This window comes from Populus nigra, chromosome 1 (genome assembly GCF_951802175.1).
Source record: "Populus nigra chromosome 1, ddPopNigr1.1, whole genome shotgun sequence".
NCBI lineage: Eukaryota > Viridiplantae > Streptophyta > Magnoliopsida > Malpighiales > Salicaceae > Populus > Populus nigra.
Window position 1 is genome coordinate 27,757,340 of NC_084852.1, and position 66,927 is coordinate 27,824,266.

Sequence of the window (66,927 nt, forward strand, 5' to 3'; positions counted from 1 at the left end):
CCTTGCTAGCTACTAATCTCGCATTGATCAAGGTCTCAGAACCTTTACTAAAAGGGTTTGTTCATCAAACTAAGTTGGTGGTTATAAATCTTGAAAAACTCCCTAATAAATGGTTGAATGGCTTTGATCTCAATGCTTATAAGCTTCTAGCCAAGGCTATTTATAATCGTGAAGATGTTAGTAAATTAGCAAAGGATAGTGGTATGACTTGAATCGAAGGTAAACAAGTTTCTACAAAGACTATGAAGACTTGGAGAAAGAAGAAAACTTCTAGAGAAACTTCAAGAATTGGTCTTAGATACGAATCTTCTACATTGTTTTATTTTAAAACTAAAAAAAAGGCCTCATAATATATAAATGCAGAAAAAGTGAAGGATAAATAACAAAGTCATCCTACACCTCTTAGAGTTTAAGTTTGGGATCGTCTTGGTGTGACTATGACTCGTGCTTCAGTCTTTGATAGGATTGGAACCCAAAAGAGTGAAATGATTCTAAAATAGATGTTAATCTTCACAAGACTTGGATAACCCAAATTAAAAGATGATAAGCATATACTCAATCATCAACCAAATTTAGTGAAGGGTTTAAAGGATCTTCATATCAAAATACCTTCACACATGAAGAGATAATGTGAATGGGTGGTAAGTTTAAAGGTGATATTGAAAGGGGGGAAAAACACACAATAGTGATCACGAACCCCTCTAATAAAGAGAAAAAAGATGAAATAATACATCTCACTTCAAATCATATCACTATTGAAGATGATGATAATGATGAGCTTATCGTTGAAGAAGATGTTGAGGAGGATTTGCCTATGTTTGAATCAGAAAATAAGCTTATAGTAGATGAATTTAAAGAGATTAACAGACACCATTGAAAACCAACGCCCACCCTTCATCATTATAAACTTATCACCTAAAGAAGAAATGGATTACATGTAACTTTTGATGGATTATTGACATATCTTTGTTTGGTCCTATAATGAAACGTTAGGTTTAGACTCGAGGGTTGTTGTCCATCAATTAGCCATAAAAAGTAAGGCTAGACCTCCCTTAATTTACCCCTGAGCTAATGGATTTCTTCTTAAGAGAATCTTTTAAAACACTCATTTCTTTCACCCTATGAATCACAATTGGTGTCTTTTTTATATAGGCATATGTTTAGGCATCATCATCTTTGTCTAAATCAACATCAACTACTTGTTTGTCTCTTATATGGGTAGGAGAAATTCTTTTATTCTTATTTAAGATAGAATCATCCTTCTCTTTTCCCTTCCGTGATATTGTAACAACATTGGTAAGACTTTTGAGAATGACTTCCATCTCTTGAGAACAAACTTTGGACCACTTTGAAGTTCATCAATTCATGTAGTGTTTAGTCACCAAAGAAAGTCCAACACTTGAAAGCAAGGGAAACTTGTGCTGAGAATGAGTGTTAAGTTTTGTAAAGTTATGCTAAAGTTGAAATGCATCTTCCAAAGTTGGAATCTCAGTTCTCCTTCCAAAGTCACGAGGAATTTGTTGGTAAAATCTAATTATCTACTGAATCTATCGGGAAAATAGAGCTCAATAATATAAGTATCATCATAATAAAGAGTCAAATAGTCGGATCAAATACACATAAAGTAGTCACTCTTGAAAACCGATAAGTTTGCCACAGGACATGATGCAGGAGATATAATTCTTTTGGGATTTCTTAAAATATCATTTTCTTAAATTCATTGAATATTTTGCCAATCCCTCGCCGGTATATTTAGTCATCCCAACTACCTTGATAGGGCTAGTAGTTGTTTGATGCGTGCCATTTTTTTCTGCAAGCTAACTGCTGAGAAAATTAATAGGAAAAAGGATGTCTCGTGCAATCTCACCTAATGCAAATTGGATCTCGCTTATACCCTTGAAAATACTTGTTAGAACTGGTATTGCAAGAGAGAATTGTCTTTCAGCTACTATCATAGATGCTACTTTAAAATTACTAGGATAAATAAAACCACCATTTTTGCTAAAAAGTACAAATTTGCATAGCCAACATGAAAGAAAAGTTGCTTAAAAAACTTTATCTTGAATATGAAAATGGATATTAAGCTCTGTAAAAGGATGCGTGAATTTGCTAGAGCAAACATGAGACTTGTCAATTAAACTTGATGGATAAGTAATCTTATTGGATTTACTGGACTTACTCATAGAGAAAGGCATCTTATATCTCAAGTCATCATGGGACTAGAAATCTACTCAATCTTGAAGAGTCATTGTATAAACATCATTAACAATCTCATATTATTTATGAAAGGAAATAAATAAGTTCATACAACTTTTTAGAAGAAAGGAATCTCCTTTCTTATCAGCTTCATTAAGTTCATTAGCAGAAGGGATGACTTCATCATAAAAAGTGCCAAAAATAGATAAGCTACTAGATAATTTCAATTCCCAGAATGACATAGACTCCTCATCATTCAGGGTACATAACATGTTAGTAAAAGGATTCCAATGGTTGTTAAAAAACAGATAGTATTCATCTGCCAATCATATATAAAAAAGGATGCAAAATGGTGTCTTGAATATATGTCCTATCGAGGATCAGCTCATAGTGTTTCAAAACATCTTATGTCCATTCCCAATACTTGAGAGTATACTTCAGTTCATTAGAGATTAGGAAGTAATCTTTGAAATTAGCGTCTCCAACCCGTTTACAATAATCTAGTAGTGGTAGATCAATTGAAAAGGCTATCAAATATAAAAAGAAGGACTGTAAAATTCACAAGAAGTCTTTAATGCGAACCACCACGACTATAAAGTTCATAAGAAGTCTCTAATGACCAAGAAATTAAATGCTTAATTAATGTTTTTGGAAAATCACTTCTTAGCGAATGGACCAATAACAAGTTCGTGTATACGAAGGCTTGTTCAACGAAACTTGTCCTTAATTACTAAAAACCTTTTAGAAAAAAAAAACAAAGAAGAAGAAGAAAAATTCTTTAAAATTACCATCTAAAAAAAAGTGTCTTGGCATTGAAAGGAGGTTTTGATCATTGTCACAACTTATAGTTTGTTAAAAGGAGCAACTGTTGAGAAATGGTATCACCAAACACCAAGGAAGGTTAAGATGAGCAAAAACAACCTCCGAATCAAGATGGTTGAACTATATTAAAGTTCCAAAAAAAGTGTTTAAAAAAAAAAGTTGAGCTTGTCTATGAAGGTCATAAAGTAAGACTTGCATAATAAAAAATCATAGCAATATATCAAAATATGAGCATTAAATTATGCGAGAGAAAAAATTCGAGTGACTTAAAGCCGTGGAAAGCAACCAGTGAAGAATGCAAGCATTGGTGTAAGTTTTGTTGCTGTTTCAGCAGAAGGTGTTGTCTGGTGTATGGAAAGATCTACCTGGTAAGATCCACCACAAATTCTCTGAGAACTAGGTCAGCGCCACCCTTATCCTTGGTCCTCTCGTCAGTGTCTACGCGTGTGTGCAAAATTACTGGGAAAAGTAGAAGTTGGCGCTCAAGAATCGAGGGGGTTCAGTAGTTGCCATAGAAGGAGTGGTCGAGCGGAGGCGGTCAAAAGAATCAGCAAAAGCATCAACATGACAACCGTAGGCTTAACTTGAAATGCTTGACATGCGTTAATGGTGCTTGTGTATATGTTTGTATTTATATCAAACTGTTTGAGGTACAACCATTTATCTTTAATTTTCCACTTTGTTCACTTCCATGAAAATTTGGATCAAAATCAAAGTTAGATTGTAACGTGTTCCATTCTACCTAGCTATTGTATTGACCTTAACTCTGTGATGAATTTTGTTTCCTAGGATGTATTTAAAATTTTGATACGTAGACTGTCGGTTTGATGGAAAGTGATGTAGTGACAGGTTGTGAAGAATCTATGACGACGAGAGAACTGGGGAATGCTTGATGATACATTGCAAATGTTTTTGTGACAAAGGCTATCAGATTCTTCTCCCTAGAAGAAACTATTACTGCAAACTTATGTAGATCATGACAGATTATAGGTCCAAAATCCTGATATCAAGTACTAATATACTTCTTTATTTGTACTGTTTGTTCATTCTTTAGGCTTTCCATCTTCTTTTATTTGCAAGATTCTTTGACCCTTCATATATCGTTATAAGTTTCTTTTCTTGAGAAGTTTAGCATAATGAAGAGTAGATATTGTTAATCAAAGAATTTTTCAAAGAATTCATAGATATAATTATTAATCAAAGAATTTATCTGCTTCAGGTGTTTATACATTTTTAAATTGAGTTCGTTTCTTTTTTTTTTTTCAAAGCTACACGTAATATGTTTTTGTTGTAGCTAGATTGAAAATGTGTGATGATTATGATATTCACACCTTTTCACTGTAATGCAAGTCTGTTATGTTTGGAAAAGGAAACTATGCTTGAAACGCTAAAATCTGCGAGTAGCCTTAAAACTTGACAGATATTCAGTAAAATTGTTTTACAGGAAAGCAGAAGAAATCCAAGGATATTACAAGAATTAGAGAACACAGTTACAGATTACATTCACGCTTCTGAGCTGCTTCATTTGCAGCCTTGGCCTTCGCATTCTCCCACTCCACTATCTTCAATGCAGTTTCCTCGATTAGATGAGCCTCCTGTATTCTTTTTTCCTCTCTCATTTTTCATTTTTCAAGTTTCGTTGCCTGTAATGAACATTAGGTCTTAGTAAATCTATGGCATTAGGTGGGGTAGAATCACTAATGCTTAAAACCTTTTGTTTTGCAGCAAGTGCTTCTTTGTAGGCTGCATGACACATATCTATTGTTTGCTTGAGTTCATTCTTTAGCCTCCTAACCTCATCTTCATGGTCTTCCTGAAATTGTAATAAACATTCATCTGAAAGAACACGTGATTTTAAAACTAAAACAAATCAAGTATATCTCTCTCGAAAAGATTTGCAAAATTGCTAGCTAAGTACATATCACTTTCCAACTCCTATCCTTGCACAATTCTAGATTAAAAATTTCAAGTGAAGGTATTTACCGTTTTAAAGTATTATTTATTTTATTTTTATTTTAATTGTATTATATTATATTTACTATTTGATTAGATCTTGCAATTTAGTTAAAATAATTTACTTGTAATTTTATGATTCGAGTTTACGACTTGAGTTTATATTATATATTTCGTATCATGTTAAAAAAGTGTTTTTGAGAACCTTGGTTTAAGGGGCTCTAAGAAGTATATGGTACAACAAAAGCAAAAAAAATAAAAGGATTCTTGTTCTGTGAAAATAAGGTCGGTTTGCTGTTTCTTTTCCTCTTCTGAAACAGGAACACAAGGAGTTAAATTTTCCTTCCTATTCAAAGCAACATAACTGCACAAATTTCTCTTCCTCTGCTGAAACGGGTTCATAAGGGAGTTAAATTTTCCTTCCCATTCAAAGCAACATAACTGCACAAATTTCTCTTCCTCTGCTGAAACGGGTTCATGAGAGAGTTAAATTTGCATTCCTATTCAAAGCAACATAACTGCACAAATTTCTCTTCCTCTGCTGAAACGGGTTCATAAGGGAGTTAAATTTTCCTTCCCATTCAAAGCAACATAACTGCACAAATTTCTCTTCCTCTGCTGAAACGGGTTCATAAGGGAGTTAAATTTTCCTTCCCATTCAAAGCAACATAACTGCACAAATTTCTCTTCCTCTGCTGAAACGGGTTCATGAGAGAGTTAAATTTGCATTCCTATTCAAAGCAACATAACTGCACAAATTTCTCTTCCTCTGCTGAAACGGGTTCATAAGGGAGTTAAATTTTCCTTCCCATTCAAAGCAACATAACTGCACAAATTTCTCTTCCTCTGCTGAAACGGGTTCATGAGAGAGTTAAATTTGCATTCCTATTCAAAGCATCATAACAGTGAAAGCCAAAGAGGACGATTCCTGTTCAGTGAAAGCATGCATGGTTTCGCTTCTTTCCTCTTCTAAAATAAAGGCAAACAATCTTTCCTAACCTGTGCGAACAATTTTTAATTTCTGGCAGGATTCTCAGTCGACAGCACAAGAATCATACGGGAAAGAACATTTGAATGAGAATGAAGAAAAACAAATCATCAAAGAATAGCAGTTCACGCATATCAAGAGAAGGAAGAAAAAAGAATTAATGACGAAGCCTTCAATACAAGATGTGACAGGAAGTTAGTAACCATTTCTAGTGGGAAAAAAAACATGCAGTCCGGTCCAAATTGTTGGAGGACCCATTTTATTAATGTAATTATTTTAAATTTATCATTGAACTTTAATTTAATTCAATTATTTACTTTGATAAGTTTCAATCAAAATTTATCCTTAAATTTTCAATTTTAATAATTATATTATATTTTCATGATAAAATATGTTTATTAATTTATTATGAAAATTTAATATGATGAAATTAAATTTTAGTAAAAAAAATATATTCAAATTATAAAACTATATCAACCATATTTTCTAGATATGTCCAATTAATTTTTAGTATAAATGAATTGTTTCGAGAAAACATGTAGAAACAAAAAAAAAAGTTTTACAAATCAAATTTTAGAATGTGTCATTCTTATTTTATTTTTACATGAAATGATAAAATAAAACTAAAATAAATAACATGAAAAATAAATGGGCCTTCATATATATATTTCTTGATTAATGAAAGGTTATTACATGCAATGAGATATTTAAAATATTTTATCATAAATATAGCATTAGAAAAGAACCTGGGAGACAAACCATTATAAATAAAGGGTCTCAACCTAAACAAAAAAAAAACAAAAAAAAAGAAAGAAAGATTCTTGAGGATACAAAATTTTCTTCAAGACAAGTTCTTTAAACAAGGAAGCTCACTCGAAAGCTCTCAAGCCTTCTTCATCTACACTTGAAATCTATAAAAGTTCTGTTGCGTCAAGCTTAAAAGTTCTATAAAAGTTCTTTAACAATATTTTGAAGACAAATCAAATGTACTTTTTAAAATATCAAATCTCACTTCACAGTACACGCTCAAATTCACGTTCTTGTAAGGCATAAATTTTGCCTTGATTTCACAAATAAATTAAATCGTCATATATCAAATTCAAGGGAAGAATAAGAGATTTGTACATTCTTTTATAAAAATATTTTAAATAGAAATTATACCCAATCATATATATTTATTAAAATCAAATATTTATATATGCATGTTAAATTCCAGGTGCTTGTTAAAATTATGTATCCATATATATGTAAATGAACTAATCCAACCGGTTTAAACCTTGACAGGTTGTGCACCATCCACCATAAATTTTATGGCATGTCAAGCACTTGTAAAAATATTAGAATAAAAAAAATAAAAACCATGCACCCAAAAAGATAGGAATGTCAATTTAATTTTAACATGAATACTGAACTAAAAATATATGAGTTTTTTTTGTTATTTTACTTAATAAATAATAAATATTATTCAATAGATATTGATTCAAATATATGAATTAACTCGGGATAATAAATAATAGATATTGATCTAATAGATAGTAAATATTATCAAATCTAATAAAAACTTAATCCAAAATATATATTTATATTATATAAATATACATGTTAAACATTTATATTCATTTAATTCAATATGCTATTTACATCTTAACATTAACATAATACACACACATGTGTGTGTTTGGGTGTAATATTTGTAATTTTATCATTTAATATATATATATATACACACTTCAAATTTATATATTATTATTTTATATTTTATTAAATAATAATTAATAGTTGTACAATGAATAATAATAAAAATACCTCAATTCTTATGAATAAAATATAAATATCTAATTTTTTTACTTCATAAATAATTTATAAGGTATAAATATAAATAAACCCCACCAATGTCTACTGGCTGCCATCTCTACAAAAGGAACCGCACACCAGATTTCCACAGCAAATCCGCTACCGCCATTGGATTAATGTTCGGTCCAATAATTATAATATTGTATGAAGTTTTTTTTTTTTTCACGGCCGTGAATTACGAGATACGAGTCATCAAAATATTTGGAGGAGGAAGAAAATAGAAGTGTTGGATTTTCGAAATTAAGAGGTCCCTATTGTTCATTGAGTCACTCATTTTAAACTATAACCACAATTGGGTCCTTAATAGTTTGGATTTATAACAAATTCAACCTCTCCCTAGGTCATTTATTATTAAAAACGATAATTTGCTAAATTTCTGATGTTGACCGTTAACTTAACGGAGATTAGTTAAAAAAAAAAATTGAAAAGAGAATTATGGATGGCAATTCATGTGTCAGAGATTTCTAGTATATTTTTATTGGAAACCAAAATTAATTTACTTACACTAACTATTACCTAATTTTGATATTTATACTGGATTTATCTAGTATTTGAATAATTTTTATTAGTATTATTAAACTTGGCATGACTTAGCTGGTAGATTAATCAAAGATCTAATCCTGGCAAGGTTTTAAAAAAGCTAAGTGGGAGTTGATCCAATAAATCAACCGATCTAGTATAAATTCATGTGTAATTTTTTTTAAATGATATTATTTTAATTTTTTTTATGAAAAAATATCATTTGATCAACCGAGTTAAATCACCTAACCTATGACTCAAACTAGTACTAAGTTGAGTTTAATATATTTGTTATTTGTTATTTAATATTTAATATAAAATAAAGAATTTTCATTGGATTTATATTTATTAGAGGTTGTTTGCAATAAATTCCCTGTTATAATTGAATTCAATTTATAAATAAGTTGAATTTATATATATTTAGAAAAGATAAAATTCAAATAATTTTATTTTTTATGTTACTTCCATACCCTTCATTTTATTTTCTCAAATGTCTCTAAAAAAATATATGGGTAGATGAGTATTTTTGAAAAAACTAGTTTTAATATTAAATTTTTTTATTTAAAATTATAGATCAAAGGGGTTAAATTCTAATTTATTTTTATATAATTCTTAAAAATTAAATTTTATTTGAAATTCAATTCTTAACCCTCAAAATAATTCCAAACATTAGGCTCCATTTTGAATGGAATTCAAGGTTTCAAAAATGTTATTAGGAGAAACTAATTTTGCATTAAAATTAAAAGGATTCAATTGCATTTTGTGGAACCATAGGGTCCAATATGACTCAATCACTGAATCACAGGGACCTCCACCAACGAAAAACCTAGAAAAGATTGATAGAGAAGCACGAAACAAGAAAACGACCATACAGCGGGGAAGAAAGAGAGAGAGTAAAAGCAGCTAAAAGCGAGCGCTATGGGAGAAGCAAGCTCCACCACCGCCTACGATGATATGCTTCTCAAGAGCTTCTTCGCCGAAGTCAGCGAAGTCGAGCGAGATAACGAAGTCACCAGGTCTCTCTCTCTGTAATTAATTAATTCTATTTATTTATATATACATGCATTTGAATCGTAATTGGCGTTTTAATTAGGGTTTATGATTTTGAACCAAAACTGTATCTATCTACTTGCCTGTGATTTGGATATTGCCTTTCTTTTCTTTTCTTTTCGATCGATTGATTATTTGATGTGTTAATTATAGAGATTAAATTGTGAATTTTGTGCTTGAATATTATTTTTTTACTTCAATTTATTTATTCACTCATATAATATTAATTTTTGAGAAATAAACATTTGATTTACTTGAATTCATTGAATTAATTTTTAAAGATCGATGATATTATTTGAGTGATTGAATGATCTTTGAACAGTTAATCATATCATCGTAATCTGTTGTAAAATAATGCTCCATTGGAATGTTTAGAAAGAGATGGTTTAGGAAATTTGGAGAATTTGAACAAAAAAGAGTTGAAATCTTCTACATTGAGAAACCCTTGAAACAACTCAGGGTTTTTGTAAAGTTTTCTTCTTCTTTGTTTTTTTTTTATTCAGTATTTTGATAAGTATCCATTGGTTGATTCATCTCCATCCTTCATCTCAATAAGTTATACTGATTTGCATTATCATAGAAGCAAATATGTCATTGGAGAGGAAGGGAAGGGAAGGAAATCCATTTGATAGCATTTGATGCTATTTAGATACTATTTCCTTGTGTAATGTTTAAAATGCAAACTTCTCATTCGATTTCTGTTCTAATTTATTTTTGTCTCCTTGGAAAAATTTTAAAACTCGTTAGGATTCTTTCATGCTTCAAGTTAAACCCATTTGAGTATCTAAATTTACCATTCGAAGCATCTCCAGAGGATATCAAAAAGCAGTATCGCAAGGTAATTATTCTCATCTAGGTGATGGGATTTACTGTTTTACTATTGTGTTCATTATTTAGCAACTTATTCACAATTTTACATGCTTTGCGTGTAATTTCATGCAGTTATCTTTGTTGGTTCATCCTGATAAGTGCAAGCATCCACAAGCAAAAGAAGCTTTTGGTGGTAAATTTTTCTATTCATTATATCTTGCATGGTTTGTGAGAACATGAATATTGTGACTGGCTTGTTATCTTTTATCATATTGATTTTCTATTCACAAAATGGAAATACGAACTTTTGCGTTGACTTGAAAAGATGTCAACTCCAACTTAAGGTCTTCTGCCATGTTTTGGACAAATCGAGTTTAGACCTGGAAATACTGTATCTGGCCAAATATTTTAAACCAAACTCGATCCAGATCCAGATCCAGCCCAGCGTGAACTTATCTCAATCCATCATATTAGTAGAACTGTACATATTGAGAAAACCTGGCTAACGCAATAGCAACTGCTATTTCCAGACATGAAGTGTAGATAAATTACAGGAAGTTGTAATTTTTATAATTCGCTGTGATATGATTTCTTCGGCATAATGAAACTGGCAGTGTGAAGGTGCATCATGATTTGAAGTAAAGAGGAGATAGTAAATGATGGCATATTGATGGTAATTTGATTTTCCCTTGGTGTTGTGGTTGAAAAATGGGCTGGAAAATGTTAGATTTTGTATCCAGATAAACTTATTGCTTTATGGAAGATTAGCTTTGGACCTTTGGTAAAGCTCTTAGAAGCTATATGCACAACTGACAAACACAACAACTGACAAACAATAAGTCTCCTTCTTCAAAAAGATCAACTATATTTCCTATTGAGATTAAATTAAGATAGTTGTGATCTACCCCCACAAAAATATTCTTCTGTCTTTTAGCCACAGTGATGCAAGAGAGTTACTGTGCCAGAAAGCAGACTTTCTGGATGAGGACTTAAAGGATTACAAGTGATATGCATTGTTCTAAAGCAGAAAATCAGAAAATTGAAGAATGACCTCAATGGCACTGTTACAGGTTTTAGACTTTGGTTATGCAATGCTCGACTTAACTCTGATCTTTAAGGAGACTATCATTCCAATGTGTTGTGTATATGATGGTTGTTTGTAATTTGTGATGAACTGTTTCCGGATGTCTTTTTGATTGGTAATCCATATATCAGTGAACAGATAAGGAATAACAATCATAGCCATATGTGTGCATTAAGTATTGATACATAACTTGGAAATTGTTTTCTTCTGGAAGCATACTTTAATGGCTCACTCACATGGCATCATTAACTTGTGAGCAGCATTGGCAAAAGCCCAGCAACTCTTACTTGAAGAACAAGAAAGAGATTATGTTCTTACTCAGGTTAATGCAGCAAAAGGTTAGTGCTAGAGATTTGATGGTTTACTTTCCCCGTAATGTTTTAATGGATTGCAGATGATTTTTTGTGGAAACAAAAAGGCAAATGTTAATGGTGATTTCATGTTTGTTTATGCATCTTGTTTATTTTCCTATTCCCCTTTCTTTGTTGCTAGAGCATATATCGTGTATGTATCATCCATCTTATGTGGCAGACACATTTGGTCCTTAATTAAGATGTATTTGCATTTTCCAAGTTGATATGAGAATTGCTACTTCTGTAGCCGCATTTGAAGGGGTATGTGCTGAAATATCCAAAAGCATGGCATTGTGTTTTCTATGTTTATTGTCCTCTGCATGCTGAATTAGTGCATTCCTGATGTTGAATTTCAGCATTTCTGTTCACTTTGTCTATTCTTTCTTTTCTTCTTCTTGTTTTTTTTTTTTTTCATTTTTGAAATTGATTTTTATGAAGAGCTTATAAATAATGTAATGTGAATTTGCAGAAGAACTTCGAGCAAAGAGGAAGAAGCAGTTGAAGAAAGATACAGCCTCCAAAATAAAGTCATTGGTTGACGAGGTCTGTGAGGTTTTAATTATATATTTGTCATTGATTGCTTCTTGTATTCGTGCCAATGGATCATTCTTGATGTAGAATTAACATGAAATATCTTTTAGGTTGGATCCTAGAGGTTTCGAGCAAATGGTTGAATTACATATTCAACACCCCATCTCCCCAATTTATCCCAAAAAAAAAAAACAGAGAAGATTTGGTAACTACAGTCACTGCAAAACTTTCTCAAGTCCCTCTAGTTGTCGAACACTTAAAATGAGAGGTTTCTGTCAAGGTTTACTTGGCAGTTGAAAATCTGAAGAGTTGTTGATCAAAGCCAGAAACTTGTGGGTAGCTCTTGTAATTTTGCTATGCCCTAGGCAATGTTGAGCATTTACCTTAAATAAAATGCTACCAAAAAAAATGTTACCATTGTTGCTAAAGTTTCTCAAGGTAAAACAATACTTGTAGAGAATAAACAATGATTGCCTTAGCTTCAAAAATGAGAATTGACAATGGTTTTGCAAATTACTTCTTTCAAAAATCAAAAGGTAAAAATTGACATGCAATCAATGTTTTTTTTAGTGTGGAATTTGTGTTGCTGGTATTCATTTGAGTGCTGATTCTCATCTTACCATATTGTCTTCCTTCTCACCACTTACTCCCCTTCCATCTCTTAAACCTTTTGTTTGTGTTACCTGTATTGTTTATTGCCATTTTGAAGTCAAATTGAGTTAAATTTTTATCTTCTCAAATCGACATTTACTGAATTCCTTGTGAATACACTGAAGAAAATTTCTATCTGATAGTTTCATTAATCTTGAGTTAGCATCCTTTACTTTCAAATATTTTTTAATAATTTTACCATGTTTGTTTGGAGTTCCTGGTATCTATTGAAGGAATTTTTTTTTTTTTTGGTTCAAAGAAAGTAGTTACTGCACTGGCATTTGTTGTCAACCACAACTTGCCCATCCATGGAACCAAGCCTCTATTTTCTCCTTTTATTTTGAGGGTCATATGATGAATTCTTTCCTCTTATGTGAACAGGGAAAATATGATCAACAATACGAACAGTCAGAGGAGTTCCAGCGGGAGCTCAAATTGAAGGTTCGAGAAATATTAACTGATCAAGAATGGCGGAGGAGGAAAATGCAGATGAGGGTATGTTGGAAGATCAGTTATTTTCTCCTTTGCTACCTGTGTTCTTGTTTAAAGTTGTGCATTTTCATGATCCTCTTTCTTGTCATTTAGATATCAGAAGAGGAAGGTAGATTGAAGAAGGATGAAGAAGAACAAAAGGAGATGTGGAAGAGAAAGCGTGAACATGAGGAGCAGTGGGAAGGAACAAGAGAAAAGAGGGTTTGTTCTACATTTTTTTTTCCAAATTTAATTTCCTTTGGTGAACTTTTGAAACTTATGAGTTTAAACTTTTATTTCCTTGATTATATGCTTGTTCAATTTTCCAATGCCTAAGGGCTACAATATCTGATAGATCCAAGTTCTTTGACTAACATTGTTCAACAAGTGCATGAATTGGAATCTCTTGTTGCATATAAAATTTGAATTCATATTTCTAAGGTGTTGTTTTGTATCATTGCGGTTTTCTATTATTTTTTCTAGAAAAAAAAGAAATAAAACAAGTTTTGTTGTATTATTGTCTTTATTTATTTATATATTTATTTTTCATGAACAATTTTGAAAATTAAAACAGGTTTTCTAGACAACAAAAAGTGATTTTCTGTTTGGATTTTTCATATATAAGATGTCATCCTCTCCATTCTTTTCTCTTGTCTTTTGAAAATCTCCCCTTGTCATTTTTACGACATACTAATCAGGAGAGTAAAATGTTTAGAGCTTTTCCAATCGAATAATTTTGATAGCAACTTTCTATAAAATTCACTTGTTAGCTGGTAGATCTACTCGTGAAAGAAAATTGAAAAGGTTGATTAACTTTTATACTGTAAAACTGGATGCGGACGGGCATAGGTGATAAGGTCCTCCAGTTGTTAGATCAAAGAAGTGAAAAGAATATGCGATTTGGCATGTTGTGGTTCCTGCGAAGAGCATCACTTTTACCCATTTAAATGATGCTTCTGGCCATCTTAAAATACCTCTCTATTCTGTTCATTTCACCATTAAAACTTAGTTTACGGGGCATACCATGGCCATTAGAGATGAGAAAGGGGCTACGCAGTTTGTTATTCATACTCATCTTCATGTCTTAGTCTACATCCATATTTAAACCACATCAGCAGCAAATTTACAAGGATTCATTTTGAAGTCTTAGAACTCAAATACAAAATATCAGAAATTTGCAGTTTCCCTGGTTGATAAGTGGATGTTTATGGTAACTACATGCAATCGTGCACACCACTGCTTTTGTTGTTGTCTTCCTTGTATATACTTTGAATCACATTTTTTATTCTTTTCCTTCTGCCTCCCCTCAAAAGTAGAATGGTATCTATTGAGAAGTGTTTGCTCTGCCAATTAGAGATTTTTAGCTTTACATCATTATGTGGCATCACATTGATTATTATTGCCATTGTTGGTCATCCTCAGGTTTCAAGCTGGAGAGATTTTATGAAGACAGGAAAGAAGGTGAGAATGTATACTGATTTTGCTGAGCCTAGATGAGAAATAGTTTCGGCTATTTTTTTTAAGCAAGCAATAAAACCAGGGGTGAAACTTTGTTTCCTTTTAATTTGTTTGCAGGGCAAAAAGGGAGAGATTCGACCACCTAAACTCAAGACCGAGGATCCCAACAAGTCCTATGTTCAAAGGCCAGTAAAGCGAGGTTAATTGGTATGATATCATCTACTCTTGATAGCTATGACATTAACAACAGAGTTTCCTGGGAGTTGAAGGAAGCTCTGGAAGTAGGTCTAAAATTGTATCAGTCCAAGTCGTGCCTGTATAAAGGACATGATTAAAGTGGATAATAGGGTTTCGCGGAGCATTGTCTTGCACCTTCAGTTGAAACCAAATCCTCAGTAAGGCCTTTCAGATCTCGATTTTCAGAGGATAAAATTACAGATACAATATATCACTTTACTGATTTTAGAAGACTAAATGGTTAGCTATTAATGTATTTTAGTTTCCCTTGAGCATATGAAAACATGTGCCAGGCGTATGCTTATCATCTATGTCTGCTGTGAATATTAGAATTACTACGGTATTTGTGTGAAATTATAATTATTGCGGCATTTGCTTGACTGAATGATGAAACAACGCTGGTAATGTGGATGTGGAACACCCATGCTTGAAAATCTTCAATAATGGTTGCCCTGAAAGATAATTATCAGAACCGTCTTTTACATGGTTATGCCTTGGGTGTGCTTTTCTTTTGAATGTCAGAATTAAGTAGGATTAGATTGGCATGCCAGGCTTATTTGAAGAGGGTTACTTCATGATGAAGTTGAAAGCATAGTTTTTAGACTTAATCTGGGGGCAAGTCTGGGGGGTCACCCGGGTCAACCTTTTTTATATATAAAAAGTAAAAATAACATTATTTTGTGAGAGAAATTAAAAAAAAAGAAGTCAAATGAGTTTTCACTTGGTCACGAGGCAACTTGAATTCTTAATCATGTTAATTTTATTTTTATTTTTTTTGAAATCTAGTCCAATCTAAACCTTAGGCCATGGTTTAATTTGTCGGCTTGTGTTTTGTTAGGGGAATTTGGAAGAGTAGTTGTTATTATTTTTAAAAGTTAAATATATTTTTTATTTTTAAAAAATTATTTTTAACAACAGTACTTCAAAATAATTTGAAAATATCAAAAAAATATTAATTTGAAAAAAAAAATAAAAAAAATTTTCAAAAATATTTTTGAAATAAAAATAAAATAAACTTGTGATATCAATATAGAATTATTATTCCTTGAAACAAGTATAAGAACCAAGTATTTGAAGATTGTGCAAGCTATACGACCACGAGGTAAACTATGACAGTCATGACTTCGATTTATGTAGTGTAGTAGTAGTAGTATATGACACGCTAGACTCGACAATCTGCTAATACATTCAAACAAAAACACTCGCCTCTAACCAACCCCTTGCAAGGGTCATAACTTGATTAATAAGGAGTCCATTTTGTCTCTGGTTGGCTTTGATGTCAGCTTAGCTTTAGGTAGTGCTGCTGCTGCTGCTGCTGACATGGAGTTCTCCAATGGTTGTCCTTCAGATGGCAAATTCATTGTGTCATTGTTCTTTTTTCCTTCACTTTATTTATTTATTTATTTGTGGCCTTTTCTAACCCCTGCTGATGAATGAAATTCGTGCTTTTCTACTCGCTGATGGCCATTCCGGTTGTTAGAAAATCATTCCAGGCCTTCACGGGTAAAAGCATGACAGTACAAAATTGGTACAAAGAGACAGCAGGAGATCAATCAGCTGCGAGGCCACACCAACAAATGCCTCTCTGCAACTCTTTTAACAAAAATTATTCAATAACAGAAACCAACTCCTCTCAGAAAATCCAGGTTTTATCTCTAGTTCTAATTCTCAAGAAAAAAAAATAAATTAAATAAATCACCAAAGGCCAATCTGGGAAAAAAAAATCTCAGACTCTCGGAGACCAAAAAAGCTTCTTGTCCTCGCACAAATTATATTGTACAAAGAGCAGAAATGAGAATTACATAACACCTCTATAATACAAAGATTTTAGACAATATATATCTCACCATCAATGTAAGGACCTCGTGCCCTCATAAACAGAATGAAAAGCGAAAAAATAAAAATAAATATTAAGCCTAAAACAAGGAATAAAAAAAAATATAAGAAAAACTAATGTGAAAATACCCAGCACTACCAACCCGTCAAAATAAACCTGGAAGACTTTCTACCTGTTTGTGGCTCAATTTACAATGGGCAAGTGGTTCAGATCTGCAACCTTTTAGCACAACAAAGTGAACCTAACCGCCGCGCCTGCAACCTGGTTCTCAAACTTGTGTGGTAACCATCTCAAGGCCTAGCAACTCTGCCTTAAAATCAAAAATCAGAAAGCCTTCAAATTTCTCAGGAAAGGCAGTCGCAAGTGTGGGAATTCCTGGATGTGGCATCATGCTCTATACAGATGACAGAAACCCAGGGTGAATGCACAAGCTCGGAATGAGTATGTGTAAAAATCAGAAGCATCTATTACATCCAAGCAAGAGCGCCACGATCATTTGTTACTTGAGGACGGCCTCTAGTTGGTGTAGGAGGTCTGTTAGCATTCAACTCCTGTCTCATAAGAAATGCAATGGAAACGGGATTAAAGATCAGAAGTCAGCATAAAGAAAATACATCAAAAACATGAAAATTTTGAAATGTAACAGCACCTGCATCCATGTATCTTCGATATGACGTTCGGGTGAAGCTTCTGGTGATGAAATTGCTGGTGGTAAAGGATGAATGAGTTTGGGAACCACCACAAGGTCTCTTCCCAAAACTAAGATTGCCCCTGCATTATTTGCAGTACCTGTAGAAACAGGCAGGAATAGAATCGCTAAAACTTACTAATCATGACTCTCATGAAAAATAAATAGCTAGTTAAGTCGATGAGAAAATACCACAATAATTGGTGGCAGAGAAAAGTGTAATTAAATGTCCTTGAGCAAAACGCTCGAAGCCATCCATCACACATTCATGGGCACGTACAATCAACTGAAGATCATTGTTATTGCAGAACTCCATAACACGATCAGGCTGCAAAGGAAAAAAGAATATTTAATGACCATGTTAACAAACACCGCCATCATGGACATGAACACCAGTGCTGAATCAAATAAACCAGCCAAATGGCTACAAATCCTTGAATTGCAATTTTAAGAAGAATGAAATCCAAAAGCTCCTGTTGCATCATATAGTCCGAAAGGAATTTGAGAACATGGAATCAGTGTAAGCATAATCAAGTAGATAAAAATAAGAACCTGCTTCTGTGCTATCATTATTTTAGAAAAAGCTCTAGTAATTCAAACAGACCATCAAGGAAAACAAGTTGCAAGGCAACAGACATATAAACCAAGGAAGCTACACTACTGGAATGAATTAAACACAAGCAATACAACTGATCTTACCCCAAATGTTACCAACCCTGGACCCCTAGCATTTGGTCGCAATCCTTCCACGCTGTCATTTTCTGTTGGATCAGACCTATAGAAGAAGAGGGAAAAAATGCAATTACAGACAAATAAGCAAATAGATAAGCAAATGAGAGCAATAGAGCAGAAGCACTGACCATAACAAATCCATAAGCACAATTGAACCTGCTTCCATGGTAATTGGACGTTGAAGATTCTCAATCTGTTCCACATGATTTATTGACCGACCAATACCACCATGCATACAAATGATTTTCTTCTCAATTAGTGCTGCCAAAGGAAGCCAATTGAACAATCGATTTATCCGATGCCAAACCCAAATTCCATCTCTCTCACCCTGTTCATCAAGCCATTTTTAGCTTGTAGCTAACAAGTCGTTAAGATAGGATACAGATGTAAAACGTATATAATACAATACCATTCGCTCAATGCACTCAATCCGGAATCCAAAAAGGGCATTGATATCTGCAGCTTCATGGTTCCCACGAATTAAATGTACATTGTTGGGATACTCAACCTACAACAGTCAAACATATTTGCAGAAAGCTCCCATCAAGATCCAAGGCAAAGTTTAACGAGGAAATCAAAAGGATTATTTGTGGAGAAGAAACAAATATCTATCCACCCTCAAAGAGAGGAAGAGAAGCAGGCACGCCAATATACCTTCAGAGCAAGCAGAAGAGTTATGGTCTCCAAGCTGTGCTGGCCACGATCAACATAATCTCCTAGGAACAGATAGTCGATATAGCTGACAGTAATAGAATAAAATCAGCCTCCTCAAAAACTTAAGAACAAAATGTGAATCTCCACATGTGAATGTTCATGTTCATGTCTCCATATACATTCACGCACAAAAAGTTTACTGATACATGATAACTGAGCCCTTCCAACTCCCACCCCCATTCACTACTCTAATCCAAACCTCAATTCCCTCTTCCTGCCACCACATCTTGCAGCAAACAGCCAAAAAGATCACCACTACATGGCTTTAGACTAGCTCAACCTACAAGTCCTTAAGCCCTTTCTCCTATAATTTAAAAACAAATACCCAATTTTTTTATTCTCAACAGCAACCAACAAGTTCTTTGTAGAGGGAATAATCAAAAGACAACCTCTCAAGGTTGGCAAATGGAAAAGAAAAGTCCATAAGGCATCCGAGATCATTACAATATAAATACGGGTAGCTGTGATCCAAAAATATTTTCAGCAGCCAATTTGAATCCAAACCAAAATTGATCCTTGACATCATGCATTTAAACTTTGCACAGATTAACCCATTACTTCATACAAGGATTTAGAGATTGCAAAGCAATCCTTTCATGAGGGTTTGTGTATGGAGTTCATACATCATTTGGTGCATGGGAAATTTGTTGCTTGTCCTTTTCAGTTAGGCAGGTAATAGGTGAGGATTTTTCATTTTAACAGAGGATTGCTAACAAAAAATGGTTTCCAAAGTACATTTTGAACTATTTGGCATCATAAGTTAGGGATTAGATGCGAAAGGGATCTAAAAATAAAAAATTCAGTAGTTGATAGTATTCATGAAGTGAAATTGTGGGAGACTAGCTTTCTGAAAAATTGAAAGGTTTCTCTGTTGGATATAGAAACATAAATAAATAAATCCATCATGATCAATATTTCCAGACTTTTATCTCATTACATAGATAAATAAGCTTTGGTGACATGAATCAGTGTGCACAATGTAGAAGAACCTATAAATATTCACAAAAATGCTTACGCGATGTCACCAGCAGTTGAAGGTGAACCATATTCATCAAAAAGGCGCATCAGATCCCCAAACTGCCCGTGCAAATCACCAAATATCTTGATAGGAGCCTTAAGCTGTAAAACACTTGGTTCACTTGAAAATATCCTTTCAGCACTGTCACAAAGATCTGCTATTTCATTGCAATCTAAGAAAAACTGCCGGCGAACTGGAGGTTTCCAACCACGAGGCTTTAAGAGATGTGCCACAACCTGATAAAATAGAAAAAGACCACGTTAAGCTACAAAACAGAGAATTTGGGCAAGAAAATTAAGTCTTGGCAAGTGATTCACCTAAAATGCCAAAAATCTAACAAAACTTCACCTCTTGCAACTAAAGAATCCAAGAATAGGTCCAACCCATGAACATTGAAAGCATACAACATCTAAAAAAATTTCACCTCTTGCAACTAAAGAACCCAAGTAAAAGGGTTGAGTTGAAAAGAGGGGAATTAAACATCAAACAAGTCTAAGGAGCACTGATTTGATTCCAAGCCATTTCCTTGATCCAATAAAAACAAAATGACTTTGATGGATACTAGAAATTATGTTGGAAATGACACTGCAAAACAGAAGGGTCATATACTTGGAAACAACAACCAAAAACAAATGCTTGACCACAAGGTAGTTCAGGGGGGGGCAAAGAACAACACACAATATTCAGAGATTTAGGAGAATTAAGCAACATAGTATGTTCTTTTATCCTGAATATAAGATGGACATATCCAAGACCTTGGTGCTAATGTTCTAACATGGCACAACTATCCCTCAATGACACAAAAATAAAACAGAAAAAAAAGATATCTAGTGAAAAGGCAGAAAAGAATATTTATATGGACCTTGACACTGTAGGTTTCACGTCTATTTAAAATTTATGCCAAATAGTATATCAGTAGACAGGAAGTAGTTTACAATGTAGAGTATTCAGCTACATATGCGAATATGTTAGTATCCAGCAACACAGATATATTATTATACTCATCTCAATTTGGAACACGTCAATGAAGCCCAAGATTAGTTAAATTGAATCTTCACTTCAATCCACAATGCATATGCCTATCTCAGCTATCAATCCACATGCGCATAATCAGACTTGCATTAAAGACAACCTTGGCAGTATACAGACTAAAATGCCAAAGCAAGAGCATTAACAATAGCAATATTTCCAGACTATTTCAGGTCAGCAGTACAGCATGCCCACATAGTCTACATTGTATAAAAATGTCTCTACATGAAGCATTTTCATAACCACAATGCACATGTACTTCAAATTAAGCACTGAAATACCTTTTTTGGCACGCTATTGATGGACATTTGTCGATCCAGTAGTTTCCTAGCTGCAGTTGCACTCTCAGGGGTCCCATAACTTACCCGCCTGCCTTCATTTTCAAACTGATCAATTGAAAGCTGTCTGACCATGCCACCTAAAGCCCCACCAGTCTCAGCAGCTACAACAACCTGAAAGGGCAGTAGTGAAACATCAGGTATAACATCTGGTGTAAATGTGCACATTTCATACCAAAATTGACTTCAGATCGTATTTAAAAAGTCCATAAATATTTTATACTGACAGCTCTGTGATGTAACCGAACTCCAGCAGGAGCGATGTTGTTTGATCCAGCAGAATCAGGCTTAATCAAAGTAGATATTTGCTTCCCGCTAGGAGTAGCCTCTGCCCCACGATCTCTATCAGGTAGTTCAACTTCTCCATTAACTTGCCGTGCCTTGGCAGCAGCCAGAGTGGCACTGATAGCCTGAGCTTCTGCAGCTGCTGCTTCAACCAAATACTCAACACCTTTGTTTGTCCTCCTGCTCAACAACGCACATCCAGCAACTCTTTGAATGATGATTATTATCTACTTAAATGAAAGCAAAAGACCAAATGCAGTGGCTGACTTACCTTGGTCCAGAAAGCATGGCATTCTCTGTGCTTATATCAGTGTACATGTCACCATTTACTGGAGGAGCAACTGGATTGCCCAGCACAACAGAACCATCAGGTGCTGCTTCAGGCATGGTTTGCCTAGTTCTTTCATCCACAAATCCATATCTTCCAAGTGCCCGACCTGCTTGTACACTGGATGCAGCGGCTGCAGCTGCAGCATGGGAAGCTGCACTTGTTGTTTCAGCAGCAGCCAGATCTTCAGCAACAAGTAGGTCATCAAGCAACACCCCTGTGCATAAATGCGTGTATCAAAATACAGTACTTATAGTGTTAGGATAAGAGGAGCTCATTGGAAAATCTTCAAAAAACTGTCTGCAAGATTTGAGTTTTTATAATATTCTTCCAAGGAATACATCTCTATATCATCAACAATCCTCTTGATTGATCATTTACATTCAGAAAGAAAGCAAAATGACACCAGACCAGACTCCATTGCAGCCTGTTAATGCGTGTTCATATGTGAACCATCAGGTTAAGGGTTCAGGTCTGGCGGTTGCAAGGTAGAAAGGAAATGAACTAGTTCAGGACAAGATAAACAAGGACTGAGTCAAGGACCATAATTTATGCTCACATTCTAACAAGTTAAGGATTATTATAAACCATCACTCCATGAAGGCATCTTGACCTGCTCTATGATGTGCATGTTTAAGCTTATTGGTTTCTCCATTTAATGCACTGAAACGCGCATTACTCCAATTAAAGCCATGTAGGATATATTACAAAATCTGCTTGAGCTTTAACAATGTGTCCATATCTTGTCGAATATACTCCACAGAATTCCATTTCAAAACCAATTGAGAAACGTCGAGTATAATCCTCTAACAGGTGTCCCTCAGTTATCTTTCCAAAACATCCAGATAATTTTTGCTCATCGCAACAGAATTCAACTATACAGCTATTTTGTAGTGTTGGCTCATGATGGCCAAAAGGCCAAAAGAAAACTTATAAACAAAATGCAGCAATTATAATATAATAGGATCATCGCATACCGCCACGTAAGCCGCCATAAATAAAAATCAAGTCACCAACTGCAGCAGCTGCATGCCGGCAACGCCTTGTTAACTCAACTGCAGCATCTCCACCAGCAGCATCGGCACTGTACCTGCCAGTCCTTGGACTGGTGACCACAGATTTTGTATCACACCAAACTCCTGCTGCAGTATCCAACACTATACATGGGAAAGCATGAGGTTATTGTTGGAATTCTGGGCAGAACCATCTATGAAGACAATATATGAATTAAAACAGTAATAAGTACAATCTTATTAGTGGCACTTAGATCACTGGAACTGGATTTTAAATTGTCCCCCACCCAACACTAAATTTGAGCTAAATAAAACTGAATGCTCAAATTGATGACATTGAAAATAGGATAAACGCAATTAAATGCAACTTGCAACGCGAAAGGGGCAAAAGAAAAACCATGAAACCTTGTGGCATCAAATATAAGTTATTTGGCACAAATATTTCATAATTTTCAATTTCAGCTGTAAGAGCCCAGCATCCTTTAGGAATTTCACACATAGCACTCAGCTCAATAGCATCTCTCTCATAGTTATATGTACACCATATAGCAGGTAAAATCAGGTATCAAACCATAAAATCAGGCAACCTCAACCACCTAGGCTGACTAGATGGCTACGTTTTTGCATGCCTTCTTATCCTAAAACCCATTATTAAGAAATGGGGCTGAAACCATCTGATAAAATACCAGAGGTAAGAGTCCTAAAGATTGCAAACTCAGGATTTACCAGCAACACTTGATGAATCTTCTACCATACGACCACCACCAAGTGCCCCTCCAGATACATGGAGCCTTGCATTTACAAAGACCTAAATTACAAAATTGAAGAGTGATTAATCTTTAAGGACAGAAGAAGTCAATCAAGAAACAATATATTCAAGCAAAAGAACCTACTGCTGCATGTTGATATCTTGGAGATGGCGAGACACCAGGAGCAATTGCCCATTCCCAACGGCCATCCCTGTGTTTAGCAAGTCCATAGGCACTTGCAAGTGGCTGAAAAGGTCAAGCGGCAAGGACACAGGCAACACATTAAAAGAGGTTAACAAAATCTCACATCACAAACAAAAAAAGTGTCGCCATTATCAGAAACAAAGTAATTTCCATATGTTCTTCCCAAAATGAAAATTTCCAAATGAAATGAAGATTTTGGAAGAAATGAAGAAGGCCATGATTTCAAAACTATGAACTCCTTCATTGAAAAATATCATTGTTCCTGTAACATTGTTATTATCTAAGTAAAAGGCATGCAGAGAACATAAAGTTAACACACTTCAGTCCATTCCAGGAAAAGTTGACTCAGAAGATAAGAAAAATTCCAGGCAATTAAAGAACAAATTTGAGAAACCACATTAATCAAAAGTTTCAAAACTTTAGAAACAAAAATCACGCTGAATTGACTACTGACTATAAGAGAATGCATATGACAACTTTCCAAATACCAAAGAATTAGAGAATGCATATGACAAGTTTCCAAATCCAAACAACCTCAACTGCACAACGCACCTTATTATGGAGGGAAAGAACAGCAAAACAAAAAAAGTTTCTCACTCTTCCCTTAAAATGCTTACAAAACCTAGACACTTGTTCTCTGAAATTCATCTTGTTCTCTCTGATAGGTAGCAATACTAATTTGTTTATTTAGATTAATAAAATAGATATCCACTATTGATCACTAGTGTAAATGTACAAATTTCTTCCAAAAGCTGATACAGTTATTGTCATTATTCGTGCAGAGGATTTTGTTTCCATTTTTAATTTCATGAATTAGAAAGATTAGCAACACCATGCAACTTGTTTGCCAGCAAAGTTCTAACAATTTGCATTCTGAGGTTGCATGACAAGGACAATAATTGGAGAACATCTCTTGAAGCAATCAATATGTAATAAACAAAGGAGCCAATTAAGAACTAAAAAATATTGTGACATGTATCTATTACCATGTCAAGTTTTCAGCTTACCACACTGTTTGCATCCCTCCCACCACAAAGCAGAAGCAGACCATCTGAACGAGCACTTGCAGTTGCATACCTAGCCAAGTATAAAGGACAAGTGAGCTAGGCCTTCAGATATGATGAATGAACTACAAAATAAAAGGGAACTGAAAAAAGCCAACTAAAAAAAATAGATGAAGCCATTAGTGATATCAATTGATATTTCAAACATGTAAAAAACAAAGCTCCAATTTCTAAACTGCGATCCATGTTACTAGTACTTGCAAATATTGTCATTGGCACATGGATATTCATTTCCATCTTTTTCTACCATGCTCTGTCTCCATCTCTCCTTCCACCATTTGTTATCTTTCATTTTCCAAGAGAAAAGATTCAAGCTCAAATTAACATACTGAAAAGGAAACTGACAGAAAAGAAATCGCATTTTTTAAATCGAGGAGTCAATTTGCAAAGAGTGCATGAAATGGATATTGTCCATTATGAAATGATAGTTGCCGAATTCAACATTTCATCAATAGCTACCAACAGTAGAAATGTTAGGAGTTACAATTAGATAAGCCCCAACATCCAAACAAACATGAAGTTAACGCTCAAGTTTTTCCATATATATAACATGGAAAGATTGTACAAGAACGTTGTCAATAGGTGCATGAAAGCCAGGATCTTTCAGAAAATGGATTCCTATTCGAAGAGTGCATAACCGCATGGATAAGCTCGCACATATTAAGTAGTAACAGTGTGTCTAAATCATTTATTACGTTTGCATGAAAGAGAGAGTTTTACATGCATGGTGGTGGGCCTTCCCCTTCTGGTTCTAGTTTACGCCATTCATAAGGCTTGGCAGCTGTGTCGAGGGCCCATACGTCAGACAAAGGCCTTTTTCCTGAAAAGCATAAACCAAAAAATTTTAAAAATACATTGAAGATCTTCTTGATATGTGCGCACATATGCATGCTTGCAGTGATAACCAACATGCTAAGTTTAACTCCATGTACAAAACATGAGGTTTAAGATTCGACTGTGAAGCCACTTACCATCATTCCCTCCAATTGCCATGAGATACCTTTGACCCACCAAAGCCATCACATGCCCATATCGTGGGCCTGGTCCCGGGCCTTGAACAACCACTCTACATGAAATTAACATTCATATAGATCAAAATCACATACTAAATACAAGAGAATGAGCAAGCATTTGTAAGGACTCCAACCTATGCCACCGCGGCCGCTGCTGTGTTAGGTCAAGGACATGAAGATCCTCAGCAGACAAACCAGCTGGACCAATTCCACCCTGTGTTGAATGAAAAAATTCAAGTTATAACTGAACAGTTAAAATATGACAAAGTAAAAAATAACCATGATCTGGTAAAGATATGAACTTCAAAGATAATTTGTCATATGTTCACCTGAATTACTACCATAGTTCCCACGGCAGTTGCCACATGGGCAGCCCTTGGTGTGGGTGGTTCTCCAAATGGAGTAATCCTGAAAAAATAACTCTGTAGTAAATGATCCCCGTAACAGATAGGACGAAGAAAGCAGTGTTTTAGAGTAGAATGGCTCATGAAATGAAGATTTCCACATGCTAGGCTTACCTAGTCCATTTATTTGTTAACACATCATAACAGTGAACATCAGCGGTGGCGCCTGCTAGTCCTGCGTTAATAACAAATCACGAAGGTAATGAAAGTTCATGACACATTATCACTATGAGACTCGGTAGAGAAAAGATCCATTATCATGTGTTCATTCATTTCTTCTGGATGCAATTTCAGTTCAATGCCAACGATGGTTATCAGACTGACACAAAGAATGAAATGGCAACCATATGCTACTCGGAATCAAGAAAATTAGTACTGAGTATAGGGATACCCTACGAGTTAGGATATCAAAACAAATACAACAGGAAAACTAAATATCCATTCAACTAGACTTGTGCATTTTCAAATAGCAAACTATAGGAAATACTTGTTAATTACTTTGAGTTAGGCATCAACTTAAAAGCTTCACACACCATTAAAGCATTGCCATTCAAGACAACGACAAGATGAGCATCTTGAGCACAGCACAGACTAAGGAAATAATTACACAAGCCTGTTGAATTCTAACAACAGTAGAACTCAAATGCCGCTAGTATAGCAAAACTAAAAGAAACAGTAAAATCAGTTCCACTCATAATTTTGCAGCTTCAATTTCTCAGTGAAAGAACAGCCGGGCTACTGGGAAGGTCAGAACCATAAAGAAATTTGCTTACTATTACCAGAAAGAATATGGACCACATATCACCTAAAACAACTTCATAACCAATAGCAGAAAAAATTAGTTCAATCTCACCAAAATGGAAAACAAACTACGCAAAATACCACATCTAAATTGCACTGAATTTAAACAACCCTGGAGTTCACATAACCACCTAATCCTAATGCCAGTTCCTTCCCATTTAACCAGAATTCAGTAAGCTATGACCAAGTTCTTAATAGACCTAGTAACCAAACAAGCAAAAGATTATTAACTGAGCACGAAACAATCAAACAACCAAAGAAATTAAAACCACCGATATAACAAATAAAACCAAAAACATACTGATTCCAGCACTCCCAGCCGAAGAAGGGGTCCCAGTAGAGGCAGAATTTCCCTCAAGTGCCGTGGCACCACCAAACAAGATCAACCTTGGTCCAATATACCCAGGCGTCCCTTCTTCTCCGACAGCAGCCACATTAGTCAAGGTATGCCCACACCTAGGCCCAGGCCCATCCTCTTTCTTATCCATATTCGCATTCACCACCGAATAAGTGGGCGCATGTCTCGGCCCCACCACCGGACTCTGCTGTTGCGCCTGCGCTACTTGCTGCGGGGCCGTTGTAGTGGTACTAGAACTCGTCACCGCCGCCGTTGACGTATCCTGAGATCCCGCCGGCTGCTGCGACTGCTCCCCTATCTGTTCCCCGTCCATTTCTGCTGGCGCAGAACTAGCGCTCTGCACCGCCGGATCGTGATCGGTCGCCGCCATCGACGCGTCCAAGTCCATTTCTCAATCTACCAAGCCCTAATTTCAAGATCGGAGCTAAAATTCAAACGAATTCAAATCTCTAATTAACATTCTTGAAAGATTCACTTCGATTATATTTAGACTTTATCAATTCAAAACCCTAGCTCAAGATCGCTGATTTTCAATTTTCAGTGAAAAAATTTAAAATAGAAAGGAGAGAGAGAGTTATTGAATTTTCTTTTCTTTTTCTTCGATTAGGTTTTCTCGCTTTTCTTTCTCTCTCTAACGTCGAGCCGGTCGAGAAAACAAAATGAACAGGAAGAAATTATAAATTAAAAATAAAAATAAAAACGGAACGGAAACAGTTCACTCTTTCTCTCTCTAAAAATTGTATATACGTGTGTTGGCATCTATCTTCGTTTCTCTCTCGATCAGAAGCAAATGCTTGTTGTTGCTTTGAGTAAATTGTTTATTTAGTCCCTATTGTCTGAGCAATATTATAAGTTAATCCTTTATTTTTAAAATCTATAATTTGTCTCTTGGTTTTAGTTCTTGTTTATTAATTATTAAAAAGGTGAAGAAATTACTTAATGCCCGTTTGAAAATGCAAGCGCGGCTGTTATTGCATCCTTGTTTCTGAATTAAAAATATGGATTTTAATATTTTTTATTTAAAAATATAAATACAACTATATATGCACGGTCCTTTAAAAAATAACAATTATAAATGAATTTTATATTTTAGAGTATAATCCACTTGAGGAAGTAATAATTTGTTAAAAATGTGTTAATATATGTTTGGTAATTTAATTAAAAGTGTATTTACATAGTGTTTTTCTTTAAAAAGATAGTAAATCGATTCTTCTTTAGATTTTTCTAATAATTCTAATGTCTTTACATTAAAACAATCAAAAACATTTATAAAAAAAAATATTACTTTTTAACAGTAAAAAAATTAAAATGTTTTTCAATGTATTGCTTGACATATTGTAAAAGGTTTTTATTATTATTATTTGTTGTTTATAAAAAAAAAATTCAAAAGGGTATATTTTAAATTTACAAGAAAAAAAGCAAAGAAAAACAAGCATTTTATGGCAGGACAACGGTCAACATGAGTAAAAGGGTTGAATTATAGGTTTTCAAATATGAAGGACTAAATTGTATTGAGTTTAAACAACAAGGACTGGAGAATAGTTTACTCCTTTTATTTTAGTTTATTTAATGATTAGTTAAAAATAATGATTAGTTTATTTCTGCTTCGGGATTTATTTTATCTGGAAAATGACAGGAGAGGTGATTGACTCTGGTATCTGTTACCGTTATCAACCTGTTAAGGTGTGTACGGAAAGGAGGAGGAGCGCCGTCGAATAGGGGGTGGACAGCGGAGAAAGGGACGGAGTTACCGAAGTAACAGGGAGAGGATTTAACTATTAACGGCAATAACCGGTTCCTATTTGCAAGGAGTTTTGCTTTGGTTGCCATCTAATTGTGGGAGTAACAAAAGAATCACACTCGAGAGCAAAGCACGTGATCACGCGCACGTTAGATTATGCATGCCATTTGTACATGTTAGCTATGGAATGTTTAAGTTGCGACATGCACGTGCTAGTTTCTATAATTGCGCTACTATCTAAATATGATAATTGTCACGGACAACTTCGAGACTCTATTGTTTTAAAACCCAAAACCTCGTACGTCAACATGAGATCAGTTAGTGTGAGGCATGAACTTATTCAGTTAGGTTTTAGGAAAAAAAAAATTAACTTAGTTAATCTGCTTAAAAACTCATGTTGACCGGTGATCTAATGAACCTGAATATTATCTCGATAATTTTTTTAATGTTTTTCAAAATAATAATTTTTTTATCTTTTAAAAAAATTTAGGTTAGCATGGATCGAATCAATTAGAGATTAATAGAAAAAAAAACTTTGAATCATTAAGTTACTTAAATTATTTTTATTAAAACAATTGCAATTTTAATCTTTTTTTTTTCTTGATGTTGAAAATGTCAAGTTTATATCAAATTTAATCAAGTTGGCCTTGTCATTTAAAAAAAATAATTGGGTCAATAAGGTTTCGTCAAATTATTATTTTGTGTGGTTAATTAAAAATTTAATTTTAATTAAGTTTTAAATCTCAAGTTTTTTAAATTGATGCATCAAATTAAATTAAACCAAGTTTAAGAACTATGCTACATAATGTGTTGAAGTTTTTATGATATTAGTGCCAGTGCATGGAGGCCTAGGCTATATATCATTTATCTGTAAGGAAAATTGTCTTGGAGATAGATTTATGAAAACTTATACTCAAATTAATAATATCTGTTTAAAAATTCACGTGGGCTACACTTAAATAGTTAATCGTGGAGTTTTTTCTATTTGTAGAAGAATTGAGTAAAACAAACATTAGCTTAAAAAATATACTTTAACTATTAATTATTATTATTATTATTATTATTATTAAAAGAAAAAAACGAAATCCTCACAAAAATACTACTATGTAATAGTTTTTTTCCATTGGTTTTTTTGTTTTTCTAAATTCATGTTTCTTTTTCAAATTTTATTATCTACCATTTAATTTATTAGAAATTAAATTTCATGATTTGCTGCATTTTACTTTTTATATAATTATTTTAGTCTTAGAACATATGTCGTGAATTGACATGTTAACTTAATTGACTAAAAATTTTTTTAATTAGTATATTTTTTAATTTTATCTATCAATATTAAGTTAATTAAGAATTAGATTTCATGATTGGTTTCAATTTGCTTTCTATAATGTTATCTCAGTTTTATGATCTAGGTTACAAGTTTTGCGAGTTAACCTAGATAAACTCGGGTCGTTTTATTGTGTTTTTTTTTTAAATTGATTTTTTTTCAATTTCATCCTCCAATAATTGATTTATTATAAATTGTGCTTCATAATTTATTTTGTTTTTTATGATATTTTTTTCAGTTTGATGACCTGGTTTGTGAGTCTAGCAAGTTAACTCATTATTTTTTTTGGTTTTTTTACGAAGTTATATCGGTTTAATGACCCTTGTTATGGGGTTGACAAGTTGAGTTGGGTTAACTCAAGTTATTTTTTTTATTTTTTTTTAATTTATTTTTTTGACTTCATCATTCAACGTTTGATTAATTAAGAATTAAGTTCCATAGTTTATTTTAATTTACTTTCTATGGAGTTATCTTAGTCTAACGACTAGGTCACAAGTTTGACAGGTTAACTCGAGTTGATTTAGATCATTTGTTATGGTTTCTTCTTTTTAATTATTTTTTTTCCAAATAAATCCTTCAATATTGAGTTGATTGTAAATTAAGTTTCATAATTTATTTTAATTTGCTTTATATAAGATTATTAGGGTCTCATGTCCCATAGCATGGATTTGATAAATGAACTCGGGTCAATCTAATATGTTGTCACTTCAATGTTTTTTTAAAAATATATTGTATTAAATTTCTGTCAGTTAAACTATATTTTTATCAGTAATATAAGTTGTCTTTGAACTCGCTAAATAAATCAAATTATATTGAATTAACTCTTGTATAATTTATTTATTTTTTCTATTCGAAAAGCATTAAAAACACATGAATATTTCATTTTATATTAAGAAAATATCTAACTCGCTACACAGTGCCCGCTAAGGATTTAGTGTATAATCTATATTTCGTAAGTTGTCAATAATCAAACAACTAATAACGAAATCTACAAATTAATGTTTAGCAACATACCAAATAGCATATAGGAATAATACACGTATATATCATTAATTATTATATTCAAAAAATAATAATTGTTGATGGATATGAAATCTACATAATATTGTCTAGCGGAATACCAAGTATGTAACACTAAATACACAGTGAAAATTGGTATAAAAGAAGTGACAGAACAGCTCTATTTTATAATGTAATATATTTATTCAATAATTCAAAGCTTTTTAATTTCATTTAAATCATTCGAGAGCTTTACTTTAAATACACTCGAGAAAATTATGAGTTGATAAAATTCATAACTAAAATCACGTGTAAATTAGAAAAAACATGTCAAGAATCAAGCTTGAAATGAAATGAAATCAGGCTAAAAAATCCCATGTTCATCCTGATTATCTCTCACGGCTTTTTTTTAAATAAACTTGAGTTGAGTATTTTTCAATAGATTTTATATATATTTATATTAAAGGTGAGCTAAATGCTTGATATGGTAATTATCAAGCGAAAACCACGCACAAACGTACGAGAATGAAATTCACAAATCATGTAAAACAAACATAGATAAATTGACTAAAACTTATAGTTAAAAGACAAAAATAATTCACCTCAAACCAATAATTCATAGTTGTCGGAACCTATCGGCAACCAGTTCGGAAAATAGCGTTATAAGGTTATCAAGGCAATTTATATTCATTATGTCCATCTCGATAAAATATTTTTTATTAAAATAATATTATTTTTTTATTTTTTTTCAGATGTTGTTTCAAAAAAGTTTAAATTGAACAAGTTATTAAAAACTCATGTCAATATCCAAACTAATTTAACTTAAAATCTATTTTTAAATCAACTCACTGAATTGAATTTAACAATTTTTTATAAATAACAACAAAAACAATGATAAAAAAAAGCAAAAATTCATATAAAAAAACCAATAAATAATAATAACAATTTTAAAGGGATGTTATCAATGAAAAGGTAAAATAACAAAAACTAAACTACATGGGCAAAGTACTGTAGAAATGAACAGTACTTTCCCGCTTTTGCCCTTCAAAAAAGGTTTATTAACCTAATAAATGAGAGGTAATTCAGTTTTTTTATAGGAACACATTAGTCATCAATAAATTGATTAGGAACATACCTAACTTTTGACTTTTCTTATTAATCAATGACTTGATAAGTCTTATAAGCAAAAAAAAAAAAAAATTACATCTAAGGGCGCCTTAGATATTTTGATTTTCTAAGTATATTTAAATTACTCATATAGGTATATAGGTAGAGACAAGAATAAAGCTTTCTTAGTAGAGGTTTTCTCACCTTTTTATTTTTGTTTTGTTTATTATAATAAAGTTGACTTTGAAATAATTTTGTCTTTCACATATATAAAATATTAATAAAAATAGAAAGTGGTTAATCAAATGATGAGAATATCCTATCATTTATACTTCATATCTAATCTAGTTTTTATTCTTTTGATTTTTTTGGTTTTTTTCCTTCAATTTTATCCATAATCATTAGATTTTATTTGATTTTTATATCAAATATGGTTCTTATTTTTTTGACATTTTTTATATCCTTTAACTATTTTTTTTTTATTTTCATCCCTCATCATTTGATTTTAATTTTTTTCATGTCCAATTTGGCCCCCTTTTTTTAATGATGTTTATTTTGTTCTGGATCTTTTTTTATTGTTTTTTTTAGATTTCATTCCTCGATATATTTTTTTATTTAGACACAAGTTTCGAGGATTAACATGGGTTGATTTTTGTTTTTATTAGGTCTTTTTGTAAAAAAAAATTCAATTTTATCCTTCAATATTTTTTTTATGTGGAGTTGATCTTCAAGCTTTTTGTTGTTTTGCTTTTCTTTTTATAGGATTATTCAAATCTTATGCCTATGGTCGCAAGGTTAGCGGGTTAACCCATGCTAACTCATATTTTTTGTTGCTTTTAGTTTCATGCCTCAACCTTTTTTTTATTGATAATTTAGCTTCATTGTTTTTTTGGGCATGCCTTCTACGAGAGTGTTTGGCTATACGTTAGCTTCTGCGTTTTTTGTCAAACTCAGTAACATAATGTTTGGTTATTTTCAGCGGCTGTGTTTTAGCCATGGGACCCATGAAAATTTGATGTTTTACCTGCGGTTTTGCAGAAGCAATATTTCCATGCTTCTTTTGCGTTTTTCAAAAGTGAAGAGCTGCACTCTTCACTGTTCACATAAGTGAACAGTGGGGTTGGCTCTCCACTGTTCACTTATGTGAACAATGGCGTGTTTCCGGTTGGACCAGGTCCGGTTCAAAGCAATGCATTGAACCTGGTCCGACCCAGAAAAAAAAATTTATTTTTTTTAATTGTGTTTTATTTGAAAAATTAGAAGAAGATCGCTTGATGATGTAGCATTTGCAGAATTTGATCGCAATTCCAATTTTGTTCTTGCCGGGTCCGATCCAGTTAAAAAAATTCAATTTTTATTTTTATTTTTAATTGTGTTTTATTCAAAAAATTAGAAGAAGATCATTTGATAACGTAGCATTTGCAGAATTTGATCGCAATCTCAATTTTATTTATTAATGTTGTTGCGCGCTTAAGAAACCATGAAAAATATAGTCCTTGTTGGATAGATTTCGTACGTGATGAAATTGCATATAGTTTAATGGAACAATAAAAAATATTTGATATCAATATTATTTATTTCATGATGTAATAATATTAGTTAAATTTACAATATATATATACTCAGTTTGAAAAGCATTCTTTTAACCAAATACATTAAATTACTTTTTATTCAACCTCAATTTCAACCACAGTTTTAACCAAACATATATTTTTCCAAACCAACCTCAATTAAAAGTACTTTTTATAAAACAACTTTTTTCAAACCACAATCACAACAACTACCACAATACCAAACACACTCTATGTGGTCAGCCTCGGTCTCATGACCACAATTATGATTTTTTAAGATTAACATTAATTAACTTCAGTCTATTTTTACATTTTTTATTAAAAAAATCAATTTTATTATTCAACATTTATTTTTGAAGAGTTGATATTTGTGTTTTTTTCTCCCTTTCTTTTCTATGGAGTTATTTCGATCTTGTCTCCATGGTCACGAGGTTAGTAGGTTAACCCTGATTGATTCAATTTTTTTATTGGTTTTATTTTTAGAATATATTTTTTAAAGTTCCATGTCTCAATATTTTTTTATTGAGAATTTTTCTTTGTTATTTTTCTTTGTTTGCCTTCTGTTTGTTAAGTATTGATCTCATGATCTTGGTCACAGTTTTTGAAAGTTAATATGAGTTGACTTTTGTCTTTTTAGATCCTTTTTAATTATTATTTTTTAATTTTATCTTTCAACAATTAATTTTTTGGGAGTTGGTCTCTATGCTTTTTTTCTCTCTCTTTTTGTTTGAGGTTATCTTAATCATGTACCTGTGGTCATAAGGTTAGCAGATTAACACGAATTGACCATTTTTTTATTATTATTAAACATTGAATTGTTTTATAGTTGAGTTTCATGGTTTCATTCAGTTTGCTTTTGTTAGTGATTTGTTTTTATTGCGCAAATAATTGCTTGATTTTATATATATATATATATATATATATATATATATATATATATATATAAGTTATTAAAAACAACTTAGTACAAGACTCATGTTGCACAATCAAATATCATAATAATTTTTTAATTTTATCATTCAACATTTAATTTTTTATAGAATTGGTCTTTGTGTTTTTTGTTCTCATTTCAACATTTAATTTTTTATTGAAAAACCCTGTGGTGGAGCGCAAGTGCAAATCTAGACCTTGTTTATGTGTCGGAAAGTAATTTTCTTTTGAAAAATGATTTCTATGAAAAGTGAATTTCTGAAAAATGAACTATTTTTTTTTATGTTTGGCAGTGTCATGGAAAACGAGTTAAATTTTTTTTTCTAATGTTTGACCGTGTCATGGTAAATGAGTTAAAAAAATAACTTATTAATATTTAATTTTTTTTCAAGTTTATTATAATAACAGGGATCAAATTTGACAGATAAAAAAGTTGAAAGATAATGAAATTGAAGAAAAAAAATCTAATTTTATAAATTATTTTGAACAAAACAAATAATAATAAAAAAATAAAGACCAAATATGACAGATAAAAAAGTTGAAATGGGATAAAATTGAAAAATTTTAATTTTATAAGTTATTTTAAATAGAATAAATAGCAATAAAAAGAATAAGAACCAAATCTGATAAATAAAAAATTTCAATTAAGAAAAAGAATAAGAAAAAAACAATTAACAATCAAAAGAGCAAGAATAAAAATTGATATAAAAATCAAATTATAAAGAATAAAATAAAAAAAATATATACTAATAAAAAAATCGATGATCAAATTTTATATAATTAATAAATAAAAAGATATATATTTTTTTATAACTTCTGAAAAGAATTTCCACTCACGATAAAAAAAAGTTATTTTTAATATTTATATATCAAAATAATATAAAAAATTTATTTAAAATATAAAATTTATTTATTTAAAATATAAAATCAAACAGAATCTAAACTTGTAGCAGATAGGAGGTATCACCCGGCCTGTCAAATACGGACGGGGTGAGAGCTGGCTTTGGCTAAGATATTATAATAATCATGGTGGAATTTATAATACATGTCTTAATAAAGTTATGATTATTTTTGGCCGTACTGTCATGAATCTTTAGTAATTTACAACCATGTGTATTTTTTTTTTTTTTTTTTTTTTTTTATTGTCCTTTGTTGGAGTCGGACTGATACAATAAGAGCAAATTATTTTTTTAATTCGACATTGAAACCGATGGAAATATCTGTAAAGGGGTAAACTGGGTTGGAGAGATTTTAATTTGACCTGTTCATATTGACTCGGTCAAATTTTGTGCATTCAAAACTTTCAAAAGGGTTAAATTTAATGTAAAATAAGATGGGTAAGTTTAGGACAATACAGTGCACTGTTTTCAATAAATTATTGGTTTTTTTTATTCTAAGAAGGGTAATCTTTTAAAATATATCGGAATACCAATTTGTTTGCATCGTGGTGGCTGACACAAGTCTTGGAAAAACATATCATAGATTTAAAATTCAGTCCGGCTTAATAGGTTAGTCTGAAATTTAGTTGATTCAGAGTTGAAATTGGACTGAATTAAAAAATAAAAAAAAAAATCTGGTGTGACCCGATTGACCCGACGACCCGGTTAATCCAGTAAAACCCACTCAAAAACTCAGTTGCAATCAGTTAACTTTTTGTTTTTTACTAAAACGACACCGTTTTAATTTTTTTTTTAAAAATTAAGTTGGATGACTCGGTGATCCGGTTAAAACCTGAAACCCGGACTTTGAACCGACTGTGACTAAAAACTATGGTTATTATAACCATGTGTTCAAGTAATTAGTGGAGTAAATTCAGAATCTATTTTTAAAATTTTTTAATTGAAATAATATTATTTTAAATAAATGTTTTTTTGAAATTATTGAAATTGATCTAGTCAAATTCTACTGAATCAACTAAATTTAACAGAATTATAAGTTAATTTCTCAGGTCATTCAAATTTAAGGAGTAAATATTAACTTAATTTTCTTAAAAAAAAAACCCGACCCATACTGGATTTTAGGTTAGCAAATCACCCCGTAACTATGGTTGAGAAGGAGAGGATAAAGATCGTGTGTGTTATGTGAAAATGCACTCTTTTATGATCCCTGGATGAGGTGGAGCCTTTTAGACAAAGCCACGTGGGCAAGTGATGTTCCAGATGAGACCATGAACAAATATTCTGTTGCTTCTTGTCCCTAAGGAGCAAACTATCATGTCACTCCTCATGAAGAAAGCTTTTCTATTGCCCTGCGCTCCTCCACATGACCGGATCGATTTTTTAAAAAAATATAAAAAAGGGTTGAATTTAATGTAAAGTATGATGGGTAGGTATATAACAATATTGTGCACTGTTTTCAATAAATTATTGGATTTTTTATGCTCCGAGAAGGGTAATCTTTTAAAATAAATTAGAACAACAATATCAATTGAATTGCATTTTACTAACAACCTATTGTAAACACTAGATCCTTGCCCGCACTTCACTGTATAGTTCATGTTTTAATTAACAGAAATCATAAATAATAACATAAAAAGAAATTAACAGAAATCATAAATAATAACATAGATAAAAAGATTTTAAGTTGTAGAGGAGTTAATACACAATCATGACAGCAAAAATAAAATCCAAATAAATATCAAAACTTGTCCCTTGCAATTTTTGCCAAGTCCACATCACATGAATTTAGTATACTTGCCAGACTTAAGATGCTGGATTCAAGTAGCTTGAGTCTGGTGTGGTTCCTAGACTCATGTCGTTTAGGTCTAGCGTTCCAAATTCATGGCTCTTGGACTTGGCATGGTTGCCAGACCCAAGTAGCATGGGTCTGGTATCTAGGATTTGTATAATTTTCGCGAGCCGAACAAAGGTAATAGTTTTGTTAAGGATCAAAATATTCATACAAATATCTTGAATGGTTTTAGGACATCTAACTAATAATTCCTTGTGAACTTCTGGTGTATTGTTAAGAAAAAAATAACAAATATCTCTGTAAAACACTGCTAAATTTCAATAAATAAATATAGAATTTAAGCTAAAATCTGTTATGTTGATACCAATTGTTAAATATATGTCCGCACTCTTGCAACTTTAAAAAACTCTGATCAAGAACAAAGAAAAACTATTCTTACAAGCTTCTCTTGTTGACAATGTAGGGATATACTTATTGTACTCTAATAAAATATTGATTCAACATACTCAAAGTTCTCATATTCTGCTTATTAATCTGTTGATCAAACTTTTTGTTACCCATCTTTAATCCTCCTACTTGGGTCTGACATTGTTGCTAGACCCATAACGCTTAGGTCTGGCATTGACGTTTGGGCCTAATGTAGTTGCAAGACTCAGGGGGCTTTGGATCTAGAATGGTTGTTAGACTCAAGACTCTTGGGCTTGTAATGATTATTAGACTCAAGTATGTTCCTTTCATCTGATTCAAAGTTAAAAGAAAATGAGAGAGAAGAAGCAATAAATGAGAAGAAAAGAAAAGGAAAGCCAAATCAATGTTTTTTTGCTCGTAAAAAGATGAGAAATTAAAAGTGAAATTACTATTACAATCCACAATAAAATATCTCTTGATCCATAATAATTTTCTCACACCATTTAACTCTTGTTATAATTTGTTTATGCATGGTGGCTGACACAAGTCTTGGTGAGTTTCAAGGTTAAAATCATGGTAATGACTTGTATGTTCAGGGTTTGAATAACAGATTAGCCGAGTGAATTCATTTTTTTTTTAATCTTAGAGTTGATCTAGTCAAGTCTTATTTGGCTTTAACTGGGTCAATTGGATTATGAGTTAACCTTCTAGATCATCTATATTTAATCGGATCATGAATTAAACTATCAGGTTATCCAAATTTATCCAAGTTAACATCTAACTTGATTTTTTTAAAACAAAAAAAAACAACCCCATATTAGATTTTAGGTTAGATAATCACCCCATCAACACCATAAGTTATATAACCATGGTTGAGAAGGAGAGAAGTTAGGGTGTATTTGAGATTCTGGTAGTGGTTGTGGTTCAAAGTGCTTTTCGCTTAGAAATGTATTAAAATAATATTTTTTTTATTTTTAAAAAATTATTTTTATTATCAGCACATTAAAATAATTTAAAAACATTAAAAAAATATAATTTTTAACAAAAAAAATATAAAATTTAAAAGAAAACGGTTTGCATGCGAAGCATAGTCTAAAGATGGTGTAATGTGGAAAAATGCACTATTTTATGATGCATAGATGAGGTGGAACCTTTTAGACAAAGCCACGTGGGCAAGTGATGTTCCAGATGAGACTGTGATGATGGCACGTCCATGAACAAATATTTTGTTGTTTCTTATCCCCGAGGAGCAAACTATCATGTCACTCATCATACATGCAGGGTCGGAGCCAGAATATTAAGTCCGAGGGGCCAAATTAAAATAAAAAAAAAAACAAGAGAAGATTAAAAGTTAAAATTTACTAATTTTATAACTAAAATTTATAAATATTCAAGGGGAAAACGGGAAAAAATTTGCAGGGGCCGGGCCTCTGCCAGCCACCCCTGCATGCAAAAAGCTTTATTTCCTTCTCTCTCTTTTTTCTAGCACAACATGCATTATACTTGAAGGGTTTTATTAATGATTTGTTTTGATTTAGATAAACAAAACCAGTGGATTCAGCAATTATGTGGGTATGTAGTCGAAGATTTTAAGTGGGGATGTTATTTCTAGAAGATGCATAGTTATTATGAGAATTTAAAGATTAAAATTAAAAAATATTTGAAGCTTTGGAGGTGTTAATTATGAATCTATCACATCCAAAAATGTGTTATGTGATATTTCTTACAATAATCTGTTATAGTAAAAACTCCCGTCAATTAAGGATATTAAATTATCAAAGTAAAAACAATTATTATTACAAAGTGAAACTTTATGCCATTAGCAATTTATTATTACTATTTTGATTCTCCGTGATATGTTGTAGGATAAAATATTTTTTCTCAACAAAAAATAAGTATTGATGCTGTTAGTGTTTTTTTTACTATCAAAAAAGTTTTTAATACAAACAAAAAAGTTTATAAATGCATTTAATATAACAAATCAAGAATTATTTTTGCTAATATATAATAACAAACTTGTTGATTACACTCTTATATTAAGCTGGGAGCTGAGATAAAAATGTTATTTCTTATAAAAAAAATAAGGCTTAATATTTGCTTTAGTTTGAAATTATGTCCCAAGAGTCTTAATTAGTCTGAATCAATAAAAATAAATTTTATTTTGTTATATTGAGCATTAAATTGACATCAAAACTTATTATTAACATTGCAGGAGCTTTGTATAAAACCAACCGAAACAAAACAATAAAACATCAAACACAACTCAAAATCAACTTAACATGAAAGAATTAAGTTGTGAATAAAAAAAAGTCAAGCAAATAAAAAATATTGTGGATAAATATTGCAATATATAAGAAATTGTTTATTTCATCTTATATTGTCTCACGCGTTAATAATTTTAAATATCGTTTCATGGTTTATCGAACATCAATTTTGCAAAACCACACTACAATTACTAAATAAAAAGACCCAATAAAAAATGACGCGAATGAAAAAAAAATAGTTGAGATTTGTTAAATGAGAATAAAAAAGGACCCAATTAAAAAAAAAGAACTTAGAATGAAAAAAAAAAGATTCAATAAGAAAAGAAGAATTTGAATAAAAAAAATAAAGTTAAGGTGGAGACAATGTTTTCCACCTTAAATGTTTTAACGTTTTTTATAATAACCATCTTTATTTCTTTATTATACATCATATAAGAAATTATTTCATTTTATTTTGTTAACCGATTCCTATAATTTTTAAACATTTTATTTTGATACCATACTTCATTTTTCTTCTTTTCTTTAGTTATTTTTCAGTAGGAGAGACAGATGGGTCACCGGATTAAAATTTAGAAAGAAAAAATTGTTTTTTGTAACAATTCTAAACACTAAAACAATCAATATTTTATGTTAAATGTTTTTATATGATGATGAGAGTTGATATTAAATATTTTTTTGCATTGAAAACACGAAAAACAAGATTTGAGTTCTAGAAGATTTTTTTTTGTTTTTGAGTTGTATATGGATTTTGGGGTGGGTTTTTGTATTTTTTAAGTCTATGAATTGATTAAATAAGATTTTATATGTGTTTTCTAAGTATTTTAAATAAAAAATAAATTGAACATCTTTTGATCTATTGTTGTTGAGACAAAAGACGTGGCATTCTTTCTATTAACTTTAAAAAAAAACCCACGCGTGTAGGTTTGAACTATATGGGTCATGCATACAATGCCTGATCCCATTATTTTAAAAAATTATATATTATTTTTTAAAAAAATTCTTTTTTTTAAAAATCTATTTCTCCATCTCTCTGTTGCAATTTAACAACCAAATTGCAGTTTGTAGCCAAGAGTCCTTACATGGAGTACAACGTAAGTACAGCCGGCAATTAAATGACAGATTCAAGCATGCTCGGTGCGGGCGGCAAAGAAGAATGATGAAGATTTATCATCCACTCTTGACTCACGAGAGACCATCCAAAGCCAAATGAGAGGACATTTGCATTTATAACATCTGTCTTCCTCCCATGGTAAAATGGGGTCTCTCTCTTTTTGGCCCTTTCCCCCTCGCTAGCCCCCATACAAGCAAATCGATCATCAGGAATATTGGCTAGGTCTTGAATCCATCCAAGTTGTAGTATTGGACGAAGTAGGGTAAAATCGTCATCTTCTATCGTCATTAATTAGGTCCTGTTCTAACCTTTCTGCCCAGGACAAAATCAAGGAGAAGACGGGCGAGAAGAATGAAGTCAAGATTCAGCATTGAAAGTTTGAAATTTAGTCCAATCCCATAAAAAGCACCATCACGGAGCATCTGAGCAGAGGAGCTCGCTGTGCTTGACTGCCTAGCTAGAGCTCAGTTTACACCACCTAGCTCCTTGTATGGAGCAAAGGTTTCCTAAGCGAATCCTCTGCATCTTCCATATCGTCTTATAATAGCTCGTGATTGCTCGATGAATAATAAAAGAAAAAAAAAACAAAACAAGGATTTGGTAAAAAGAATAACCAGTTGATAATCATCATAAGTTAATGATCTTGAGTCTTCCAACCAACCAACCTCCTCCTCCTTTTTTTTTTAATATCTTAAGTCGGAAATTAAGTAAAAATCTGCAAAATCTTTGATGTGGTGCCGATCGACTTGAGGCATGGGTTCAATTCCTTAAACACAGAATCAACTGGACAAAGACGTGGGGCGGCATCACAAATTAACCTTGACAAAACTAATCAATGGCCAGCATATATATATACGAATTCACGCATGAGTTGCGGCTAGCTAGCTAGGCATGATATCTATACAATTTATTTTTGTTCTTTTTTCTAGTACTCTCATCTTTGATACATCAAAGCAAAAGCCTAGCAGTGAGGCAATAAATAAATAAAAATCACTTGACCTAAAAAAAAAAAACAACAACCAGCCACACGGTCGAGCCCGAGTATCCACATCAGGAAGCCACAACCATCAACAGCAACGCCACGCCGAAACCAGACGGGGCCAGATGCCGACGTTGAAAGGACTAGTTTTCAACATTAAATTGCATATTCACGAAAGGAAATGCGAATGCATTACACTAACGTATGAGTTACGGGTAGGCATGTTAATTTTCATTGTTTTTTTTTTCCAAGAAATTAACTTCATTAACAACGTGGAGTGGAGAAATTTTCTCAACAACTCCACCACTATACTAAAAAGTAAACTTTCAACAGCCAACTTTACATCCCATAACAGTAAAGCTTTACAAAAAAATAAAAAAAACTTATGATTGGTGTAGCTCAACTGGTCAGGTTTTAGGTTTATCCATAGAGATCAGCAGTTCGAATCTCATAAACCTCAGAGTCACTAAATGCTTATGTGATCGTTAACTTTAGGGCCCGTGAAATTAATTGAAGTACACACAAACTAATCTGAACACTCAAATTAATCTTAAAAAAAACTTTACAAATAAAGATTCTCTCTTTCACAACCAAAACGACTATCAAATTGCATAGAAAAACTTTAGTTCCTATAATTGCCTTTTGATTGAAAACTTTAGTTCCTATAATCTCAGAGAAAAATCTTAATTTGAGTTTTTATAGAACAATTTGTAAAAAATATAGTGAAAACAGAAGCATAGAAAAAATGATATGTATATAAATTAAACTAAAATTAAGACTCAGTGTAAACCAAATATATAGAAATAAAAAGAAAATAGTTTATAAACCTCCCACGTTGGATGAGGTTAAGAAAATATCTAACGGCTTGGAAAGCATATGCAGGCACAGGAGAACCGTGCTTTTCCTAGCCGTTCCTTTATTCAATGATGTAAAAAATTAATTTTTTTTACCGTCTTTCTTAGAATTCAATTAATGTCGTGTAAATTTATATATTAATTAAAATCGAGCTTTCAAAACTATGATTATTAATAATTTAGTATTGTATGAATGTTTTTTTTTTTAATTATATTGAATTCCGAGATTGAATCATCAGATTCTAATACAAGTAAAAGTTTTTACAAAAAAACAGAAGGAAAGTTTCAAACTTTTGCTATAAGTACGTAGTAATCTTCTAAAGCAAAAGGAAGGCACTGAGGGTTTTTGAAGGAAAGAAATGTATAAGAATGTAATATTTTTTCATTATTTGGGAGGGAGAAGAGAAAATGAAGGGAACGATATATACTCCACACAATTATTATTATTATTATTATTATTATTATTATTATTTGAGATGCCGTCTTGAGGCAAAGGTTAAATTCCTTAACACCGAATCAAGTGGACACAGACGTGGGGCCGCATCAAAAACCTTGAGAAAACTAATCAATGGTCAAAACTTCAATCAATAGTACTAGCTAGCATTACCATTGTATACTAAATGATTTAGAATTTTTAAACAATGCATGGCGAGTTTATATATATACTCATGAAATACTATTCACTTATTTATTGATATTATTTATGAGATATAGACACCATTCATCTACTTCGATCGGCGCTAGAGGCTCTACCGCCACCCACCAGCCCTTCATGGAGTTACTGGACCAAGATAACAAATTCCCCAGTATCATAAAGAAAGTAAGAAGGGGAAAAAGGCCCCATTGAAAGAGAAAGCACCGCTTTTCGGATCATGACTTTTTTGCATATTTTTGGCGGTTCCATTTGACCATCCAAGTATAACCTTGACTCCTGCTGGCAAGGGACAAGGATTATACTGTTGCGGTTAATTTGGACACTTTCTGTAAGATTTATTGCAACTTTACACTACAACAAAAAAGAAAAAAGAAAATATGTATAGAACTCGTAATCAGCCATAATTAAGCCCTTCACCACAGGAAAAACCCTAATATTGGAGCGATGAGACAAGACAGAATAGATAAAAGAAGATAAAGAGAAGAGACGACAGGAACATATGTACTTGAATAAAAATAGAAGTAGCAGAGAATTAGAGAAAGAGTTCCAAATATAAATAAATAAATAAAGACAAAAGATCAAATCATTTTATTACGAGAAATCAGATTAAACATGACAGCACAACCATAAAAAAAAACAGTTCGAGGAGTTTTTGGAACTCCAGTTCTATCATTTGCATGAAATCTTAATGACACGTAATATATATAGGTAATTCTGCTTCCATAGCTGCTGCCGTGTGTATGTGTTTCAGGCCTCTTCCACTGCACTCCTGGAAGCACCACCAACTCTCACCCCGCAATTCATGGAGCATCCGCCATTCCTAAGGATCACATAAATTATGACAACAATAAGCAGAAGGATGATGCCACCAGCAACTCCTCCTTTAACAGCGGCGGAGTGGATTCCATCGGCGGGGTCTGGCGCAGGTGGGAATTCGCTGTAGTCGTCCATACCTGAGCTAATTAATTAAAAAAGGAATGATTAAGAGACAATTAGTAATGCTCGAAGTGAGATCATAAATCCATAGGATTCATAATATTATACTTACTCAAATATTGAGGCTAGAGGGCGGCACTGTTTAGCAGAAACAAAGAGCAGAGAACAAAGAACGTGTAGATATTGTATGGCAGATTTGGGAGGTATATATAGTTAGTTATGGCAAAGTGATATTAAAAAAAAAACAAAAGATTCGGGTCTTCGGATTTATTTGTGCTCCTTTTGGCTCCTTTTTCTTGCGGTTCCGTCCATTGTGGTTTAATTCGCTCTCCATTCCGCCCTTCGGTATATTTGCTGGGCATGTTTTGGGCATTTTTTTCATTACTTTTCTTTCTTTCCTTTTTCTTTTAACTGTTTGGACGTTGGCTTTTAAAAGATTAGAATCTGTATAGTACTCACAATTTTACTTCGGATAAATAAAAAAATGGGAGATTAATTTTACTTCGGATAAATGAAAAAATAAGAGATTTTTACAAGGGGTCGTTGGAAAGCTGCTTTCAAAGAGAAGGATGGGTCCCATATAATTTAAATTACCGAGATTCCTCGGTTCGGTGTAAGCCTCCACTTCAGGGTTTTTATTTTTATTTTTATCTTAGCATTCAATATATAAATATACTTTACTTCTTCCGCGTTAGCTACGCGGATCGTTTACGGATATCACCTTTGACGTGTATATCTTCGTAATCGCGCATCTTTTAAATATATTTATTTTCTTTAAAATTACGAGTCTTTTACGGTTCTTCTTTTAAATTATGAAATTATAAAATTGAAATTTTTTTAAAAATCAAATAATAATTAAAAAACCAATAATCAAATTTTATATAGTTAATAAATAATAAAATATTTTTAAATGTTTTTATTACATCTCCAAAATAATAATAAATAAGTTTTGAAAACAAAACCAAATTTTCCTATAAAAATTTTATTTTAAAAATTATTTTTTATAAAATAAACAGACGTTTAATTACATCATTGACAAGTAAGTTTATACTCCATATTTTCCAAATTGAAGAGGAGGCCGCAAGAAAACATGTTCTTGTAAATGCAGTGGTTCATACATTGATGTCCTGCTTAAAATCTAGTTGGCAAAAAAAAACTAATTTGAATATATAAAAACTAAGTATAAAATTATCCTTAACATTAGGGGAATAAAAATGGGATACCATACGACAAATAAATTCTAAAATTAATATATATTTTTTAAAATATTTTTAACTTGTATTATTATTTTACTATTTAGTATAAATGTAAAAGGATCTTAATTAACGCCTAATTAGAGCTTAGGCATATCAAAAGAAAATGATTGAACATGATCATAACTATTTAACTATAATCTAGGCAATAGATGCTTGTCGCTGAAAGTTGATTATCTATATCAGGATGAAAAAAAAACTGAAAAACTGATTAAACTGAGAAAAATAAAAAAAAATAACTGAAAAAACCGAACTGTAAAAAAAAATCGATTAATCCGATTAAAATTTTGAAAAAACAGACCGGTTCGGTTCGGTTTTATAAGCTTGAAACCAAAAAAAATCGAGCCAAATCGGAAAAAACAGAGCTAAACCAAGAAAACCAAAAAAATTGAGCCAAATCGGTTTGAACCGGTTTTGTCCTAAAAAACCAAACTGAAACCGGTCGGTTTGAACCGGTTTCGGTTCGGTTTGGTTTTTTTTTAATTTAGTTTCATCATTTTTTTTAATAAAAACCAAACCGAACCGAAAATGATCACCCCTGATCTATCCTTCATTTTTTTTTGGCTTATTACCGGAATAAAAAAAATCATGATACAAAAAAGATTAGAAAAAAAGTTTTTTGGTACCTAGTTGATTGTTTTTATAGAATAAATTTATCCAAATTTTTTTATGGTTTAATTTTACGTGCATCATGAATATGCTAATATAAAAATATAAGAGAGAGGGCTTCTATTTCTATGTTTAGCAGTACAATTTATTTATAATTAAAGAAACATATTGAGAAGGTTATGTTTATAATTTCAATAAAATATGGAGTGCAAATAACTCCCTAGTGATGTTGAATCTTTTACTTTATAATTTTCGAAGGACTGCTCATTTTTGAATGATTGTTTCATGTTTATTTAACAAAATATACATATATGGGTTATAGTTGATAACTAGATTATTGATCCGTGCAAACGCTGTGGACCGGAATAAATTTTTCTTGAACGTAAATTTTTTTTTTCCAGATATTGCTAATGTTTTTCTAGTGAAAAAATAATTAAACTATGTGGAGGTTGACTCGATATAACCTAGTTAACTTTACATGTCCAAAAACAAACCGGATGATTTGTAAAAATATAATTTGATAAAAAAAGAATCTCAAGATGACAACTTTTTTAATATTAAGATAACAACATATTGAATTGACTTGGCTTAATTTGGGTTAACATGTAAAATTCATGACTTGATCAAGACAAATTAAAAAGCCTGATTTTCAATTATCCTAATGTTCAATGATGATATTGAAAAAAAATTAATTAAAAAATGACATAGAAAAGCGACTCGAGTTAACCTGTCAAATTCACGACTTGGGTCATAAGACCAAAATAACCACATAAAAAAATAAAATAAATTACAAAGTTCAATTCCTGATTAGTCTAATTCTGAAGGATGAGATTAAAAAATATAATTAATTATAAAATTATAAAAAACGACTCAAATCAATCTTCCAAACTCATGATTTAGGTCATGAGATTGATATAACCTCATATAAAAAATATAAAAAATAACATGATTTAACTCGGATTAACTTGTCAAATCCATGACTTTGGTCATGAGACTAAAATAATCTCATAAAGAGCAAATGAAAACAAATTATGGAACTTAATTTTCAATTAATCCTATTGGATCCAATATTAAACGATGGAATTTGTAAAAAATTTAATTAAAAAAATGACATAAAAATTAAGCCAAGTTAATATGGGTTAACCCGTTAAGCATTATTTTCGAGTTATGAGACTTAATTCTCAATAAAATATAATATTAAATGATGAAATTAAAAAAAATCAATTTAAAAAAAAACACTAAAATTAAGCCAAGTTAATATGGGTTAACCCGTTAAGCATTATTTTCGATTTATGAGACTTAATTCTCAATAAAATATAATATTAAAGGATGAAATTAAAAAAAATCAATTAAAAAAAAACACTGAGTCAACTGGATTAACCTACTAAACATTTACTCCGAGTCATAAAATGGGGACAACTCAGTAAAAAGCAAATCCAACGTTGAATGACATGAGACTGAGATAACCTTTTATAAAAAAACAAAAAAAAAACCTAATTTAATTGAGATTAAAATACCAAAACCTGCAATTCTGATCATGAGATCAAGATATCCCTATAAAAAACAATCAAAACAGATTATGAAACTCAATTATCAACCGATTCAATATTGAATGATAATTTTTTTTTAAAAAAATCAATAAAAAACAAAAAACAATCCGAGTCAATTCATGTTAACCTTTTAAAAATTATTAATTCTAGGTTTATGAGACCGGATTAATCTAATAGAAAATAAATAAAACAAATCATGAAGTCTAATTTCTAATTAATCAAATATTAAAGGATAAAATTAAAAAAAAAGTTAAATAAAAAAAACATAGCTAACCGGGTTAACTCAGGATTCATGTCATGATAATAAGATTACTTAAAAAAACAAATTATTTTTTATTGCTACAGTAATTTTATTGTTTATTATTATTTTTTTTTTAATTTTTTAAATCGATTGAAATTCAAATACTACAGTGTTCAGAGTTAGGGATTGGTTAAATTCAACTTTAGGCACTCTACACTATAATAAATAGTTAAAACAATTAACGGGATGCAACCCATACATTTATACTGTGGGATTCTTGAGTTTAAAATTGAAACCCACACCTTAAAAAAAATATCTACAAATTACTTTAATATACATTTTATTATATTGTGTTAAAAAACATGAATATTATACACGCATGGATTAGATTTGAATTGAACTTAACAATATTTGTATATTAGCATAGGATAATATAACTATCCAAAGAAAATTACTGGATTAAATTGTGATACAGAAAGAGAGTATTTATAGTGATAAATTTTTTTTATTTTTCTATAAATAGGAGAAATTCTTTTTTAGTTTTTATGATAAGGTTTTTTTAAACTTTCATTAATATAAAATTTTAACTCTTTATAAAATAAAATTTTTTAAATTTTCTAATAAAATTTTAGTTCGATGTAAAAGCTAATTTAAAAATTATACTTATTAGTACTTAATTTCTTCACTCTTGAGCTGTAATTAGCTTGATTAATATTTTTAATGGATTTTTTTTGTGATGTTTGTTAGTTATTATATCTTAAAAATAATTAATAAATGAAAAGGAGAACATTATTTAATATTCAAAATTAAATAAGTATAGTGAAAAACTTAAAAAGAGGAGTAATAGAAGAAAAATATTGGTTTGGCTTGGAAGTTGAATATATATATCAAACTAATTAAGCATTAAGTAATCGTAAATTATAACATTTAAGTTTAGATTATGGATACCCAAAAATACCTAAAACTTGATTGGATTGGGTTCGGTATAAAAACCCATACCTAAGCGGTTCCAAGTCGGGCTTGATGGTTATTTTGGGTTCGGGTATTATCCATCCCCCCTTAATAGAAGCAAGCATAAAACAGGGATAACAAACTTGGGACTAAAACATTCTATACATGCAAAAATCTTTGTCTCGTCTCCCTCTTCTTTGCATTATTCCTTTCTTCTCCTTTGTTTGCTGCATTGCTTACTACACCTCCATCATCATCATTCATTAACGTTTTGATGCTTCTTCAGTAGATAATACACATGGGAGCTCAAAACAGCGTCCATGCTGGAAAAGGTCAGCATCATTTTTTGTTTTATATATTTCTTGGCCAATGTTTTTTCTCTTTCTTTTTTGGGAATTTTCTGTTGTTTACCTGTTTTAGTTTGTTCTTGAAACGTTGACATGTTACAGCCAAGATTGATGCGAATGTTGATTTCACTCACAAGCTATGTGCTGCTTTGAGGCTTCCTTCTCTCAGGTTCTTGATTTTGTCTATATATTAATTAATTAATTTAATTAATTAAATAATTACTAGTAATCCACATCTCCCTCTCACTCACTCACAGTCACCGATTCTATTTATGTAAAACTGCAGGAGCACTGGAAGTCCTCTTTCTCTGATAATTGGGAGGTGGGTCGTTTCCTTTTTCTTTATAATCTTTGCCATTTCATTTATTGGGTGCCGAGCTTTTATTTTTATGGCGTATCTTCTTACTTTTTTCTTCTTATTGTGGGAATTTTCTTTGTCTGAGAAAATGGTAGGAAAATAAAAGGAAAGATTCTTAAGTCTTACAATCTTTTTATGTGATTGAATTCAAGGAGAAAAGCAAAACAAGATTAACATTCGTGCCTGTTTGCAAAAAAGTAATAGTAAATTAGGGTACTTGTTTGACAATCAATTCAATTGGCTTTTTGCAGTCTTTGCATCAAACACCCCAATTTATTTGGTGGAAGTGAGAAGCTTGATGTATCATGGGATAAGGGGCTCTATGATTCAAATGTCATAATAGCTTTTAGAAGGCCAAGACCTAAGTGGCTTTCTCAAAAATGTTTTGTTATTCAGGTCAGTTGCTTTAAGCTATGATCAATCTTTGGTTATTATTGTGTTTTGCATATGGAAAATTAAAAAATTGGGTTTTAAAGAACCTTTTAATTCCATTTTTTTTTTGGTACAGAAAATCTAAAAAAAATAGGTTTTTCAGAGAAAACACCCCACTGGGATTTTAAACGAAAAGGATTCATATTTTCCTTTCTCCAATTCACATGTTTTTTTTTTATTGATTTGTGAATTATTTGGCCCAGCATTCTTTTTCACCTGAAATTGGGGTCCACGGTACACCAATTGACAATTTCTCTCGTTCTGGGAGTGGAGGTGTAAATTTGTCTCGAATATCTGTTGGTTTGGATAGAAATGAGCCTGCAACTTCTGATTGGAGCAGCACCACCAGTATCAAATTTGAGGTTCTGGCCATGCTTAATAAGCACCTATACTTGTATTGTTATTTTCAGTTGCATAGTTTTTTTCCTGTCATCTATGGTTGATTTATTAAGAAACGTAAATGTTTTAAGTTGTGCAGCATGTACAAATAGTGAATGATAGTTGGCGCTCTATAACCAGGGACATTGATGGGTTCCCATTGACACGCAGGTAGCCTGCACTTCTATTATTTCAATTTTCAAGTGTTTTCTAACATGTAGCTTCCTAATTGGTCAGTAAAATGCTTGTAATACAGTGGCAGTCCCCATGACAACATGGTAGTTTTGAAGCAAGAGTCTCAATATACAAAAGCAAATGATCACAGTTTTTATCGGGTAAACCATCTTTTCTTGCTGGTATATAAATTGTGTATGCATATTCATATTCGTTGAGGTTGAGGTTGAGCTGCAGTTCTCTCATACAATAGTTCCAATCTCAGTCTTGATACATAAACTTTACATGCCAGTCGTGCTGCTTTTCACTAACTATGAGTTTTCTTATATCCAGTTTAGAATGCAAATTGAACAAGGGATTCCTATTCTATCAAAGTGGCTAATCTTTAACAAGTTCAAGTTTATTGCAACAAAAGGAGTCAAACTTGGACCAGCATTTTTATTGGCAAGGTGAGCAAGTTTTCTATCTTGTCTTGAGTAGGTGTTCCGTGGTTGTTAGATCAAGTGACGACATAGTGGTCCAAAAAAGTGGGAAGACCCTGAAAACAATGGGAACTGGGAAGCAAGATGTAAATAACAAGTCTTTTCAAGGGTCACACTAGCATAAAGGTCATGGTTCTAGGAACTAGTGATTTGCTGGAGATAACAAAAGGAAATGATATCATGGTTGATAGAGTGTATACAGAATCTTAATCTGAAATTTAGTAAAATAATGCTTGAAACGAGATGGAGCACTGGCTATGCTTGTTATTCAGCTCTTTTCACTGGAAGCATGCTGCAATTCTTGCTATCCTCTCGAGCATCTTGGTTGTTGGAAGAAAATAGACAGTCATGCTTCTCATTCTTTCTCCTTTGCATGACTCTTACTCTTTTCTTCTGACAGCCTGGCAGGTGGTTCCATTGTAGGGGACATGGCTCCTTACCAAGCATTTGCAATTGGAGGGCTTGGTAGTGTACGAGGATATGGTGAGGGTGCTGTTGGATCCGGGAGATCATGTCTGGTTGCAAATAGTGAATTGACATTTCCTTTGGTATGTAATGCTGTCATCATACTTTGAGGACAACAGATCATTATATGACGCACATTGTTCCGGTTCATACTGCTGCAATTTACAGCTCATTAATTCTTCACAGAAATCTTAAGGAAGAGACCCATTTGGGTCTAAATACTTATGTTGCAGCAGCACCTGGACTGATTAGAATACCTTCAACAATTTAATAATAAAAAAGACACCATTTTATAACCAGGTTTCATTTTTATGCAAGCAGCTGTTGTTTCCTTACAAGATATCTGGTTTGGTGCTATGTTGTGTGTTTCGTTGTGTTGGATGTTGAATGTAGAAGAGGAGAAGCAATGAATTGATTACTCTATCTGATTCCCCTAATATATCTTCATAATTCATGAATACAGTAGTTTGTCTTGCCATGTGATTGTAGTTTGTTTAGGAAAACATTGAAAAGTTGACAATTTAGGAGAAAATATGCGGTGCCACCTAATACCATATGTAGTTGGGTAGCTAAAACACAAAAAATGTAGTGAGGTTGAACTAAGGAATAGTGAGAAATGGTCATTTCCCATGACTGCATCACCTGTCCACTTGGTTTTGTCTCTAAAACCTTCCTTCTCGCCTCTCTCTTTCAAGGTTTGTTTTGAAATGCATGATAAAAAAAATTTTAGTGCTGGCAGCATGTTGATGAGGTTAAATAATCTGTACTTTGCTGAGCAAGGTCATGTTAATTAGATTGGACTGTGTAGACCACAATTTCCTAGTTTTGAATCTTTGGCTACAAAAAAAGGTGGTCGTTTCTTGCAAGAGACAAGAAGTGCTCTTTGTTGGTGGAGAAGAAACAAGATTCTAGAGTGTGTGATCTTTTTTCCTCTGTATCGTAAGAGTTTCTTAGAGCAGAAGTAGAATTGAAAAATTTTACTAACCCTCAAAGAAAAATGAGAAATCTCTATGTTTTGAATCTTGGAAATTGGTGTTATGGTCATCTTCAATTGAGTTATTGCTCGAGTCATCTCTAGATAAATTAGATTCTCTAACACACCTGCTATTTGGTATAGATGCATTTTAGATGCTGTTGGTACTCATTGCTATTTTGCAACACTATCTTTACCATGGTCGTTAATTCTGTTACATGAAAGCTTACAGTATGGTCAACAGGGTTTTCTGAGATTCATATGCAAAATCAATGTATTTGGAACTGTGGTAAAGTGAGTACGCAAGATGTAATAAGTCCTTTAGGTTTGTATCACTGTCAAAGATGAAGTTAATCTTCGGTTCAGGGACATTGAAGGGTCCAATAATAATGTGTGTGTGTGTGTTTGGTGAGGGCCAATTATATGACCACTCAACTTGCACAGCACTTGTTGGAGATCTGGTAATGCTATGGCAATATGTATATTCTTTTAAGGGTTGCCTCTAGGTGATGCAATCCTAAGACACCTCTAGACTTAAAATAATCAACCAGCTTTTACTTTTCTTTCTACCATGAGATTGGTGGTCAGAAAGGATCATTGCATGCCATATGTCATTTCCTTATTTCCATATCATCTTTTCATGTCCTCTCCTGATTTGTTAGATATTTCGAGCCTAGCACCTCTAGCTTTTATATTGGTGGAACTTAGACATGTAGTTAGAAGGTGTGGGTTAACATCATCGCACTAGTAATTCTTAAAATTTACTGCAAAATTCTGTTGGAGCTGCACTTCCATTATGCTATTTTGCCTTCTGAATATTTTTTCTACCATAACTGAGTTTTGATGAACCGATGCATGTCAACTTACTTTCAATGCATTTCTTACTGTACCCAGAATAAGATGTTGGACGGCGCTTTTTTCTTGGACTGTGGAACCGATTTGAGATCTGCTTGTCTTGTACCTGGTAAATTGACTTCTTTCACTTGCTTAGAAATTGTGCTCTACTCACAGTTTTTCTTATCATTTTCAGTTGAACTTTTCTATTGCGAGGTCCAATAGTATTTATGTTGCCGAGGACTAGTGACATCCTGCTTCTCCATATAATGGCAAAGAAAAGCAAAAGTAGTTACAATGTTTTAGAGATTCAAAAGAACCTGCATTTTGTTCTTAGTTGCCTAAGGGGCTCGGTTCAAGGAGCAACAAGAAAACAACTTTTTATAGAGTTCCCAGGACATAAACATATGCATGTAGGAATTTAAACAGGAGTCTGGTTTGTAATTGGATGAGAATGAAGGCAAGGATTTAGTCCTTTCACTAGCAAGTATGAAGCCTTGGTGTTTATTAATTGTTAGTGGTATACAGTATAATGCTTTCCCTTTCTTTTGCTAACCTGATTAAGCCATCTTGTCTATGTTGATCCTACATCAATGGATCCGTTTGAGCACCCCTCATTTGATCTTGTCTGCAATTGCTCAGTGTTTTCACTCGACCATGTTCCACAACCCTCTGTGTGGCAACTACCACTGCTTCATGTTATTTTCTTAACCATTGTGAATTTTGCACTTTTCGCCTCTAGAACTCTGAAGTCTTTTTTTTCCCTCCTATTTCTTCTTTGTTAGCACCCCATCTTTTTTGTTGTTGTTGTTGTTGTTGTTAATGGCCTCATGATACAGTTCAATTTTGGAGTTTCAGGAAATCCAGCAATGAGGCAGGGCAAACCGGGATCCGGAGTTGGGCTTGGATATGGCCTTCGTTTCAAGTCCCCGATTGGTCATTTTATGGTTAACCATGCCGTCAATGATTTCCAACAAAGAACTGTTTACTTTGGCATCAGCAATCTCATCTGATAAATTCCATAAGCCCAATGGTCGACTTTTCATGGCTTTCCGGAAGGTTTAGATGATGATTATTGAGAAAAGTTAGTTGTGGAACTTGGAATGAGAAGGAACATTGACATTTTCCGGCTGCTAAAAAAGAAGCTGCTTCCTTTTCTCAGTTGCGAATATCAGGAAGTTTTGTCCACCTACACTTCCAAGCAAATCTTGTAATCTTGCAAGTTGCGAAACCAAAGAGTAATTGTAGGAAACATCTGCTGCTTTCTTTTCCTGCTGAAATTCAAGTTTGGTCAGAACAGACCAAAAGAAAGAATGAAGAGCAGAAATTAAAAGTATCTCTATAGAATTCTTTTTAACCACGGAGCTGATTTCCTTCTCACATAGAAAAAGGCAACGGAACATGAGACTGCAAATCATGCACTGTTTCTGTTATGGTATGAAACAATTCCACAGCAAGCAAGTGATATTCCACTAGCATGCTAATGTGGATCTCTCAGTCACTCTCCCCCAAATTTTCTGGGCATCCATGCCGTAGAATTTTCCATGTTTGTTTCGTGAACAAGTGCACAGCACCAATGTCATTTTGTGCTGAAAAGAACAGCAACAAGTTCGAGCAACTCTAGTCGGGTGGCCCGCGATAGGACCCAGGAGAGGGAAAGGGTCCGTTTCCATGAAATAATGAAGGTGCATTTATTATAGTTGAAATTGGTTCTTATAATGGTAAGATCCAAGTACTGTCCTTGATTTTGTCGAGCAAGTGAAGCATCTCAAGGCCATAGAGAGAGACAGGCAGAAAGACAACACCAATATTTTAATTATTAAGTAAAAAAAGGTCCCTCTCTCAGAACAATCAATTCAAACTCGGTGGCTTTAGGGCCAAAATCAAGGCACCAAAGCAGTGTGGATGTTCAGACGTTTGAACGGAGTCAGAGCATGGCAGCCTTTCTTTACTTCCATATCCATCGACCACCATTTTTGTTTTTATAACATTATTCTCGAACTGGTTTGTAGGAAGAAGTAGATGCTACCATACCCATAAGCCTACGTGTCCTTGGTAGTGTTGTATTTTTTTTTTAGTTTAATGCGTATATTAAAATTAGTTTATGTGTATCTTGATTAATTTTATGAATCTTCAAATTAACAATCATATAAGTTTCCGGTAGTTATTATATAAACAATTACATGTTTCCCTAATAGTGTTATATTAGTTTGCGTGATTGTGGTCGGAAAAAGAAGTTCTAGTTTTTTAAGATTTTGAAAGAATTTTCGGTAGAATCTATGTAATAAATCAAGATTTGACTGTAATTTTAAATGGATATAAAAGATATTGATCAATTAAATATTTTTAAATATATAAAGTACAGTCCGCAACACACCACCACACCTTGTAAACAAATAAAGCCTATGATATTGAATATCCTAGGGCTGCTCATGTTGAAAGAAAAGAAGAAGAAGAAGGTTGGCATTTACTCTTGGAAAATGTTTTTTCTCTCTCTCTCGGAAAGATCTTAAACGGCCGAGGGACTTAATTACCGAAATAACTCCTTGAAGCTTAAATTATTATATTATTCCAGCTGCCACTGTCCTTTGAAGGGCTGTTGAAGCTTCAGATATAAGGTGGAGATTACGAATCTAAAGGGTTATTTTTTCAAGCGAATTTATTATATTTTGAGCGTGATGCAACACATCAAAAACTTTGGTGGTTGAGATTGTGATAATTATTATTTTTAAATATATATTTTTAAAATTATATATATTTTATTTTTAAAAAAATTATTTTTAATATTAGCATATTAAAATAATAAAAAATAATTGTAAATAAAAAATCAATTTTTATTAAGATTAGGGTGCTCTAAATTGAAAGATCTGTTTGTTTTTCCTTTTTCAAAAGTATTTTTTTAAAAAAATTATTTATTTATTTATTTACTGTAAATTAACATTTTTTATATATTTTGAAATCATTTTAATATATTAATATTAATTTTTAAAAAAATAAAAAAATTATTATAATATATTTTTAAATAAAATAACATCTATTATCGCTTCAAAGAAGATGCTCGGCTCGGGTTATTTTCAAGGCTAGATAGAGAGCAGTCAGCACTCATCTAGAAAAGAACATGAGGATCTGGGTGACGCCATTGGAGTGTCAGAGATGGTGCTTTTAATACTAATAAATTAAGAAAAAAAGAAGGTTATTTTAAGATTTCAATAGAAGACAAAATAATCAAAGCAGCTTTTATGGCTAGAGGAGGACAGCGTGGTATCCAAATGAAACAATTTCGAGAAATCTTGTGCCTCGGCGGCGATCACAGGCCTCGGTGGTTAGCCAGCACCCATCTATCCACTACCAACCATATTTCGAATTGTCGGCAACAGCTCATAAAAAGCTTCCATAAATAATAAAAACCTTTTTTTATTTTTTTAATGTTTAGTTAGCATAAGGATATACAGAAAAAAACACGAGTTTAGAGGCAGATATAAAAATAAATAAATAAATTTTTATCAAACACACATATATAGTTGAATAAATAAATAAATTTATTTCTAAAATAATTTTAACGATAACATTTAATTATTATTTTGAGATAGAAAAAAATAAAAACATAAAATAATACCAGAAAAACTTCATTTTTATCCCAGAACAGTAACCTAACCTTACCAAAATAACAGGCAACATGTCTAAATAATACCATTGCAACCAGATCCTTCGTCACACACGGACACCACAGTAATGGAAGAGAAAAAAAATAACACTATTAGGAAGAGATTGGATACGCAATTTATTATATAAACTAAGAATTTGCCCAGAAATGAATAAATAAAACATCAAAATTTGAATGAGAGGGAAGGAAGGGGGTTTGATTTTGGCTAGATTCTTTAATCTGAGCCCATCACTGCCCCCCTTACATTGCTTTGCCTTGCGGTATTCCTGACAGCCTTTTCTTCCCTGCCTCCTTTTGTCCTAAAGTACATTCAATTATGTACAGAACACACACAACAAGATGACAAAAACTCCAATTCTCGACTTTTGTAGATACATTTAGCAGAGGTAGTTTCGTTTGCTTTCCTCCCCACTAGAAGTACCTATTTCTATCCCTTTCTATGTTTCCAATGGCCCGCTCCGAGCTGACATTTTTTTGGGTTAAATTTTAAGGATTTGAGAGCACTTTACGCCTCTTCAAAACCATTCTCCACAACATAAGTTGCTCCAACAATACCTTACACTTCTTCATATCTTCGAAACTCTTTTATTCACCTGTAAAATGGCATGAATGAGTCAGCTTCAGTGGCGACTCATGAACACACACACACGTATATATGAAAACAATCAGACACCAAATAATAACAAACGAAGCAGAACGAGTTTGGCAACTTCAAAAGGTTCAGAAGTTACAAAACAAAGCAAGCAAACTTCTAGCTAAGCTGCATATATGATAATGTTGTATATAATAGGCTCAAAAGCACTACAGGCATAAGTTCAAGGCACAGTCAAATACAATTTGGTCGATACGATCATTAGCACTGAAAAACATTGGTTAATAACAGAGCTTGTATAATTTGGCTAAAATGATTGATATTTGCCACAACTAAAGACTTCAAGACAAAGAAACCTAAATTTAGCTAAAAAATATTCCCTCAAAGCAGGGATATGCTATTCTGTCACAAATCACACGACTTGCTGCTAAATTCATCACACCAAGGAATATCCCACTATCTTGCCCTCAATTACATCAGCAATAATCAATGAAGTACTAAGCCAAAGAAAACAATGGTAAAGAATTAAGGTTTAGGCCCACCCAGGTTAGAATTCATGTCAAAACCATAAAAAATTATCTAAAACAACATCAATTTGGTGTTTTTTTCAGACGAAAAGCACTTCGAATAAACACTTTCAATGCCGAAAACTTCCATACTTCCATCTTGAACAAATTTTATCCCAAGATCATACAAAATAAACAATTCGTGATAGGGGTGAAATTAAGTAAATGTGGGTTAAATTGTGCATGATAATGACATGATGACCAAGTTGGGAGGCAAAGATTTATTCCAGAGAAAAATCTAACCCTCTAAAATTCTAAACCAATCTTCGTAAATGTATCAAAGAAAAGGTTCCATCTTGGCTGACTTCTAGCCAAACACCAACGACTAATAAGCAACTTTTCTAGGTTTGATCAAGCCAAACCATCCCACTACCTATCCTAACATCAAATTCAAACTCACTACGTCAACTCAGCTGACTAACTCAAACACAACAAAAAGAAAAAAAATATAAGCTGAAACTAGAAACTTACCACATCATTAGTCCCGGAAAATGACTTTATCAGCAATTTTCATCAAAGGGTTTAAACAAATGGGCTCAAATTTCCTGGCAAACAAATACGAACTCGAATAATTTGATTGCCTAAGCTCTTGAATCAGAACCGGAGAAATCTCAGCAGCCTTATACGTATAAGGATGTCCATTCCTAGTTCCAGTCCAATTAACCTTTGTCAATGTATACTTAGTACAACCATCTGGATCCTGCATTGACAGCAACGTTGGAAAATAATGTTCTTCTGGGTAACATTCATCTTCTCGATAACAGGGCAGCTTGAACTTATTCCACAGCCTCCGATCTTCAATCACCATGAGCGCGTGTCGGCGCGTGAGAACAAAAAACTGAGACCCAGCACGGAATTTCTTAAAGGGCACCTCTGGCATCATCGCATGCTTCCCTCTAGCCATGTATCTTTTCCATAACCGCCGATCCTTCGATATAATCTCGATGAAACTCTTGTACTGGATTTTCATATTGTACTGAGTCGATTCGGGGTCTGACTCGGGGGAAGACAAATCGAAAGACTTGGAAATGATCAACGAATTGTAGACGTATTTGAAGGAATGGAGAGGGATGCAGTACTGGGAGAGGACGGCGAAGAAGGTATTGGTGGGGTCGTCAAGGATGGCCTTGGCGAGGAGGCGTCGGGTGGCGGAGATCAGGGTGGGGGAGGCGCGATAAGTGCGCTTGGCATCAGTAATGAATTGGGAGAAGAAAATCCCTGTGGGCTTTGTAACATTGGAGTGGGGATCGGCGTGGACGTAAATGTTGAAGAGGTTTTTGTCAGCGGGTTTGAAGAATTGTTCCCATAAAGGGGCGAAGAAGAGATCGGTGTTGGTCAAGAAAAGGAAGGCGATTTTGAGTTTTTTAGATTTGGAGGTGAGATGGGAATGGGCTGAGGGGTAGTGGGCGGCGGAGGCGGAGGCGGATGCGGAGGAGATGGCTTTGCGGAAAAGAACAAAGTCGTCAAGTTCATCAGAAGGGGAGATGGGGATGGAGGGGTTATGAGAAGGGAAGATTCTCGGGGCTAAAAGGAAAAGGATAGGAAGGGATAGAAAGAGAGAGAAAATGAGTACAAATTGGGTTGAGAACATTTTAGTACCAATTTTGATAGAATTTGTTGATGATGTTTCTGCCATGAGAGAGATGATGTTTCTTTGAGATTTGGGGTGTTCTTGCTGGTTTGGCATGGAGTTGAAGGAAGGAAGTGGGGTGGCTTTGTTGGGGAGGGAGGCAGAGGCTATATCATCATCAATGTCAAAGGTGGCATTGGATGGGATTTTGTCATTTGATTGGGGGTGTTAGTGTAATTGTAAATGGCGCTGTTTGGAAAACTGCAAATGACTTCCATCTATTGGGAATGTTTCAATTTGGCCCCTTTCTATTGTTTTTGTTTATATTTAATTATTTATGAGCCCAGCTAATGGATGAATTTGAAAAACTTGTAACTTGAAGTATGATTCTAGTCAGATTTTAAATTGAACTAGTTTTGATATTGATTTAGTTAACTTCGTTGGTTAATTAGCGACCCTATTTATGCAACTAAATTTATTTTAAATTTTAATATTATTTTAAATAAAAATAATAAATTATATATTAATTTATTACCTGTAAATTAACACGACAATCCAAGAGACCATCTAATACGTTTACTGCAAGTCGTTTTGAATTCTCATAACCAAAATTTGTGGCTTGGGAATGGACTGCAGGGAAATTAAAAATATAATACTGATTATTTTTTAAAATAATTTTTGCATCAAAATAATATTGTTTTATTTTTTAAAAATTATTTTTAATATCAAAAACATTAAAAATTAATTTTAAATAAATTAAATTAAATTAAAAACACTGTTTAAAGTAAACCATTCCAAACAACACCTTAACTGCGTAGTGCTTTTTATTATTGTTTTTTAATGATAAAAGAGTGGTAACTTTAGCTAATAAAGTATTACAAACATTTGACTTGATCAAAAGCTTAGGGACATGCTGTCGTCATCATTTGCTGATAGTGTTATTTTAATTGAGTTTTTTATTGTAAAATAAAAATATGATGTATGTGTATAACTTATTTTACTTGTACGAAGATCTTCATCATTATGAAAGTTAAATTATTTTTATGAAATTTGTCAACGATGTCGAAGGAATTACACAAATATCAAAAACAAATTGATGTGATTCCAATTAAAATCTCTCAAAATTATTAATTTATATAAAAATAATATAACTATAAAATAATAAAATAGATATTTTATTCTTATTAAATATTTATAAGAGATATTTTTTGAATTTTTTTTTACATATTAGATAATTGCTAATAATTCCAAGCTCTAATTTTATTTAAAAATTAAAATATCATTGTAATTATTTTATTTAAAAATAAATTTGTTTTAAAATAAAATAAAATAAAAACATAAAAAAGGGTAAAGAACCGAGAACATTGAGATCATGCATGTCTAAGATTGGAAAGTTAGGCTTATGCGCCTAACCTTAAAAAAAATAACTAAATACATGTTGTGCTGCCCCTATAAAAATTTTGAGCAACATTAGTGATTGGAAAATCAAAATCCAAGTATTTTTGGGCTCAAATTTCAAATTGTTTTCACCTCCAAATACAATATATATATCTATTGTAAAAGTCTCCATAACCTCGATGATGTCAACCCTTAAATCAATATAATTAATTTAAAAACTCAAATTTCATCCCTTTATATCAATTGAACATTAATAAATCCAATTAAATTATATGTGATGAAGTCTGATTTTATCACATGGACTTGAAGGCCAAGCCGAGGCATAAGATAAGATTATTAATCTCTTGATTCTAGCAATTTGATCTATCTTTTCTTGGTGAAATAGATGATGAATTATGCTCAATACTTGCAAAAGATCCCTTTCTTGGAGTTTGGAAACTCTTTTATGATTAAATCAATATCATATGAGAGAAAAGATAGTCTTTTTTTAGAAGAAAACCCTGGAAATAGATATATGTCATTCGTAGTAGAGAAAAATCAAACCTATCTCATGGAGGTTACAATGGTTCCTTCTATAGTTGTTGAGGTCCCTTTCTTCATGGCAGGGGAAAAGGTTCATATATCAACCAAATATGTCAAAAAAGTCATCATGAAGGCTAAGTTGTGGAGTATCGAGGTGGCCTATACCACGCTAAAGGACCAAACACAAGGCCTTGCCCTTGAGTTGAGTTCCAGGAAAAAGCACTTGAGGCCTTCTATAATCAGGTGGTTCCCTTGAAGTAAGAGCTCTTTGAAATTAGGGCTTTCCAAATACGTTTGTGGGTTGAGATTGTTGCCATACGAACTAAGTTTGCTATTGTCAGGGAAGAAACCCAACATTCTTAGATGAAGTTAAAGGCTCTAAAAAACTCTTTTGGAGAGTTCCAAGAACTTTTCAGGGGTTTAACAGCTTTAACTGGGACGATGAGAGATAAGATTTTTTTGGCAATGTCTAACCTATACCTTTTCAATCTCTCAAGGGGAATGTAGGTGAATTTTAGTGCAGCCTTCCATCCATTCCTATTCCCTAATATCATAGATGTATTCCTAGTCAGAGTCGCTGCAGCCCAGCGAGGGGAGTATCTAAGTGAGAAGTCTAGACTGGATTTTTAGATCTCTTTGTACATGTGTGTGTGTGTGTGTGTCATTTTTTAAATATAAGTCTTTTATCTCCATATTTCTTTCCACGAGCTTAGAGTCCTTATGTAGAGATCATTTCTAGTCTAAAACTCATACTTAGAAGATCATTTCTAGGTCCAACACCCATACTTAATAGATTATTTTCGGGTCCAACACCCATACTTAAAAGATCATTTATGGGTCCAATACCCATATTTAGGAGATTATTTTTTGGTGTAATGTCTATTCTTAAGAGATCATTTCTTGGTCCAATGCTCATACTTAGAAAATTATTTTCAGATCCAACGCCTATACTAAGAAAATCATTTTTAGGTTCAATGCCCATACTTATGAGATAATTTCTGGTGATGGGCGATGAATCATCTAACCTTAGGAGAGTATATGATGATTATGCCTTCTGGGAATCGAGAAGGGATATCGTTTGCAGGCATCTGGTTGTTATAGATGCAGTGTTTATTCCATCCTTAAAAAAAAAGTATGATCGCACTAGGAAAAACATGGCAATCCATTCCAAGGTAAAATATATCATAACACTAAGAAGATGTTCATTACTTTCAAAATAAATGTTTTATCGCTCTAGAAAGAGTAAATTTATCCTGTATTTAGAAGATTTGAGAGGCTTGCACCCTAAAAAGATTGTATCCATTCTCATTGCCGATGCATTGTTTATCTTATCCTTGAAGAAAAGTGCAATCGCACTAGAAAGAACATGTTAATCCTTTTTAAGGTAAAATGTATTGTAACACTAGAGAGACATTCATTACTTTCAAAGTAAATGTATTAACGCACCAAAAAGGGTAAATTTATCCTATTTTTGGAAGATTTGAGATCTGGAGAGTAGAAAGTATTTGTTATTTTAAACAATAAATTCATATAAAACAAACTTGCATTTCTAGTCATTGATCATAATACATTTTTATCCCACTTTGGGACCTAAAAGAAGAGGAAATTATGTTTCTCTGATGAAGATTTTCTGGGTAGTCATAAAAAAAACTATTTTCAGATAAACATAATTCATTTAGTTATTGTAAGAATATGACTGACGGAAGAAAAGGTAACCTCCATACTTAGGGATCATCTACCCTACCAGCTCTTCAAACTTGGTAGGAATCCTTGGTTAGTAATAATTCCTAAAGTTGCATGGATTGAACCAACACTTTGTTGGTAGCTATTGAAGCCTTTCTGAATCTTAAAGTTCCAACTTCAATAGTAATTATGAATGATAATGGCAATGAAATCACTGGTTTGAAATAACTCTTGAAGTTACACAATTTGAACTAACATCCCGTTGGTACCTGTTGAAAATCTTCCAAAACATCAAGGCTTTAAATCTAATGGTAATTAGGAATGATAACGGTTTAGCTCCTAGAGGAGTTATCGATAAATTTTTTATTATTATTACCCTACAGACAAAACCACTAATAAAGTCTGATTTTATCTTATGGGCTTGAAGGTTAAGCCAATGTCTAGGATAAGATTATTAATCTCTTAGTTCTGATAATCTAGTCTATGCTAATGAATTATGCTTAAAACTTGTAAAAGATTCCATTATTAGAGTTTGAGGACTCTCTAATGATTAAGTCAAAATCATATGAGAGAAAAAAATAGTTTTTTTTAGGAAAACCCTTATATATATATATATATATATATATATATATATATATATATATATATATCATTTGTAGTATAGAAAAATTAAACCTGCCTTGTGGAGGTTACATTGGTTCCTTTTATAGAAATTGAGGTCCCCTCTTTCATAGAAAGGAAAAAGGTTCACATATTAGTTAAATATATCTATCTTGTCAGGGTAAAATATCTCTGATTGTAGGTTTGATAGTTCGTTAGACTCACATATGCCTAGGCTTCATGCTTGGCCGAGCCCGGAGATGGTGGGTCTGATGGTTCACCAGACCCCCACATGCCTAGGCTCAATGCTTCGAAGAGCTTGTAGATGGTGGTTATGATAGTTTGTTAAACTCACTCATGCATGGGCTCAGCGTTTGACAAAGCCCGAAGATGGTGGGTTCGACGATTCGTTAAACCCACACATATCTAGGCTTAGAGCTTAGTGAAAACTAGAGATGGTGGGTGTGGCAATTCACCAGACCCACATATGTTTGAGCTCAACGCTTGGCTAACCCGTCAGACCTATACATCTCTAGGCTCGGTGCTTGGCTGACCCAAGGATTGTGGGTCTGGCGGTTCGCCACACCCATGCATGTTTGAGCTTAGTGCTTGAATAAGCCTAAAGATTATAGGTCTGGCGATTTTCTAGACCCACACAAGTTTGAGCTCAATGCTTGGTTGAGCCCTAAGACGGTGGGTCTGGAAGATCGCCAAACCCAGACATATGGGGGCTCATCACGTGACTGAGCGTAGAGATGAGGAGTTATCACCCTAAACTTTATTTATTTGTTCAGAAGGGAGGACTCAGGAAAAACAAAAAAATGTTAATCCATCACTCAAAACATATCCATGTACTTTTAATTTCTCTTTTTTAACTCACCAATGTCAAGTCTTCAAGTTAGCCTTAAAAATGAATTAGGATAGCTAAATTAGCAGGTTGATAAATATGAATTTTATGGTAAAATGATATAGAACAATGAAGAAAAAAATTAACATAAATTGATGGATCGAGGGAAATAGAAGTACTACAAAGAAGATAAAGATCAATTTGAAAAGTATATAATAAATAGGAGACATATTTGTAGCTTTCTCATCTCCCAAGTAGTGATGTGTTTTTATATCGGTGTTAGGCGTGGTGTAGTTTGCATTTTGCCCTAACCATATATTTGAAAGTATTTAGGGCTTAATTGAGAGTGTGGTAGATGTTGTTTTTCAAAATGCTTTTAACTTGAAAATGCATCAAAATATTTTTTTTATTTTTTTTTATTTTGTTTTTGATATCAACACATCAAAACAATCCAAAAACACCAAAAAAATTAATTTTAATCTAAAAATAATCAAAAGTTTTCAAAAGCATGGTTAGACCGCAATGCCAAACGAGACCTTAATTAATCAACACACATCATAGTTTTGCACAAGCTCTACTAAAAACTCTTTATTGAAAATTTGGTTAAGAAAAAGCTACAATTTATAGTTTTTTTAATCTACCTTCTCAAATTACAACTATAAAAGCTATTATAATACCAAACACACTTAATTATGTAGTTGAGAACATATGTTGAGTAGTAAAGTTAAATTACTTAATCATACCAATAATAGAGAATTAGAGATTGCTTGTTTCATTTGAGTCAAGATTTAGACTAAATTCAATGCTCCATGTAAAAATAGAAAATCTTATTTAATATATTTTTAGTTTAATTTAGGAAAAATAAATATCCACAACTTATATGTTTTGAAAATTCAATTTCACTGGCTAAATTTAGTTCCTTTATTCTTAATTTTATTTTTGGGAGATTAAAGCAAAAAAAATATGTTATTTTAGATAGATTTTTGATGTGCCAATAAAACAAAAAGGCAAAAGGCTTAATTTAGCCCTCTAGTGTAGCTCTAGCCAACACTAGAATAATCCTGGCTCTTTTGTGCATTTATTTTATTTTATTTTGCATGTTTTATATATATTTTCTCCTATTAAGCAAATATTTTCTATATTGTTCTGTCCACAATCCCATGAATTCCACCAAAGAGTTCGATATTTTCTTATATACACAATTCCATAAATCTTACATGTCTTCACGCCAACATTTTTACTGGAAGAGAAACGCGACGGATCAGGCATTATTTTCTAAACCAATGAAAGCTCACTTTGGAAGATTTTTAAGCATA

The 66,927-nt window shown here is 32.5% G+C and overlaps 4 protein-coding genes across 4 annotated transcripts; 2 read left to right on the forward strand and 2 right to left on the reverse strand.

The window, feature by feature from the left end:
* Nucleotides 1–9,182: 9,182 nt before the first annotated feature.
* LOC133668818 (uncharacterized) lies at nucleotides 9,183–15,215 on the forward strand. The gene is made up of 9 exons (XM_062088836.1): nucleotides 9,183–9,348; nucleotides 10,130–10,220; nucleotides 10,325–10,385; nucleotides 11,537–11,614; nucleotides 12,099–12,172; nucleotides 13,193–13,306; nucleotides 13,397–13,504; nucleotides 14,705–14,743; nucleotides 14,858–15,215. Exons 1-9 carry the CDS (start codon nucleotides 9,251–9,253, stop codon nucleotides 14,942–14,944), a joined length of 750 nt encoding a protein of 249 aa, XP_061944820.1. The 5' UTR covers nucleotides 9,183–9,250; the 3' UTR covers nucleotides 14,945–15,215.
* A 1,501-nt stretch (nucleotides 15,216–16,716) lies between these two features.
* LOC133668810 (serine/threonine-protein phosphatase BSL3) lies at nucleotides 16,717–28,316 on the reverse strand. Its single transcript, XM_062088823.1, has 21 exons — nucleotides 27,496–28,316; nucleotides 26,508–26,568; nucleotides 26,319–26,397; nucleotides 26,124–26,203; nucleotides 25,948–26,042; nucleotides 25,697–25,796; nucleotides 24,920–24,989; nucleotides 23,853–23,954; nucleotides 23,686–23,767; nucleotides 22,924–23,103; nucleotides 21,890–22,163; nucleotides 21,561–21,798; nucleotides 21,277–21,447; nucleotides 19,964–20,202; nucleotides 18,889–18,973; nucleotides 18,644–18,742; nucleotides 18,363–18,562; nucleotides 18,202–18,277; nucleotides 17,695–17,830; nucleotides 17,464–17,603; nucleotides 16,717–17,365 (listed from the first exon to the last, which is right to left on the reverse strand). Exons 1-21 carry the CDS (start codon nucleotides 27,938–27,940, stop codon nucleotides 17,282–17,284), a joined length of 3,036 nt encoding a protein of 1,011 aa, XP_061944807.1. The 5' UTR covers nucleotides 27,941–28,316; the 3' UTR covers nucleotides 16,717–17,281.
* Nucleotides 28,317–49,853: 21,537 nt separating this feature from the next.
* On the forward strand, nucleotides 49,854–55,505 carry LOC133697681 (outer envelope protein 39, chloroplastic-like). Its single transcript, XM_062120409.1, has 11 exons — nucleotides 49,854–50,058; nucleotides 50,176–50,242; nucleotides 50,360–50,395; nucleotides 50,683–50,827; nucleotides 51,067–51,225; nucleotides 51,342–51,412; nucleotides 51,498–51,576; nucleotides 51,749–51,864; nucleotides 52,298–52,445; nucleotides 54,230–54,299; nucleotides 55,028–55,505. Exons 1-11 carry the CDS (start codon nucleotides 50,025–50,027, stop codon nucleotides 55,180–55,182), a joined length of 1,080 nt encoding a protein of 359 aa, XP_061976393.1. The 5' UTR covers nucleotides 49,854–50,024; the 3' UTR covers nucleotides 55,183–55,505.
* A 2,421-nt stretch (nucleotides 55,506–57,926) lies between these two features.
* On the reverse strand, nucleotides 57,927–60,724 carry LOC133677244 (glycosyltransferase BC10). Its single transcript, XM_062099162.1, has 2 exons — nucleotides 59,463–60,724; nucleotides 57,927–58,426 (listed from the first exon to the last, which is right to left on the reverse strand). Exon 1 carries the CDS (start codon nucleotides 60,676–60,678, stop codon nucleotides 59,470–59,472), a length of 1,209 nt encoding a protein of 402 aa, XP_061955146.1. The 5' UTR covers nucleotides 60,679–60,724; the 3' UTR covers nucleotides 57,927–58,426; nucleotides 59,463–59,469.
* Between the last annotated feature and the right edge of the window lie 6,203 nt (nucleotides 60,725–66,927).

Coding starts and splice junctions, on each gene's coding strand:
- LOC133697681 (XM_062120409.1), top strand. CDS start 50,025: ATGGGAGCTCAAAACAGCGTCCATGCTGGAAAAG. Junction 51,577..51,748: donor ATGATCACAGTTTTTATCGG/GTAAACCATCTT, acceptor TCTTATATCCAG/TTTAGAATGCAAATTGAACA. Junction 52,446..54,229: donor GTGAATTGACATTTCCTTTG/GTATGTAATGCT, acceptor TACTGTACCCAG/AATAAGATGTTGGACGGCGC.
- LOC133668818 (XM_062088836.1), top strand. CDS start 9,251: ATGGGAGAAGCAAGCTCCACCACCGCCTACGATGATATGCTTCTCAAG. Junction 9,349..10,129: donor CGAGATAACGAAGTCACCAG/GTCTCTCTCTCT, acceptor AAAACTCGTTAG/GATTCTTTCATGCTTCAAGT. Junction 11,615..12,098: donor TCAGGTTAATGCAGCAAAAG/GTTAGTGCTAGA, acceptor GTGAATTTGCAG/AAGAACTTCGAGCAAAGAGG.
- LOC133668810 (XM_062088823.1), bottom strand. CDS start 27,940: ATGGACTTGGACGCGTCGATGGCGGCGACCGATCACGATCCGGCGGTG. Junction 26,398..26,507: donor TTAACAAATAAATGGACTAG/GTAAGCCTAGCA, acceptor TTATTTTTTCAG/GATTACTCCATTTGGAGAAC. Junction 26,043..26,123: donor CAGCGGCCGCGGTGGCATAG/GTTGGAGTCCTT, acceptor AATTTCATGTAG/AGTGGTTGTTCAAGGCCCGG.
- LOC133677244 (XM_062099162.1), bottom strand. CDS start 60,678: ATGCCAAACCAGCAAGAACACCCCAAATCTCAAAGAAACATCATCTCT.